We start from the raw sequence: 72,089 nt of genomic DNA, 5'->3' as shown, positions 1-72,089 counted from the left end.
TCTGGCAGCCAAACTCATCGACTCGGCCGAGGCTAATGATGTTGCTCCTGAGGCGAGGGATGAAGTATGCGTCGGTGAGGGCTCGATGTCCTCCATGGCGCGCCTCAAAGAGGATGGTCCCGCGCCCGACGATGTCCACCATGGAGCCATCGCCGAACTTCACCGTGCCCGTGATGGACTGGTCCAACTCGGAGAAGGCAGCCCGGTTACCTGTCATGTGGTTTGACGCACCCGTGTCAAGGTACCACACGTCGGAGCTTGGCTTGCCGGAGCGATCCTCGAACTCCCCCAGCTGCACCACTGCGCGTTCCTCATTGAGGTAGACACGTCCGCCGATGTGAACGGGCGCGACGCGTGGCGCGATGCGCTGGCTCGACGGCTTGTGCAAGGAGTGCCGCCTCATCGCGCTTCTTCTTGCGGCATTCGCGGGCCCAGTGGGCTTTCTTGCCGCAGTACTTGCACTTGTCGTTCCAGGTGGCCGCTCTCCCCGGCTCGCCGCCGGTGCACGCGCCACCGTTGTCGCCGCCGCGTTGACCCCCGGACGCCTTGCCACTGTTGCCGTTGGAGAGAGAACCCTCGCCCGCGAGATGGTGCTTGTAGCATGCCAGCCACTCCTCCTCCGAGAGGAGCAGCGTGCCGTTGGATTTTGAGGCCGGCGGTGGGTTTCGGCTCTGCTCGCACACCTCCGCCGCCTTGAGCCTGCCGGAGAGCTCCTCCACCGTCATGTCATCAACGTCGAGGAGGGTTTTGATGGAGTGCGCGATCTGATCATAGCGAGGAGGGACCGCCTGCAGGATCTTCCTCACCACGGTGGTTTCCTGCGGCAGATTGCCGAGGATCGTGAGTTTGCTGACGATGCTCGTCAACCGGTGGGTGAAGTCGTCCACCGATTCCCCGTCACGGAACTTGAGCGCATCGAAGTCACGCGAGAGGGTGGTCGCCTTGGCCTTGCGGATGCGGTCGATGCTGACGCGCTCCGTCTTGATGGCATCCCACGCCCGCCTCGCTGTGCCCTTCCCGACGAGGGAGACGTGCATCTCTGGCGGCGTACTGCGAAGGATGGCCTCCATCGCCATGCAGTCATCGTGCCGGTCGACGCCGCCGACGCTCACCGCCTCCCAGAGTTGCTGCACCTTGAGCATGACCTGCATGAGCACCGCCCACTCGACGTAGTTGGTGCGGATCGGCATGGGGTAGTTCGTCGATCCCACCTCCCAGACGACACGCTGGACTTGCGGCTCGTCACCGCCGCAGCGCCGGCCGTGGCGAGGGAGTGGCGATGGCGAGCGGATCATGCGGTGATGCGGGGGCGTGCGGGATCCCCGTCCGATGGACCGGGACGCTCGACATCCCTGCGGTTTACCGGCTCTGATGCCAATTGTCAGCTAGAACTCGACGGCACGTGAACTCAGTGGAACACGAGAGGAGTTTTTGGTGCCGCAGCAGCAGCATTTTCTGTTGTATTGATGCAAATAAATTGGGAAACTAAACTAGTTACAACTAGGCAGTAATCCCGCCCTGAGACAGCAGCCTGCGCGTACAAGGCGAGCACGGCTCTCTGTTAGATAAGCTAGCTGTAGATATTTCCTTTCCGTTTTTTCAGTTAGACGGCGGGCTCATCATGTTGAGTCCCGCCCGGGTCATATGCGCACGCTCGCGCTGCGACGTGGGGCGTGCGCCATGGCGTGGTCACCGCCAAGACCGGGTTGTGGGCAGCGTGGGATGGTTCCGATCGGGGCGGCCTGGCTGGAGCCGTGCTTGCCTTGCGTGTGTGCTTCTTTCTTGTTTTTTTCCCCCTCGTGGAGCCCACTTAACCCCAAACCCACACCCATTTAAGCCAAACAACGGATTGGGTTTGGATTCTCGTTTCCCTAACTTAGGCCCAACCCTTCATAACCCTGTACATTTCCCTATCCCAAACCCACAAGCTATCCAAACGCCACCGGAGGCTTTTGGCAGATTCGTAATGTAATAATTCAAGGCTGTGTACGCTAAATCGTAGAGGCCGGAAAATTCCATTATCTAGAAAAAGTAGATTCGTAATGACCTAAGCTACTAAGCTATGAGATAATAATGATATCTATCATGATACATGTTTTTAGATTTAATTTAAATATTAATTTAATTAATATAATTCAATATATTTTTAATTTAAAATCTAATTATATTTTTTTAATCACGTGCGTCTATGCTAGTTTACTGAAATACTACAGGAAAGTTTCCCTAGCGCAAGCCACTACATATATAACCATGATAATGTACGAGGGGAAATCAGTAAATAAAAACCGATGATTCATCATCCAAAAGAATCTGTGGTATATAAGAAGATATCAATCCCTATATGTTTACAGTTTCCTTATATTATAGGATGATAGGATCACATTCTACTATATATACAGTTTCCTTGTATATATGTATATATATATATATATGTGACTATATAATATATATCAATCCTTAATGGTGTTGACGACCTGACATCGTGGATTTGCAAAGCGAGCGATCGTGCGTGCGTCGTCATGTACGGATCCGACTGCCATATCATGATGGCCGCCGCGGCGCCGCCCAATGGCTCCAAGGCGGTGACCCTCCTGCTCCGCCTGTGCACGTTCGGGCTGGCGCTCGCCTCGGCGGTCGTCATGGCCACCGCGAGCGACTGCACCATCTACGACGCCGACGGCACCGCCGCCACCACCGTCACCTTCAAGAACTACCCGCCCTTCGTGTACGTATGCGTAAACACCATGCCTGGATCTAATGCCCTGTCGTCCTAACCTATGCATGGGTGCTCTTGCAGTTACCTGGTTGCGTGCAACATCACCGCGGCGATCCTGGAGATGGCGGCGATCTACGTCTACCTGCAGCTCGTCAACAAGGGCGAGAACGAGGAGGCGGCGCCCGTGCTTCCCGGGGTCGTCCTCGTCGTCGTCGACGTCGCCGTGCAGGTGCTCCTCTACTCGTCGTCGGGCGCGGTGTTCGCGGCGGTGACGGCGTACGGCGCGCAGATCAGGGCCTGCGCCGGCGCCGCCGGGCACTTCTGCGAGCAGGTGCACAGGGCAAAGCTCGTCGGTTTGGGCGCGAGCTTTGCCGCCGGCCTCGCGGCCGTCACGAAGGACGTCCCGCTGCCTTTCAACGTGTGGCCCGTCACGCCACACGACTGAGATTTCCCGGTGCATGTCTTGGGCGGCTCCAGTTACGGTTCTATGCATAGACAGTCTACCATTGTTGCAAATATCAGTTATTTAGGTTTTGCCAATTTAATACAAATCATTCTCTGACTTCAAGGCCGATCTGTTTCCGTAATTTGTATACTTTTGTCGTTCCTGAACATATAAATAAAAAATGCCATCCGAATATAATAAGGTAATTATATTGAGCAGAAACTTACATTTTTATTTGCTCGCTAAATAGACCAAAACTTACATATGTACGCATTTGTAATCTACAATATTTTCGTATAATTTTGTACCGATCAAGGGTATGGTTCTTTTATTGAAAATTTACAAATGCGCAACCTATCTTTTGATATTAAAAAAGTCATCATAAAATTCTTGTTATTAAGCATACCTAGGTGTAACTAAAATTTCAACATATCTATATAACTTATAATTTTGTTATTTCATACGCTAACCTTAGAATTTAATTGCTAGACATAGGTTTTGAGGGCAACAAATGAAACCGCGAGACTACACTGCTAGAAAATCTCTCATTAGTACCGGTCGGGAACCCCCGGTTTGTACCGGTTTTCCGACCAGTACCGCTCCTCCAGTACTAAGTGCACGCGCACTTAGTACCGGTCAGCTGGCCCGGTACTAAACTGCTGGCCACGCCAGCAGCTAGGCCGAGCAGTTTAGTACCAGTTGGTAATACCAACCGGTACTAAACGATTTTTTTTCTTTTTGATGCTTTATATTTCAATTTCAATTAATTAGTATTAGTAGTCGTACTCGCAGCGGTTTGTGTATTCGTACTCGTATCTAGAATTCGTATTTGTATATGGAGCAAAGCAAATAAAAAAATTATATACATACATGGATAAAATAAATGTTAGAAATTATATACATACATGGATAAAAGACAATAATATTTACAAGTATGAATTCTCATAAGTTTTTTCCGACCAATTCTTCAATAATTATAATCATCTGCATCGTCATCGGCACCGGCATCCTCCTTGCGGCGTTTGTTGAGTTTATCAGCTTGAGCCACACTTATCATTGGATCGGAATGAAATTTACCATTTGGATTTATCACCTCATCCAACAGGAATCCACAGAGTGTTTCTTGAATTGCCCTTATTCTTTCCGGTTCGATGAGGTTCTCTTTCAGTCTCCAAATCTGTCAACAACAAATAAACACCAATAATTTAATTTAGTACCTGTAAGGAATTAGATACAAGAAATTGTTACTAATGTTATACGTACTTCGAAGTTTTCTTGTGTCACCCTCTTGGTATCTCTGCAAAAAAAGTGCATGTGCTCACATATGTAGTATCCGCAGAGGTTGGTTCCTTTTTTCTGTCTCAAACACTATATACATATATACATATATACATGTTATGAAATATTCATGATGTTTGAATAAATGAAAGTAGATGTACGATATTCGTACCGGCTTGTTATGGTTGAATTCAAGCTCAGTCGGTGTTGACGCGACTCCTAATTGTGTTTTGAGGAACCGAGACCATGCCCTTTGTATGATGTCTACGAGATTTTGATATAATTCTGGTGGCTTATTCAAGGAGTCCCACACAGTAACTCGGGACCGATCGATTTCGATCACAAGTAGGTTCCAGTGGAAACTGTTGATACATACATATGGATACAAGAAATGTTAGATATATACACTTATTGGCTAGTTGAAGTGACTCAAAAAGTGAAAGGACTCACTTGAAGTTGTACGGCAACAGAATGAATGTGCGATCGTGCTGCCCTTCCAAGGACATGACTAAATTATTCTCGGTCCTATTTGGATATTGGCGTACACACTCCTCATGTATAACATTCGGATATATGAAGCCAACGTTGTAAATCCCGCTCTTCCGGCATTTTTGCATTTTCATCCTGCACGATTACAAATAAAAGGAGGGAATGAGAAATCTAAACGACTTAGTAGAGCTAGAGTATACAATTGACAGAAAACACTTACATAGACCATATACTAACGAGGGACTTGTCTAGGGCGTCTTGATGGAATAGAAACAAAAAATGGTCAAAATCAATCCAAATATCATCCATTCCCCGATAGAAATGGGTATGTTTAATTCGAGCAGCTAGCATTATATACCCCTCTGCACATGCTTTCAAGTACCACTGATGTAACTCACGCATTCTTGTTGGTAGGGTGTCAATCAACTCTGGCCACATCAGAGGTTCCCCCAGTACAAATGGCTTTCTTCCTGCCCCTTGGTGAACCGGGATTTTTTCCTGACCTAGGAGCTGAGCTTTTGTGAGGTTCATTTCCTTGACAAACTCAGCAGTAGCTTCATCCTCTTTTGAAAGCACTACTAGAGGGGGTACACTTTGTTTGGGTTGTTCGCCGAGCTGGGGGACTTGGTTGTACCTCCGATTACTCTTCTTCTCCCATGATTTTGTAATCGAGCGGTCGTAGTCCGACATCAGTGGAGGCTTTGGTTGGCACATCATGGATAGATAGAATTTCTTCGCTACCGGATCCACTGGTTCCTTTGGCGGAGGCTTCTTTGGCTTCAACTACTTGCGCACGTCTTCTTGCACCCAAGCATCCAATTCCTCTGGAGTCATTTCGTAACCTGATTTCTCTGGCGCGGGCTTCTCTTTCTTCTTTCGTTCTTGGGTCTTCTTATATCTTGGAGGTGGCGGTGGCGGCACCCAAGCAGACTTCTTCTTCTTTGCGGGGCGAGGAGATGGCGGAGGCGGACTAACAATAGGCTCCCCGGAAGCGGCCGGTGACGGCGATGGACTAACACTGGGGTCCTGGACTGCGGGCGGTGACGGTGGATCCACACTGGGCCTTGGAGACCCATGACCAGCTGGCGGTGACCTCAGAGACGGGCTAGGATCCCTTGCTGCAAATTTTATGTACTGTTTTTTCCAACAGATCCAAGTGTGGAGGGCCTGTCCTAGTTCCTCTTCTCCATCGCCTCCCGGGATCTCGAGGTCGAGGTCTTCCCATCCTTTCTCGACACGGTCAACCATGACTCTGGCATATCCTTCTGGAATAGTCATGCCCAATCTTTGTTCAAATTTTTCTTGAACGTCTGAAAAGCAATAGCCATCTTCTTCATGACCCAATCCTTAAACAGCTGTTCTTTGTCCTCCGGAAAGGTGAAGTGCCGTTTGATATCTTGAAGCTAATGGGAATGTGGTCCCTGACATAACATCCACATTGATTCACCACCGTCGTCTTCACTCCCTTCGGAGACTTTGGTTCACCGTCAGGATGCAATGAAGTGATAATAGTGTGCCCCTCCATGATTTTCTTCGACCCTCGTTTCCATTTTGGTTTCCTAGTCGATCCGATGCCTAAAAAATATGTATTTAGTATGCATTATACTTACATACAGAATTAATGTGTATGTTTATATATATAAGCACGAATTGTATATACCTCTGTGCTATCATCTTGCACAGTCGTTTGTTTTGTCTGGTTATTATCGCCATCGCCAGTATCATTAAGGTGTTGGCTGCCATCGTCCTCGGCAGCATCCTCTTCATTGTGGTGCGTGCCCGTACCAATTATGTCCGCAAGAAAGGCCTCGTCGTCATCATGGTGAAAGGGTTCCATTTCGTTTCCTATGTGAATCAACATATATTTGATATGCAATTTTGTACTAATTGACAACGTATAAAAAATTTACAAGTGCACCTTCAATAAAGCCGTACAACGCATACAAGATCAAAATTTCTAAAATTTACATCATATACATCTTATATAAAATGTGCCCTGGAATTTTATAAAATGTGCCCTGAATTTTCTAAGATTTTCTACTAATACACAATTCAACCTAAGCAATATAAGTTCAATAAAGCTGTAAAGACATGAAGAGTTTTGTACAATATACCTAAGCAATAATTTTCCAAACATTTTCCATAATTTCTCGTAATTTCTCTACATTTTCCATATATTTTTCATAATTTTCCATACATTTTCCGTAATTTTCCATACATTTTCCAAAATTTTCCATAATTTCTCCACATTTTCCATAATTTTCAATAATTCCTCTACACTTTCTATAATTTTCCATACATTTTCTACAAATTTCAACAAATTTAGTAAAATTTGCACAAATATCTATAATTTTCTACGAATTTTCTAAAATTTCTATAATTTTCACTATTGCGTATCAATTCCTAACATTTTCCTACTGTTTTTATTATTTCTACGTATATATCTACCAAATTTTTACAATTATCTACAAATTTTCTAAAAATTTAATATAATTTGAAAAAATATCTATAATTTCCACTATTTACTTCATTTGTATAAATATCTACAAATGTTCGATAAATATCTACTATAATTTTTTACATGAAAAATATTGTAACCATTCGTACTATTTTCAATAAATTTTTACTAATGTTCACAAATTTTCACAAATTTCGTCGATTCTAACAAATGTTCACAAAGTTCATAAATATCTATAGACATTCCATCGATTTGAACAAATTTCTAACAATTTCATCAATTTTCTGCAAATTTCTAACAATTAAATAGCTTTGCTGACATCAGCACGTACTCGTGCTAACGTCAGCCCCAGTTCTCACAATGGCGACGGCGGCAGTAGCGGCGGCGGCGTTCGAGTCGGCGGCACTAGAGGCGGCGGCGCTAGAGGCGGCGGCGCGGAGGTGGTGCTGCGGACGGCCCGGGGCAGCGCAGGAGCCGGAGGCGGAGGGGTCCCGGAGCCACGTGGCGGCGAACGGCGGCGTGCGCGCGCGAGAAGGAGAGGGCCCGGCGTCGCGGTGGAGGAGGCAGAGGTGCGACGGGACGTCGGCGTGGAGACGGAGGCACGGCGCGGCGGCGGGGCAGAGGCGGAGTGGCGACCGGCGGCAGTAGCGGCGGCGAAATCGATCTGGGCAGAGGCGAGAGTTGAAGTTGAGGGGGAACGGCCGGGGCTGTGTTATATATATAGGGATGCCACTTTAGTACCGGGCCGTGGCTACGCCCGGTACTAAACTGGCGCCGGCGCACATTAGTACCGGGCGTAGCCACGGCCCAGTACTAAATGGCCACATTTAGTACCGGTCAAGGGCATCGCCCGGTACTAACATGCCTCATCTGTCGGGAAAATTTTCACGTAGCTGTTTAGTACCGGGCGTAGCCACGGCCCGGTACTAAACAACTACTTAGATAGCTCTTCTGTTTTCTTTTTGAGTGTTTTACATGTTGTTTATTCATAATAAATTAATTATAAATACAAATATATGTTGTTTTCACCATGCAAAATTATATTTCTGTATTATAGGTCACTATGTTGGATATATTTAATGTGTATGCACTTAATTTATCATATTGAGTCCAAATTTTTTTATATATGTTTCAATTATGTTTTCTGTGCAAACTATTATATAAATGCATAAAAAAATTTAAATCTCAGTTATTTCATACATGTTAATTAAACAGTTAATTAAATAGATTTTCTATTTTTTGGGTGTTTTATCATATATGTGCATGGACTTAATGAAATAGATTTTCTATTTTAATTATGTTTATCACATTGAGTATGCACTTAATTAATTTATCATATTGAGTCTAAATTTTTTTATATCTGTTTCAATTGTGTTTTCTATGCAAACTATTATATAAATGCATAAAAATTAAAATATAAGTTATTTCATACACCATATATTACATCAATCACTTGGTTACATGAACATGAAAGAATAACATAATGATTACACATCATTGTTTAATGGAACATTGACAACTTTTTTTTTCATGCTAGGGTCAACATCGACAGAGAATGGAGGACGGTCGTAAAACTGATGAAAGTCTTCTGACTTGTCCGAAATGTCTTCAACTCCAACGATTTTTCTTTTTCCTGGAAGAACTATGTGGCGTTTTGGCTCGTCGTCGGACTTGCCTTGATTTTTCTTAGGTTTGCTTGCCATGTCCTTCACATAGAAAACCTGTGTCACATCCTTGGCGAGGACGAATGGTTCATCTTTATATCCAATCTTTTTGAAGTCCACTATTGTCATTCCATACCGGTCTATCGTTACACCGCCACTTGCTCGTTTTACCCATTGGCATCGAAACAAAGGAATCTTCAAGGGGCCATAGTTAAGCTCCCATATTTCCTCTATGACACCAAAGTAGCTGTCCTTATTTCCATCTTGGCCTATTGCATCAATACGCACACCACTATTTTGGTTCGTGCTCTTTTCATCTTGGGCTCTTGTGTAAAACGTATATCCATTGATCTCGTATCCTTGGTATTGCATGATTGTGGTCGATGGTCCCCTAGCAAGCCATTTTAGTTGTACATCAATCGTGCTGTCACCTATGAGTTTTCTTCTCAGCCAAACCGCAAAGCTATCTATGTGATGACGTGTAATCCATGCCTCAGACTTCCCTATGTTTTCATATCGGACAATATTGATGTGCTCATCCATATATGGGGCCACGAGGGATGAATTCTGTAGAACGGTGAAATTTGCTTTGCAGATTTCACTTTCAGGGATGTGCATATTAGATTTTTTATCTAGTGTGCCCTTTCCTTCCAATCGCCCATCATAGGGTGACATGGGGACCCCAATCGGACTAAGTTCATCAATGAAATCAACACAAAACTCAATGACCTCCTCTGTTCCATAGCCCTTGGCGATACATCCTTCTAGCCGAGAACGATTCCGAACGTACTTCTTTAAGACTGCCATGTATCTCTCGAAAGGGAACATATTGTGTAGGAATACAGGGCCTAAAATGTTTACCTCTTTCACAATATGAACCAGGAGGTGGGTCATAATATTAAAGAACGAAGGTGGAAAGACCATCTCAAAACTGACAAGACATTGGACCACATCATTCTATAGCCTTGTGAGCTTATTTGGATCGATTGCCTTCTGCAAAATTTCATTAAGAAAGGCACATAGCTTCACCACTGCTAATCTTACATTTTCTGGTAGAATACCCTTCAACGTGACTGGAAGCAATTGGGTCATCAAAATGTGGCAATCATGAGACTTTAGGTTTGTGAACTTTTTCTCTTTTATATTAATTCTTCCTTGCATATTCGAGGAGTAACCGGACGGTACCTTCATACTGTTCAAGCAATCAAACATGCTTTCCTTCTCCTCTTTGCTGAGAGTGTAGCTAGCAGGACGTAAGTAGTGCTGTCCATTTTCTCTCTTCTCAGGACATAGGTCTTCTCGTTGTTTTGTTTCTTTCAAATCACGTCTTGCTTCTAGTGTATCTTTTGACTGCCCATACGTACCAAGGAATCCTAGCAGGTTCACACAAAGATTCTTCGTCAAGTGCATCACATCGATTGCGTTGCGGACCTCCAGGACATCCCAATATGGGAGCTCCCATAGTATGGACTTCTTCTTCCACATTGGGGCATGGCCGTTTTCATCATTCGGAACTTGTTTGCTTCCACGGCCCTTTCCAAACACGACATGTACATCCTTCACCATCGAGAAAACACGCTTCCCGTTTCGGAATATAGGCTTAGCACGAGTTTCTGGTTCCCCTTTGAAGTGTTTTCCTTTTCTTCTTAAGGGGTGGTTGTGGGGAAGGAATCGACGATGACCCATGTACACGACCTTCCTACAATTTTTTAGATACAAGCTGTCGGTTTCTTCTAGACAATGAGTGCATGCCTGGTCAAAATTCTCCTATTTGTCCGGACAGATTGCTAAGTGCAGGCCAATCGTTGATGGTAACAAAAAACAATGCTCGCAGGTCAAAATTCTCCTGTTTGTACTCGTCCCAAACACGTACACCTTCCTCCTTCCACAGCAGCAAAAGTTCATCAACCAACGGTCTTAGGTACACGTCAATATCATTGCCCGGTTGTTTTGGGCCTGAGATAAGCACCGGCATCATCATGTACTTCTGCTTCATGCATAGCCAAGAAGGAAGATTGAACATACAGAGGGTCATAGGCCATGTAATGTGACTGCTGCCCCACTCGCCGAATGGATTCATTCCGTCTGTACTTAAACCGAACCTTATGTTCCTTGGGTCGTTATCAAAATCTAGGAAATCTCTATCCACGTTTCTCCACTGGGACCCATCCGCAGGGTGTCTCAGCATCTGATCTTGCTTACGCTCTTCTTTGTGCCACCACATCAATTTAGCATTGGATTTATTTCTGAAAAATCACTTCAAACGTGGTATTACTAGGAAATACCACATCACCTTAGCGGGAACTTTTTTCTTGACGGGCTCCCCGTCGACCTCACCAGGATCATTTTGCCTGATCTTGTACCGTTTTGCATCACATAAAGGGCAAGCATCCAGTTTCTCATATTCTTCGCCTCGATAGAGAATACAATCGTTAGGACATGCGTGAATTTTCTATACCTCCAATCCAAGAGGGCAAACAACCTTCTTTGCTTCATATGTTGTAGAGGGCAGTTCATTTCCCTTTGGAAGCATGTTCTTTACGATTTCAAGTAGCTCCTCAAATCCCTTATCGGTGACAGCATTAGCTGCCTTCCACTGCAGCATTTCAAGTGTGGTACCCAACTTTTTAAGCCCCTACTTGCAATCTGGATATAATAATTTTTTGTGATCCTCCAACATCTTCTCAAACTTCTTTGACTCCTTTAAAGTTTCACAGTCTCTTTGTGAATCCACTAGAACCTGACCTAATTCATCAGGTGGTTGGTCTTCTGCTGCATTTTCTCCAGCCTCGTCCATTTCTTTAGCATCGTCCATGGGTTCATCTTCAAAGGCTCCCGCTTCATATAGATGAGCCCAGTCTGCAATATTATGATCATCATCTTCTTCATCATCTTGCATCACAACTCCAGGTTCACCGTGCTTCGTCCAAAAAGTATAGTTATCCATGAAACCCTTTTTTCAAAAATATGGGCGTGTAGAGTGCTCCTCTTAGAGTATTTCTTTTTATTTTGGCAAACGCGGCACGGACAACACATAAAACCTTTTGATGACTTATGGGCCTCCGCCGCATCGAGAAAAGACTTTAGACCATTAATCCACGCCATGGTGCACCGGTCGCCGTACATCCATTGTCGGTCCATCGATCTACAATTTTGAATTAAGTAACAACATTATTTTACTTGTATTCATATCATTTAAATTGGCACATAACATAATGAAATACAAAAGCCATTTTTGCGAATTTAACATTAAAATACAAAATTAATAGAAGTCCAAATTAATAAATACATGTTGCAAAGGCTTTGTTTCTGGGTCACTTCTTCTAAAACCATCGAGGATTTCATTATTGGGACCAAGACCGTACTCCTTCAATGCGTCCTCATATATACCGCACCGCATCGTGGATATCGATTCTAGCCCCAAATATCAGAGTTTTCACCGAAGGATCAACGTTAACGACATATTCATGATCCGAAACAAACATTTTTTAAACTTCTCGATGGTTTCCATATGAGCCCCAATAAATACATCATTAGAGTGCCAAAATAATGCAACCAAATGCATAACAAATACCAAATGATGCATTCCACAACACATACACATTTTATTCCATGACACATACATTCCACAACGATCACCCCCATCGGTGCCACTCCCTCCAGCTGCTGAAGCCATATTTTACTGGAAAACACTATTATTTTTTACAATATTATAAATTCTTACAATTACAATAAAATCTAAATAAATTAATTAAAATAAATCACATTAATTTGCAAATTGATTGAAAAAACTCTTACAATTACAATGTAAATATGTACATCATTATATCCTCATATTCAAATTGCACAGGCACTTACAATGAAGTTTGAAATGTAATGAAATTAGAGTTGCTATTGAGGTATTAATCATCATTGTGTGCCGTGCTATGTCACAGCTCTCTGTAAGCCCTTATTCTTCGTCGGTCTTGACCTCACCCTATCTACATAATGAAGGGTCTATAAAGAACTGTGACAAAGCAGGCACAATGTGACTAATGCCCCAATAGCAACACTACTTCATTTACATTTCACACTTGCTGGTAAGTGTCTTTGAACTACAATGCAAAATCACATTAATTCTCAATCAAAAAAACATGAATAAATTAATTGAGAGAAATCTCTAATTAATTGAAATAAATCTCTATAACTCCTAATTATTTTGACACCCTTCAGTTCTAGGAGAACACTCTTTCCAATATCCAGAAACCATCTAGAAGAAAAAAAAACTTTATTTCGGAAAATGTATATGTCGGTAACCTCGACCCTGCGGTGATGACAATGCCTGTCGAGGGGACACGGTGCGGTACAAGGATGTCACCAATCGGTCAGTCGCAGCACCAACATTTCCGGTTAATAGGAACACAGCACTATAGGCACAGGCAGCGTGCTCGTTGATATGCTCTCAGTGCAACAATGGCCACGCTGACTGCTTCAAATGCTGTCTTCGTATCAATCGGAAGTGCTGGTGATGCGACCAGCCAATTCGCGACGTCCATATAGCGCATAGTGTTTCCCCGAAAGGTAGTGTCATCACTATTGGATGGAGATTAACGACGTATACTTGTTTCGAAATAAAGATTTTTTTAGCTTATAGATAGTTTCAATGTGAGCCTGAATAAATACATCACTAGAGTGTCAAAATAATCAATTCATAATAAAAAAATCTATTATAATTCTTTCATTAGTTCATTATAAAAAAATTAACTATCCACATTATGGTTATATCTACTACAATTACATGTTTTGTCTACACTCATTCTAAAAATTTCTACTATCCACATGCTCATCATAATCTAAAAATAAAAAATGTGCTACGGTCATTTGTAATATATAGAAAATGATTGAAAAATATGTCTATAAATTTTTCATATTCAACCTAGCCAATAAACCTACTCCCACATTCAAGTCATCGGTTCTATATATCTCAAATCATTGCATAAATCAAAGAAATCATACTCATCCCCACTATTTCTAAAAGTCACAAATTTCTCTAACTATAGAGCATAAAACGAAGAATAAAGACTATCAATGAAGAGAGGATGAAGTTGCAAACCTTTGGCGTACTTGGATAACTAGAACACTCACTAAAACTAGAACAAATGCATGGCGGCAACTCTCTAAGTGAAGAACAACCCCGAGCTCGAGCTTCTTTGGTGAAATGGCACTGGATCGGGCTCGGGGAGGAAGAAGGGTGCCAATTTATAGTGGGCGCATTAGTACCGGCTGGTGGCTCTAGCCGGTACTAACGCGCCACATTTAGTACCGGCTGGAGACACCAGCCGGTACCAAATTTCGTCGCGGCAGTTTAGTACCGGCTGGTGGTTCTAGTCGGTACTAAACTGTCACTAGCTGTCGGTGGCGGACGTCAGAGCCTGTCGGTGGCAGACTTTAGTACCGGCTGGAGCCATCAGCCGGTACTAATAGGCTCCCAGGGCCACTGTTCCTTTGGCCCGGTACTAAATTTGCACGTTAGTACCGGCCAAAGCCGTGACCGGTACTAACGGCCGCGGACGAATGTGCGTTTTTCCAGTAGTGCTAGTTTACCCCAATGGTATGTGGAAGAGTTTGCAAGAATGGTTCGGTGGTATGCTTGAATATATAGTTAAAAAAAAAACAGTGTGTTCCTTGATACGTTTGGCTCATTATCGTTGTACTAGTAAGGAGGTCAGTGCGGCACACACGTGGTTTATGTATATGATAATAATTAAAAATCTAATAAATTGTGTTGTGATAAGTGAATCAGTCAAAAATATCTTTCCTACCATAATGGGAAGTTGCGAACGGACTTCTAGTTGAATTGTTAAAAAAAAAATCGGTAATGCTACCATCCGGCTTTCCGAAAAATCGGACGCTGCTTCTGATCCCACATTTCACCGTCCAGACATCCACTTGCTGCTGCTTTTTGGTCGCTCGCTGAGCTTGGGAGCTCGGGTAGAGTCGTAGAGATGGGAGAGAAGCGCTGAGACAGAGAAGGGAAGCAAAAACAAAGTTGACATGCGGGAGCGAGAGAAGAGTCCAGGAGGCAAGAGAAGAGTGATGAGTGAGAGAGAAGGGGTGGGGTGAGGGAAGTAAAAACAAGAAAAAAAATAATTCAACTATTGACATACGGGTCGCACATACACTACTAAAAAACGGGCCATCGGTCCACCATCGGTACTGGCTGCAACAGCAGCTGGTACCTTTTGTCTTCGACCGACCTAGTGGAGGACAATTGGCACCGGGTGGTGGTTCCAACCGGTTCCAATGCGTCAGCATAGGAACCGGTTTGAACCACCACCCGGTACCAAATGAAGGCGGCGCTATAGGCACCGGTAGATGGTAATAACCGGTTCCTATGGTGATGAAACGTGGCAGCTGCCAGGAGCTCGGGCCTAAAACACCGGTTGGTGCGTTGACCCGGTGCTATTGAACAAAATTTAGCACCGGGTCATTGAAACTAACCGGTGACTTTGGCCCGAGTCTATAAATAGCTCAGCCCCTCCCCCCTCAAGCTACCTTGAACTCACTGTTCATGGCAGCTGAGTGAGGTGAGGGGAGGCGAATTTTTGTTTTTTTTGAAAAAAGGTTAGTTATTTTTCTTTATAACTTAGCAATTAATTTTTAGAAACAGTTATTACTTGATTTAGTTTATATATGTGATAATTATTTTTATTTATAGCATCTTATTGTAGTTATATGCGTTATCAATTTATTTGATATTTGAATACTATCAAATTATTGTATTTATATGTTTTATCAATTTATTTGATAAGTGAATAGTATCTATTTATTATAGTTATATGCATTATAAATTATATAAAAATATTGTTATAAATTGGTAGTATGAATGAACTATTTGTACAGTACAATGATGTATATAAATGTATTGTGGACCTAGATGAGTCGGCAATGGATGTACATGGCCGACCGGCGTTCAAAGGAGTTCATGGATGGCGTGCATGAATTCATAGAAGCGGTCGAGAAACACAAGTATTGCAGTTTCGTTCGTTGTCCAAGCAAATTCTGTAAGAATGAGAAGGATTACTCATCATCAAGAACCATCCATAGTCACTTATTCAATAGTGGTTTCATGCCGAACTACTATGTTTGGACCAAGTATGGCGAAAGAGGAATTGTGCTGGATAATAATGTAGAAGAAGAGGACAGGATTCCTGACTCTGCAGCCAATTATAATTCCTTTTTCAATGACACTGCAATGGGTGAGCCTGAAGAAGATATTGAAGGATACGTTGTAGAAGATGATCTTGGTCAGATGCTGCGTGAAGCTGAGGAAGGTTGCGAAATAGAAAAGGAATCGAGAGATCTGAAGCATATGTTGGAGGACTACAAAACACTGTTGTACCTTGATTGCAAACAAGACCAAAGGTACCACATTGGAATTATTGCAATGGAAGGCATCAAATGGTTTGTCTGGCAAGGGATTCGAGGAGTTGCTGAAACTTATAAAAAACTTACTCCCTGAGGGTAACACCTTGCCAGAGACAACATACTTGTCCTAATGTCTGCATCCTATATCGAGGTGAGTATGAAAATTTGGATTCATGCCCTGTATGCAACGCATGCCGGTATAAGATCCCTCGAGATGATCCAGGCGACGTTGAGGGGATGCGTGTCAAGAAGAGGGTGCCTGCCAAGGTGATGTGGTATTTTCCTCTAATACCACATCTGAAACGTTTGTTCATGAACAAAACGAATGCTAAATTGATGCGATGGCACAAAGAAGAACGTAAGCAAGACAATATGTTGAGACACCCCGCTGATGGGTCACAGTGGAGAAAAGTGGACAGAACATTCCCAACATTTGCAAATGATGCGAGGAATATAAGATTCGGCTTAAGTACGGATGGCATGAATCCTTTCGGTGAGCAGAGCAGTGGCCATAGTACCTGGCCTGTGACACTCGGTATATACAACCTCCCTCCCTGGTTGTTTATGAAGCAGAAATTCATTATGATGCCTGTGCTTATCCCCGGCCCAAAGCAACCCGGTAACGATATAGATGTGTATCTGAAACCACTAATTGAGGATCTTCTATTGTTGTGGAAAGAGGTGGGTGTTCGTATGTGGGATGCGCACACAGAGGATCATTTTAACCTTTGGGCATTGCTTTTCGTAACCACCAACGATTGGCCATCACTAAGTAACCTCTCTAGACAATCCAATAAGGGTTATAGGGCATGCACCCATTGTTTAGAAGAAACCGACAGCATGTACCTCAAGCACTATAGGAAGATCGTGTATATGGGTCATCGTTGATTTCTTCCGATCAAGCACCCATTAAGGAGGAGGCATGCTCACTACGATGGAAAGGCAGATCATCGTACCAAGCCTAGGCACCATTGTGGGAAAATAGTGTTTGAAATGGTCAAAGACATAAAAGTAGTATTCGGAAAAGGACCCAGCAGCAGATCAGTGCAGAGTGATTACGGACGTGCACCTATGTGGAAGAAGAAGAGTATTTTTTGGGAGTTACCTTATTGGGAAGTCTTAGACGTCCGCCACGCAATTGATGTGATGCAGCTAACAACAAATCTTTGTGTGAACCTTCTATGCTTCCTTGGTGTCTACGGTAAGGCAAAGGATACATTGGAAGTGCAGCAAGATCTTCAACATATGAAACAACGGGCCCATGAACTTGAAAGAGAAGAAATTCGCACACGTAAAGTCCCATGACTTTCACGTGTTGATGACACAATTGATTCTAGTTACACTTAGAGGTATTCTACCAGCTATTGTTCGAGCAACAAACATAAAGCTATGCGCCTTTCTCAACACAATTTCTCAGAAGGCAATCGATCCATCGAGTTTAAGCAGGCTACAAGAGGATGTTGTCCAAAGTTTAGTTAGTCTTGAAATGATATTTCCTCCATCATTCTTCAATATTATGACGCATCTTCTAGTTCACCTGGTCAAAGAGATTGGTATTCTTGGTCCTGTTTTCCTTCATTATATGTTCCCTTTTGAACGATACTTTATAGTCCTAAAGAAATACGTTCGTAATAGGGCTCGTCCAGAAGGAAGTATTGCGAAGGGTTATGTCATAGAGGAGGTCATTGAGTTTTGTGTTGACTATGTGGAAGAACTCTTCCTAATTGGGATTCCAGTATCACGTCATGAGGGGCGGCTGATTAGAAAGGGCACACTTGGAAGAAAATCAGTAAGTGCCACAGATCATGCCACGTTGAGCAAATTACATCTCACAGTTCTGCAACAATCAGCCTTGGTGGCTCCATACATGGAGGAGCACATGCAAATTGTGTGAAGCATATACCCTTTGAAGTCTGCGACATGGATTACAAAACATCATAACTATACATTCGCCACCTGGTTGCAGAAGGAAGTCATGGCTAACGATCAAATTCATGAGCAGCTAGCTTGGCTAGCCAGGGGTCCGGCAAATTCAATCTTGATGTACCACGGATATGAAATTAATGGTTACACATTTTATACAAGAGCCCAAGATAACAAGAGCACCAATCAAAATAGTGGTGTCCGTATAGATGCCACTGACTCTAGTGGCCAAACGAACTCATATTTTGGTTACATTGAAGAGATCTGGGAACTCGATTATGGGCCGTTGAAAATACCCATATTTCGTTGTCAATGGGTTAAACTCACTGGAAAAGGTGTCGATATCGACGAGTACGGAATGACAACGGTAGACCTCAAAGAGCTTGGCTATCGAGACGAACCATTCGTCCTAGCTAAAGATGTCACTCAAGTTTTCTATGTGCAGGACATGTCTAGCAAACTGAGAGAGAACAAGTCTTGGAATAAATCAAGATTTGTAGGTGCCAGAGATGAGCCAAAGCGCCATATTGTTTTGGCAAGAAAAAGGAAAATTGTGGAAGTCGGCGATGTCACAGATGAAGTAGAATACAATAAGGTTGAAGATATGACTCCGTTCGCAGTGGAGGTTGACACAAGTATTCTTTTAGCCGAAGAGGAGGCTCCGTACGCACGTCATGATCATAATGAAGGGACGACTGTAAAGCAAACCATCGTTAATATTCCCTTAGTTGAATGATTATGTCTTGTAATATTTTCTGTGAACATTATTAGATTTCTTATGCAATGAATTGATTTATTGGACAATTAAATGATTTATTATGCAATTATTTGATTTATTATGATTTATTATGCAATTAAAATGATTAATTATGCACCTAAATGATTTATCATGTAGTAATTAGAAATATTGTGCATTTAAATGATTTATTATGCAATTATTTGATTTATTATGCAATTAAAATAATTAGTTATGCACCTAATTGATTTATTATGTAGTAACTAAAATTATTGTGCATTTAAATGATTTATTATTGTGCACCTAAAACCATAGTTAATATTCCCTTAGTTGAATGATTATGTCTTGTAATATTTTTCGTGAACATTATCAAATTTATTAGGCAATTAAATGATTTACTAGGCATATATCAGATTTATTATTCAATTAACTAATTTATTAGACGATTAAAAAGATTAATTAGACAATTAATATAATTATTGGGTAATTAAATGATTTACTAGGCAAATATCAAATTTATTAGGCAATTAAATAATTTATTAGGCAGTTAATAAATTTATTGAGCAATTAACAAATTTATTAGACAATTATTTAAATTATTAGATAATTAATAGATTTTCTAGGCAATTATCAGATTTATTTTGCAAATATCAGATTTATTATGAATTATGAGGCAATTAATAGATTTACAAGAGAAAAAGAAATGGGAAAAGAAAAGAGAACCTTTGGTACCAACCGGTACCTTAGGGTCCTATTTGGGATTTGGGTAAAAAAAAAGTGGGGCGTCGCGCGTGAGTCGAACCGTATCCGCGGAGCCCAAATTACCGAGCGTTGCCATTGAGATACTGCGGAGTTTCTTTCAAATTGGGTCAAAGAGGCTATAAAACTAAAGTTCAAATAGCCTTAGGTACTGGTTTTGGAAAACCACCCGGTAACTTAGAGCTTTTCATTTCCCGCCCGTTGGAGTCCTAAGTCACCGGATACACGGAGAACCGGTACCATAGACTTTTCCAATGGTACCGGGTGGATCTTCAACCGGTACCTTAGGGCTTCCTTAGGTACCGGTTGTTCTTTTCACCCGGTACCTTAGGCTCTCCCTAAAATCGAGGGACGCGCCGGTTGTTCTTCTTCCTCCCCTGCTCTCGTCGCGATTGCCGTCGGCCACCCTCTCCGATCGTCTGCCTCGCCACCGCCGCCCCGTCCCGCCTCCCTGCGCGCCGCCGCCCCAGCAAGCCTCTCTGCTCGCCGCCGCCTCCCATTGGCCCGGCCCGAGCCGTCCTCTGTGGCCGCGCCTCCACCTCTGTGCCCGTGTCGGCGCCTCCGTCGTCGTCCTCGACTCCGGCCTCCGTCGCCACGCCACGCTGTCGTCCCACGCCAACGCCACCGCCCCATGCCGATGCCAGCGAACCCGGCCGCCGCCGCCCTCCATCTCCGCGCACTCCTCAACTTCGATGCCATGCGCGGCGCCCCTTCACCTGCATCACGCGTCGCCCCCTCCTGCATAAGGAATTCTTTTTTCTTAATTGTTTTATTTATTTATATATTCTGTATAATTACTTTGTATAATTAGATAGAATTTAGTTTTTAATTAGAATACACACACTCACTAACTCTCTCTCTTTCTCTGTCCCTCTAACATACACACACACTCTCTCAAACATGCATATTCGTTAAAAGAATTGAATTCTCCTGCATCATTTAAGGATGGACACATATTCTAACACATTTTTACGGTTTCAGTTAAGGATGGACCCCTTCGGTGATGACGAGGTCGCCAAGCAATACATGTTGGACGCAATAAACAAAGATACGAGGGCCAACACCACCCAGCCAATCGCTGAAGAAGATGCTCGGATAGCTGATTCGTTCCTGAATATGTCTGGAGATGCCGATGAAGAATATGATGACTTTACGCCACCACCCAATCAATAGCAGCATGTTCCAGTACGAATCTTAAAACTATATGCATGGTGACTTCGTTAGATTAGTTTTGTGATTAACATATATTTTCTGTAATTTAGTCGACCTCCGCATCGACTTCGTTGAGCTAGTCAAAAGGGAGACACCGGCCAACTAAGAAAATGGAGGGAAGACAGGTCGTCATAGAAGTGGATGCAGAGGGCTGTCCAAGTGCTCCAGAGGCTTCTAGCACAAAATTTGTCAACCAATGTGGGTTATTGTTCGGGCAAGAATTCCGATCACCACAAGACTATGGAAAACGAGCAAACCCGAAGAACAGCAAGACGACGTGCCTGCACATCAGAAGGAAATGCTATGGGCAGAACTCTAGGATATGTTCACTCTTCCTGAATGAGTTGACCAAGAAATTGTGAAGAAATGCGCCTTGAAAAAGATGTCCCTTGCCTTTGCAACTTTCAAGAAGAAGTGGTACATCAATTACATCAAGAAGGATAAGGAGCCAAACTGAGACGATCTTCCTCAGGTTAAACCATACTGGGAGGAGTTCAAACAATACAGACTATCAGAGGAAGTCCAAGAAAAATCCGAACAGGCCAAGGTGAATGCAGCAAATAAGAAGTACAACCACCACCTTGGGGCTGCCGGGTACAAGAAGTCAATAAAAAAATGGCAGAAGATGGAGTAGGACCTTATGGATAGAGGCATCAGGCCGACGACTTGGGATTGGCCGGATAGATCCAAGTGGTGGTTATTTGCTAATGGCGTGACACTAAACCAGTTGGATGGAAATTTGGTCGTGCCCGAGCATATGCAAGAAGTGTCCCGCGATCTAATTACTGCAATAGATGAGACTCAACAAGGAACATTCCGGCCTCAAAGGGAGAATGATGAGCTGACAAGGGCATTAAAGAATCCGGAACACTCTGGACGAGCCCGCGGCATCGGCATGATCCCATGGAAAGTTGTTTGGGACAGAGATTCCTCTTACAAGACTCACCGAAAGAGCAAAGCCGAACATGAAGAGAAACTTCGTGCCATGCAAGAAGATATGACAAGGAAGGTTGCGTCCTTGGAATCTCAGATGGACGCCAGGGTCAATAAGGCAGTGCATCTAGCTCTGAGCCAAAGGGGCACTGCTGGGTCGCATCCAGATGTTGTGATAAGCCCGGTCTCTCAGCGACGCAACAGCTGTGCATCCACAGCAGCGCCCGACGTACAAGTGGAACAGCAACCCCAGATTGAGCAAACGGCGGTAGATGACCAGAGGTATCCAATGGACGATATCATCATGCCGACACTATGCGAGATTCATGTGCGAGCAAGAAATATATCCATTCATGTCGCATACGGGTCAGCCCTGCCCCTGAATCCTTCTACTACAAATCATGGAAGGCCGATACCCCCTGGCTACACCTCCGTCACAGTCGAGTAGATAGTTGGAAACAATGAGGATCTTGAGCTCGACTTCGTTGGAGGGGATGGAGAGAAGACATTGCGAGACGAGCTGCACGGGGTCGTTCTATGGCGCAAGGCCGACATCAAACTTACTGCAAGCACAACGGCTCCCGTGCAGACCGATCGCCCGTCTCCGCGGTCTCCCTCACCGCCGTCCCCGCAACCACCTCCTTCACCACCGTCTCCGTCGGCACAAAGGGACACGAGTACTCCAACTCCTCCTGACCCAGAAAAAGGAAAGAAAAAGACAGCATCCCTCCCAGCGGCTGGACCCTCAAATAAGAAGCACAAAATGGTCGAAAGAAAATTAACCTACGAGAAAACTACTGAGGAGTTGGAAGAGGAGACTGCTCGATATATAAAAGAACAATTGAAGCCTAAAGTCCCCCCGCCGAGGGAAAAGGTACTTCTAGAACTAGGGAAAAAGCTTCTCGCAAACCTAGACAACCCACCAAAACCGAAAAGCTTACCCTCGGACTATGATCGTACTCTGACAAAAGCACACAAGGTGAGAAATCTGAAGAAAAAATGTGGCAAGACCATTCCTCAGCTTGGCACACAACAAAAAGGATTCGAGCCCCTCCGGATGCCAGGGTTGCCACTCCTACACCCGATGGACGTACAACTCCAGGCGGACCTACAGGCCGCGATATTTCTTTCTAAAACTAGATTAACGGTAGAGGAGGCAACGGGGCAAGTGGAGGCAGAAATCCCTGTCACTCCCGTTCTTACTCCATTCCAGCATGGAAAATCTTTTGTCACTGAGGAAGAGGAGAAAAGTCTAGGCACGCAGATGTTCAATTTGCATAGATGGTACCTGCGAATGTCGAATGACCAAGGGAAAATGTTTGGAGTCAAGTATCGTGACCATGATTTCTTCCGCGGGGAGGAGGACTTCTGGGTGTACTTCGAAAATTTATATCACATCTACCATCGACAAGCCCTCGACGCCTCTATCATCACCATTTGGGTTTTGTAAGTATCACTTACCTCTACATTAATACTTTTTGTTAACAAGAACATAATTATATGTGTGCATTATAAAATTTCTATTGTATCATTTAGACAGGAGACCCAAAGAAGCCGAAAACATGAATGGCACCATCAGATCGGCTTCATGTCTCCTTTGCTAGTCAACCAGAAAGTGCTCAACGAAAATTACAAGGAAACGTGCCAAAACATGTACGATTCGTTGACTAGGCAAAATTACAAATCCTATATATTCATACCATACAACTTTGGGTAAGCCTTGGTCGTCTCAATCCTCTGTTATATTACTAAATAAATACTAAGTCGTCTAATGCATGTATGTATATATCATATCTATATCCGCAGTTATCATTGGATTTTACTCATACTTTCCGTAGAGACCGGCAATCTTATAGTCTTTGACTCAATGAGAAATCCAAAGTCCGCAATCCAACATATCCTAGACCCCTTGAACAGGTAAGTTCAGTTTGCACAATCAAATCTTTTTTCTGTTAGTAACAATTCCTGAATATTAAACTTAACTTTGAGCGCAGGGTTTGAAAAAAATTTGTGAAAAATAACAAAGGACGTGGTCAATGGAGGCCCGAACTGAACGTTAACATGGATTATCCGGTATATTGATTCATAAAGATTTGTCTAGTTAAGTATAGAATCCCAAATTGTTCTAAATTGAGTAATTTATTTGTTTCTCCTTAAGTGTGCGAGACAACAACAAGGAACTGATTGGCGCGGGTACTACGTATGCGACTACTTGCACATCATGACTCTATGCGGGAAGGATACTGATGAAGACACGAGAGTATGTCCAAACCGTTCACTAGTATATTTTCATAATTGTACTAACGCACATGATGTTAATCCTTTTTTTTCTAAATGATAGATGTCTCAAATGGGGGATGAATGTTACTCTACTGATCGGATCAACACCGTGTGCCAGCAGCTCGCCGGATTCATTTTGAACGAGATCTTGGATCCAAGAGGCGAGTTCTACCACGACGGTCACATCCATAGAGGACTTCCATCGACCTCCTGAGGGGACCAGTAGTTGGACTACAAATATGACTTGTACATTTGTAAATATTTTTAAACATTATGTCTTGATGTTTGTAAATTTGTAAATATATTAGTTCATCTAATTAGCTTAATTATATGCTCGCATTTCACTTTTAGTTAGTTTCAAATATTCTCTGAAAACGAACACGAACGACCAATGAACGTATAATACTGTAGAGCTTGAGTGCGTTTAGCAATTATAAAAGAATAAACAGTAATAAATATAACAAACAAAACTGGATTTGGGAAAAAAAGGAAAAGGTCATTGGTACCGGTTGGAAAGACCAACCGGTACCAAAGGAGCTGCCACCCAGCCTCTTTGGTACCAGTTGGTCTTTCAAACTGGTACCAATAGAAGCCTAAGGCACCTGTTAAAAAACCCAGTGTCTTAAGGCGAGACCATTGGTCGCGGTTGCGGGGCACCGGTTGGGAAACCGGTTCCTTTGGCCCTTCTCATATGAATGTAGTGATATCATATGAATGTAAGGGGTATGAAGTAGGGGTTATTACTGGAAATGCTCTAATCTCATCTGTTAAATCTGGCAGATACCGCATTCCATGTAATGTGCGTGGTAGGCACGCTGTCGCTGTTTCATAATTGAAGGGAAATACATACACACATAAGCTACTCCAATTATGTGGTTGCGTGGAAGGGAGTATAACATATGCATGGCTGTATATCATGCACGAAGCCATACGCGATATTGGTAGCGACAACCACACTATCTGCGAACACGCAAACTTATTTCGCACGGCTAATGCACAACCACATAAGCTCTGATCTGGTTCACCATGCATGGTATATATTGGAGAAGATGCTGATATATTGAATGGACGTCATCATGGGTAGAGCTCGATGACTGACCGAAAGCCCAGAACTGGTGTTATCTTGTAGTCGTGGAATTCTGCTTCGAAGAAGATCTTTTTCCACTGGTTCTCATCTCTCTCAATGCCGTTGATAGACATGATGAATAGATCAAAGACGACCTGCATCTCTCTCTGCTTGTCAGATTGCCCAGCGCCAATCACAATATCTATGATTACCACCTTTCCTCCGTCTCTTGGAGGAATAGCCTCTTTGCAGTTCTTCAATATCTTGACACATTCTTGGTCGCTCCAGTCATGCAAGACCGACTATGATAAAAATAAAAAAATCATATTATCTTATAAAAATTATGTTTTAAGTGGAGATAAGCTAAAAATTGAAAAGGAACATATTTATCATATTAATATTTAGAAGCATTTCAAAAGTGAAAATAGACCCAGACCGAGCTGACTGGTCTGAAACGCTGATATCAGGTCAAAATTTACTTGCTGCTGGCGCCATCTTAGTTTAATTTTTTTTTGAGATTACACGGTACAACTCACACACTTCGAAGACCGAGCTGGCAAATCCTCGAGATTGACGAAGTCACCACAGGCGCCTTGCTGTCGACGGGAACATCGCCTACCAGTTAATGCACAACGCCATTAAATACCAGAATATTTGCTCCAAAGGGGAGTCGAACTCAGGACCTCATATGCTACCGTGGGTCTTATAACCACTAGGTTACAATCCCTTTCGCGCCATCTTAGCTTAATGTTTACAAAGGATAGAGAAACTATATATGGGCTGCTGGTTTGGTTGGCACTCCGGAGTCCGGATGGGCTGCTGGATTGGTTGGCACGAGTCCGGATGGGTAAGTTTTACCTGAGCATTTGTCCGGCCACCGGCCTCTGTGAGCATTTGTCCGGCCACCGGCCTCTCTAAGCTGCATGTTATTTAGCAGCTTCCACTACCGGAAATCCGGTACTGTTCTGGCCTGCCCAGGCACTGTTACAATTCTAGGATCATACAGTGTACGGATCGAGTAGGATTTCTCTTCTTTCCTTAATCTGAGTACAATGAAGTCCTAGATCTACAACAATAACACAGAGAAAAGAGAGAGAGGAGCGAGATTGAGGACCTTCGGTGCCTGCAGAAGAACTTGGCCCGGCCATCACAGGTTCGTTGATGGAGATCCGCTCAAAGGCGGCGACGAGCAGTGCAGAGGCGTCGTGGACGTGGCGTCGGAGTCGAGAACGGTGATGGCGACGCCGATGAACCAGCGTCGATGGCAGTGGTGGGGATTCCCGCTGCTCCAACGCCCCTCTAGATCGGCTAGGGTTTAGTATGAGGGAGAGGGTACTGGCGGCGCGACGAACTTCGTTAAGCGTGCCCCGGCCCCTTCACTCCTTTTATTTTAGCGCTGTGCAGCGGGGGCCCACCAACTATTAAGGGTTGGGCGCCCCCGATCAGGGCGCAAATCAAGGGACTAATAGACCGTTGGGTCTATTAGGAAAGAGATCAATCCAACATTCTCCCACTTGATCTCACTTTGTACTTTAACTTTATACTTTTACCTGAAACTTTACCTTTAGTTGTTCCATCACAGATTAGTGAATAGAGCATGCTTTATCATCACGGTCCAAGGCCGATAGACTCAACAGCTACCACACACATCACTGTTTTTGAAACAAATTCTTTATCTTTTGGGCCCTTTTGTTTTCCAGAAATCACAGGCTTTCCCTCAAACCCATGCCGGCTATGTGTTCCATGAACACATTGGGTGGTAAGCCTTTAGTGAGCGGATCCGCAAGCATTTTCTTTGTACTTATATGCTCGAGTGTAATAGAGTGATTCTGGATTTTCTCCTTCACAACATAAAACTTTATGTCAATGTATTTGGCAGCACCACTTGACTTATTGTTGTGAGCATAAAACACTGCTGGTTCATTGTTGCAGTACATTCTGAGTAGTCTTTGAATGCTGTCTACCACTCTTAAACCGGGTATGAATTTCTTTAACCATTCAACCTGCCCCGAGGCCTCATAACATGCCACAAATTCAGCGTACATCGACGATGATGCAGTGACGCTTTGTTTGGAGCTTTTCCACGATATAGCTCCTCCTGTGAGTGTGAACACATAACCGGATGTGGACTTTCGGTCATCAATGTCCCCCGCAAAATCCGCATCTGAGTACCCTTCTATCTCTAGGGAATCAGATTTTCTGTATGTTAGCATGAGGCCTTTTGTGCCTTGCACATAACGTAATGTTTTCTTAACCATGATCCAGTGTGCATGTCCTGGATTACTTTGATATCTGCCATGTATCCCGGTAACAAATGATAAGTCAGGGCGTGTACAAACTTGAGCATACTGCAGGCTTCCGACAGCTGAAGCATATGAAACCGCTTTCATTTGATCGATCTCATACTGGTTCCTAGGACATTGAAATTTTCCAAATCTATCGCCCTTGACTATAGGAGCAGGTGAAGGCTTGCACATATGCATACTGTATTTCTTTAGAACTTTTTCTAAGTATGCCTTTTGTGACAGTCCTAATACCCCCTTTGTTCTATCTTGGTGAATTTCAATTCCCAAAACAAATGAAGCTTCACCGAGATCTTTCATATCAAAGTTTGAGGACAAGAATTTCTTTGTCTCCAGTAGCAGACCAACATCACTACTAGCAAGTAGAATGTCATCCACATATAGGATCAGAAAAATAAATTTTCCACTTCTGAACTTTGCATAAATGCAATTGTCCTCCTCATTTTCTTTAAACCCAAATTTTCTTATGGTTTCATCAAACTTTAAATACCACTGCCTAGAGGCTTGCTTTAATCCATAAATGGATTTCTTTAAGCGACACCCCATATGTTCTTTTCCTTTCACGACAAAACCTTTTGGTTGTGCCATGTAAACATCTTCATACAAATCCCCGTTAAGGAATGCCGTCTTTACATCCATCTGATGTAACTCTAAGTCATAATGTGCCACCAATGCCATTATAATTCTGAAGGAATCTTTACACGAAACCGGAGAAAAGGTTTCGTTATAGTCTATCCCTTCTCTTTGCGTAAAGTCTTTTGCCACGAGTCATGCTTTGAACCTTTCTATATTCCCTTTGGAGTCATGTTTTATCTTGTAAACCCATTTACAGCCTACTGTTTTGGCTCCTTTAGAAATTTCCTCTAAGTCCCAAACACCATTGGAACTCATTGATTTCATCTCACCCTTCATAGCTTCCAGCCATTTAGATGAGTGAATACTTCTCATGGCTTCTTCATATGAAGTGGGATCACCCTCCATATGAACCTCTTCTGCATTATAAACTTCATAATCACTAGAAATAGCCGACCTTCTTTCTCTTTGTGACCTTCTAAGGGCCACTTCTTGTGGCACATTTTGTGCCTCAACTTCTGGCACATTTTCCATAGGGGGCTGTAGCTCCTCCTCCTCATGTCCAACCGCGGGTTCAGGCGGTTCCTGGATGACAGGTTCCAAACCTTCGCTCACTGTTAGTATGGGTAGAGTTGCGACAGGTGTTGACACCATAATAACTGGAATAGTTGGCGCAGCAACAACCGAAGAAGGTACTGGCGTCACTATTTCAGAAACTTTTGGTGCAGCATCAACAGGTAGTGAGAAAAATGGCTCTTGAATCATAGGAGTAGGCACATACACCCGCTTCTCCTCAAGGTCTATTTCTCTAGGTACCATGCTCCCCCTGATCATTTCACTTTCTAGAAAGACAGCATGTCTTGTTTCTACAAACTTTGTATGTTTGTCTGGGCAGTAGAAACGAAAACCTTTCGACTTTTCAGGATAGCCTATAAAATGGCAGCTTACAGTTTTGGGATCCAGTTTTTCAATATTTGGATTAAACACTTTAGCCTCAGCTGGGCTCCCCCAGACTCGTAGGTGAGTCAGTGAGGGTTCTCTTCCTATCCATAGCTCATACGGCGTTTTGGGCACCGATTTGCTTGGCACTCTGTTGAGAATATGGATGGCGGTTTTTAACGCCTCCATCCACAGACTCAATGGCAATGTGGAATAACTCATCATACTGCGCACCATATCCATTAGTGTACGATTGCGCTTTTCAGCTACTCCATTTTGCTGAGGCTCCCTCGGTGTAGAGTATTGGGCAACTATACCATTTTCCTGTAAAAACCTCGCAAAAGGTCTAGGAACTTGTCCATAAGGGGTATGTCGACCGTAGTACTCCCCTCCACGGTCTGATCTTACTATTTTAATTCTTTTGTCAAGCTGATTTTCAACTTCAGCTTTGAATATTTTAAATTTATCCAATGCTTCAGATCTTTCTTTAATTGGATAAATGTAACCATAGCAGGAGTAATCGTCTGTGAATGTTATGAACGAATCATAGCCATCCACACTTTTCATAGGAAACGGTCCACATATATCAGTGTGAATTATTTCTAATGTTCCTGCACTTCGTTTGGCACCCTTTTTAATTTGCTTTACAAATTTTCCTTTAATGCATTCGACGCATTGTTCAAGATCAGAGAACTCTAACTGTGGAAGAATTTCACTCTTCACTAATCTTTCAATTCTCCCCCTCGAAATATGGCCTAAACAACAGTGCCATAATTTCGATGAAGTATCTTGAGTTCTCTTTCTTTTCTTTGTTTCTTTCTCTGACAAGGATTCATTCACATTCACATTACATACAGAATGCACTTTATCACGCATAGATAATAAATAAAGATCATTGTAAAGGACAGCATCACCAATACAATTATTATCAAATCATAGTTCACATTTGCCATTCGCAAAATGACAACCAAAACCATCTGTGTCTAAGCGTGATACACTTATCAAGTTTCTTTGAAGCGAAAGAACAAATAAAACATCTTTTAATACAAGCATGTTACCATTAACTAGCTCGATGGAGACATCGCCAACAACTTCAACATCTGCTTGTACTCCGTTCGCGACTTTAATGTATCTTTCGCTTCTTTGCGTAGTCCTTGTCGAACGGAATCCCTATAAAGAATTTGTAACATGCACAGTTGCACCAGAATCAATCCACCAAGTAGATTTAGAAAACTTTAAATACAGGGATTCATTAACAAATGAAATTACATTCTCACCATTCTTTGCCATTATCATCTTTAAATAAGCGGGACAATCTGCTTTATGATGCCCCTTGTCAAAGCAGTGGAAGCACTCATCTTGTGCTGGAGTGCGCTGTTGCTGACGCTGTTGCTGATACTTTTGTGGCATAGGGGCTTTGTCTTTAGCTTTAGAGGAAGAAGCAGCATGGAAAGGCCTTTTCTTGTTATTATGCACAAAATTGACAGACCCACCATTCTGTTTCTTGAGTCTATCTTCCTCTTGTGCACACATGGCGATTGCCTTTTCCATGTTCCACTTCTCTGGCTGTGAGTTATAGTTTACAACGAATGTTGCAAACTCTTTTGGCAGAGAGGCGAACACCAGGTGCACCATAAACTCTTCCTTGAGATCCAAGTTCATTGGTTTGAGCTTGGAGTTCAAGGCGCACATCCCCATGATATGATCTCTTATAGTACCAGCATTGCCATAGTACCTCTTTATCACCAACTGTTCTATGATCTGTGTGGCATATGTCTTTGAAGAACCAGTAAACTGGTTCTTTATCTTTTCAAGGTACTCTGCAGCTAAATCACACTCTCCAATTGAACCCAGAATGTTAGGATCAATTGTGTTCTTTATCACTGCCACACATTTCTTGTTGGCATTACTCCACTTTATCTTTTGGAGATCATATGCCATCTTTATGGGAGCACAGTCCCTTTGCTTTTCCTGCCACTCAGTATCAGTGTCAGATTCCCCTCTCACTGGAGCCGGTGCCTCAGTGGGCTTTGGAGTGGTGATCATCTCATCCACCTCTCCACAGACGAAAGCAAGATCAACCTTCTTGATCCATTCGCCATAGTTGTCTCCTTTTAGAGTCGGGATGTGACTGATGAATCCCATCAAGTTCATCCCCGCTGAAAATTTCAAAAAAAATAGTGAGAACATAATAACAACAATTGCATGTAAAATTCCAACATTGGTCAAAATAGAACATACAACTGTTTATGCAATTAAATTTATATCACCGTTGGGCAGAAAAAGAAATAAATGCACAAAAACTATGAAATTACAGTATTGTAATTAACAACATTGGTCAGAAAATTAACAATACCATAATCCTCAAAATTAACCTTTCAATCATGCTCTTAAACTTTAATTGTCTCGTTAGTTCGAATTAAAGTATAAAAGCAACTATATAAACTTAGCTGCGGAAACATGTAGGAATTTCTATTTCCAGAAGCAAAACTATAAACTTTTATCTCTAAACAATAAACACGTTGGTGCAAAATTGAATAGAGATCAAACTATAATCAAAACCATTCAAAAAACTATTGAAATTGCTTCTGGAAAAATAGAAAAAACAATAAAACTAGGCACTGTTCAGGCGGCCCAGAAGCAAAACCGGCCCGCGGCCTACTCGGCCACCTTTCCTTGGGCCCGAGGCCCGACAGCCAACGGCCGGGCCGCCGAATCGGCCCGCCGCGGCATCCCCTCCCCCGCCCGCATGGGCCGTCTGCTAGTCCAGGAGGAGAGACGATCTCGCGGCCGTTGATCACGATCGGACGGTCGTCCGCGGTTTTCGCCAGATCAAAACCGCGTCGCCGTCGCCGCGGCCCAAACCCTAGTTCATTCTTTCCTCCCCCTTCTCTCTCCACACTACGCAGCGGCGACGACCACTGGCCATGATGGCTGGGCGGAGCGGGCGGGACGGCGCCGTCGCGGCTTGCTCGCCGGCGCGCGCGCTCGCCAGAGGGTGAGCGCGCCGCCGTCGAGCCGGCCGTGGATGGAGCCACGCTTTCGAGCCCCGCACACGCGACCCCGGCGTCCCGGAGCAGCGAGCAGGTGGCTCCACTGTGCCGCGAAGTCCGGCGAGCGGCGGCGCAAGCGCGTCACACGCACCGGCGACGGCAGTGGCGCGCGAACCAGGTAGCTCTCGCGCCCTTTGATCTCTAGGGTTAGGGTTTGACTGTTGAGTTCGACTTGCCATCGATTCGATCTGTTCTTGCTTTGATTCTATCGATTCGAGTTCGAATGATAGGGTTTGAAACTTTTCGATCCGAGATCGAGTTGCTTTTCTTTGACTGTTGTTTCGATTCGCACTCGAAACTATCTTTCCTGACCTCGATCTACATGTGTGTAGGCGACTGATACTATTGTTACAATTCTAGGATCACACAGTGTACGGATCGAGCAGGATTTGTCTTCTTTCCTTAATCTGAGTACAATGAAGTCCTAGATCTACAACAATAACACAGAGAAAAGAGAGAGAGGAGCGAGATTGAGGACCTTCGGTGCCTGTAGAAGAACTTGGCCCGGCCATCACAGGTTCGTTGATGGAGATCCGCTCAAAGGCGGCGACGAGCAGTGCAGAGGCGTCGTGGACGTGGCGTCGAAGTCGAGAACGGTGACGGCGATGCCGATGAACCAGCGTCGATGGCAGTGGTGGGGATTCCCGCTGCTCCAGCGCCCCTCTAGATCGGCTAGGGTTTAGTATGTGGGAGAGGGTACTGGCGGCGCGACGAACTTCGTTAAGCGTGCCCCGGCCCCTTCACCCCTTTTATTCTAGCGCTGTGCAGCGGGGGCCCACCAACCATTAAGGGTTGGGCGCCCCCGATCAGGGCGCAAATCAAGGGCCTAATAGACCGTTGGGTCTATTAGGAAAGAGATCAATCCAATAGGCACATGTGTACGAGCTGCGTTTGGTTGGTTACAGGGCGTGTTTGAGAAATCAAAAATTGAGATAGCTTCTATAGTTCTATGCTTTCTTGTGATTCTGCTTTTGCCAAAAACCAGCCACAAAGAGCCACCATGTGCCCTATATTTGCGCCTCACCAGCGGATCCGCTATCCCATCCATGATGGATTCCACCTTGATTTCGCCACTACTACAGAAAAGCTAATTTGTCCCGATTGGACTGCCAGGCCATTGGACTTGGGACAAAAGCCCCATTTGGTGCCGGGCACAACGTCAGCCGGGACAAATAGCCTGTATCAAAATCCTGTTCTGCAGTAGTGCGCCAACCTGATCAACACCTAGGTTGGAAACGAGAGGGGACGAGAGATAGACTGGTGGCTTTACGACATATCCTCAATTACACTAATGGGAGATTAATTAGTTATTGGTGCTTAAAAAATAGAGCTTGAATTAATACATATTCAAGATAAATAATAAGACAACATGCTAAACGACCACATACCTTGAGAAATATCATGCTCGCTGGTGGCACAGTCTCAAACATGTTGCCAGCGATATAGTGCACGTTGTTGTCGTTGGGAGCATCTGCAACAACATGGCCAAGGTCTAGCACACCGCATTTCAGATGCGGGAATGCCTTCACGATGGCATGTGCCGCAGCGCCATGTCCCCCAGCGACGTCGATCATTGAGTCTACCCCGTGGAATACCTCCCCGAATTCATTGACAACAATGTCCTTGATGAATTTGGTGTCTGAGTCCATCGCGTTGTTGAAGAGCGCGTTGGACGCTGGGTCAGTGTCGGTTAGCTCCCAAATTGTGTGATCGTTCCTCAGCTGGAACATGCATGGTTCGGGCAGCTCGTGCCGGAGCCACCCACCAAGCTCAAACAAGGAGGAGACGACGGTTGATTGGAGTGATGCGGTGATGATGGGGACCTGGTTCCGTGAGCCGACAAGGAGGCGGGACATCGGTGTGAGCGAGTACAGGAGCTGCTCGCAGCTGCTAATGCCCGATCGTGTCTTTTGGGCATTGAAGACACCAGTGGCCGTGAGCACGCGCATGAGGCGGCTCAAGCAGGGGATCTTGGCCGGAGGGAGCATAGCTCTGGTGGCTATTTGGGAGAGGGTGGCGCTGCCTCCATGGTGTTGGATGGTCTCGGGGATGCAGAGATCTATGGCAGATTTGAGGGCCATGGACTTGACATAGGCAAATGTGTTTTGCCAGAGGTCAAGCTGCGCCTCAAGCAAGGCCTGGCTTGCGAGCGCCATGGTTCGGTGCTACTGCTGCCGTTCGCTATTGTGGTGGGGGATCTGTAGGTACGTAGGGCCACTTTATATAGATGTTAATTGTCCGAAGATTAATTCATCCGCCCAGACTCACTACTTCAGAAACTATTTTTACCACCTGTATTTTCACCATGGACCCTAAAGTAGGTGGCCGTAGTGCACTACAAAACCTACTGTGCAAACCATTGTCACCGCCGGCCCTAGCAACAGGCCAGTGGTGAAAATGTAATCCATTTTCACCATCAGCTCCTGTTACAGGCCGACAGTGAGAAGTGTTTCACACCGCTGCATTTAGAAATGGGCCGGCGGTGAAAGGACCGACCCAAGCTTCTTTAGTTTCTAGCCCTCCTCCCAGCGCCGTGTCTGCATAAAGTGGGGCGCTGTGCAGAAGATATGATTTCAAGTGATCTTTATATCACGTCGCCTGCCTTTTTAGGTTCTGCCACTTGTTGTCGCGTGGCCTCGTGATCATTGCCTGCCACCTGTTGTCATCGCTTACCACTGCTACTGCTTTGTCGGCTTCGAACGCGAGTCGTGATTGTGTGAAGATGAATCGGCAACTGCCAAAACTCGAGGGCAACCGGGCAAGCTAGCATATCTTTTGGCTAGGGGCGCGTGTTCAACGTCTGTCACTTAAATTTGGATCGGCTAAGAGCAACTCCAACAGCAGCCCTTAAATCAAACTCTCTAAGTGCTAAATGGGACTGCCTCTAATTTTTTAGAGGCCTCTAAATTTACTCCAACTTCAACAATAGCTCTCAATTCTAACTTACGAGAGAGGGTTCCCTAGAGACCCACTAGAAATGGAGAAATGAGGAGGAAATTTGGAGACCTCCCTGAAATAGAGGGTCTAGTAGAGAGTCTGCTAGAGTACATCTTCTTAGCTTCATCCTCTAAACTTGAGATAGGAGTCTGTTTATAAAATCAGCTGGAGTTGCTTTTAGAAACAGGACAGAACCTAATTAATAATTATTGGGTCGAGATTAATCATGATGGGTTGCGGACGAATTTTGGGGCCCCCAAAAAATGGGGGCCCTGTGCGACCGCATGGGCCACACGCCCTCCCGCCCAGCCCTGCCTCCTCCCGTGCTCTCGACGCTCCCGATGCCTCCCCTACCCTCTGCCTGCCCACATCCGTACCGACGCCTCACCACCTTTGTCGCCCGGCTCCGCACCACCGGTCCTTGTAACAGGTCAGTGGTGATAATCTATTTTTACCGCCAGTTCACCATTGTTATTTCACCAGTGGCGCTTAAACCTGTGGCGAAAACAGGTTTAGAGCCAGTGGTGAAAATCAATCTACAGTAATGACCGAACCAATAATAAAAAATCTTCTGGTATGTTTTATCTAATTTCTAATTTTTATAATTTTTAAAATGAACTTTTAGGGGCAGTCCCACTCGACCTATAGCGCAGCAGACCCCACGTTTGTGGAAAAAAAAAGATAGTTACAAAAAGCTGACGCATATGCTGTGCGATGGCACAGGGCCCCATTTTGCAGGGCCCCGTTTTTTCTGTACAGTCTACGTAGCTTAACAATCTAAAGTCGAAAATATCTTTAGTGGCCCATCACAGTCCCAATAGTCTCACGTAGCACTGGTTGGTTTTCGTATCTCAAGTCTTGTCATTCTTAATTGACCGGTAGGGATGCAAGCGGGGCGGGCTTTGCCGCAAGCCCGCTGGGCAAGCCCGCGCCGCGAGCCCGTTTAATGCCGCAATTGGGCCCGCATAGTTGAAGCGGCGTTATGCGGTGGCCCAACGGGCCCAGCGGCGCCGCAAAGCCCGCAAGAAACGGAGTCACGGAGAGGAGTAGGGATCGGGGATCCCAGGAAGAGGTGCCGCCGCCGTCATCCAGTCGCTGGCTCGCTGCTCGACCCGCCCGTCCTGGCCGCCTCCCCGTGCGCCTCTTCCTCCCGGCGGCGGCGCCATCCGGGCCTGCTCGACCTCGCGGACTTCCGCCATGAGCGCCGCCGAAGCTGCCCCAGCCGCGGTGGACAGCTGCAAGGAGCCCGTCCACCCGCACTCCGACGTCGTGCTCACGCCCGACCAAGGAGACCCTGCCCCTGTCTCCTTGGACAGCGGCAAGGTCAAGATCTTCATTCCATACTTCCATGCTCCTTGTGTCGCCCTTTCCCCCATTTGCTCCTCTTGCTCTTTCGATCCGGTTGATCCAATCTGGGGTGCTCGCGTATGATTCTAGACGGCGGGGCTCTACAGCGCTAACGTGCACGACGGGGCGTTCGTACACCCTGGCTCGGGCCTCGGCGCCGACGACGCCGACCACACCACGTGAAGGTGAGGCGGGGTTTTCTTGTTGTTCTTGTTCCAGCCTTGTTACATACCTTGCTTTGCATCCGATTTGTGGATCCATTATGAAAACAGAGCGCTGATTTGTTGCTGTAAACAATGTATACTGAATTTGGGTTGCAGGGGGCGCAAGATCAAGGAGAACATGCTCCTCCACAAGAAACAAAAGGACAGATCTGAGTTTGGCAAGAGGGTGAAGGTGCTACGACCTGCACACCAAGGCTCCTCCACAGCTGCCACTACTGCCACTGCTGGACATCAGGGAAGCCCCTCCGTGGTAATTTCTAAAACGCTCTTAGCACATCTTCTCTTTTTTCACATTGTAAAATATGTATCACTTGTGGGGAACTATAGTTTGCTGCTTAAAACATAATTAAATGTATTAATGCTCTATTTGCTTTGGTTATATGTGCAGGTCAAAATGGACACACAGGAGAAGGTGCCAAGCTCAACGCGATTAAGATCACCAATGGTATCAATGACCGTAAAATCAACAGGAGTGAGAATCCTATTGTCACCAAGGACTAATTCCCCTTCCCCATCCGTGTTTTTTCCAAGTAAGTGACTATACAACTGTTAGATTGACTACTTTTGCATAGTAGATTCTATCCTGAACTATCAATCATGACCATGATTAGGAAAATATCGTAAAAGACGTAAGCTTACATCAGAAATATGGAAAGATTTTGATGCTATATATGATGGTGACTCAATTGCTGAAGCTCAGTGCATGCATTGCCAAAAAATAATCAAAGTCGCACGTGAAGTTGGCACAAGCACTTGCCTTAGGCATTTGCGTACTTGTGAGGCAAAAGCAAGGGTGGATCAAATGCTCAATCAAATGAACTCTGATGATCTGTCCTCACTTAGTGCATCATTAAAAGACTGGAAATTTGATCAGGAAAAATCTCGGCAAGAATTAGCTTATCTAATTGTTGTCCATTCACTACCTTTTAGCCTTGTTGAGTATCCAAGGTTCAGGAGTTTTGTGAACAGTCTTAATCCATGCTTCGAACATATTTCAAGAACCACAATCAAGTCATATTGCATGGGTACATATGAGAAAGGGAAGTCTGAATTACTCGAGGTGTTGAAAAGTTCAACTTCTAGAGTATCACTCACTGCAGATTTATGGACGTCCAAGCAAGCCTTAGGCTACTTGTGTGTTACCTGTCATTTTATAAGAAATTGGAAACTTCATAAAATGGTTATAAAGTTTGGTACTGTAGAAACACCTCATGATGGCAGAAATTTGTTTAATGCAATGCTGAAGTGCTTGAATGAGTGGAGCATCAAAGATAAGGTCTTTTCAATCACCCTAGATAATGCTTCTGTAAACAACAACTTTGTGAGCACTTTGAGAGAAAACCTAGTAGCCAAGTGTTTGCTGCCAAGTAAAGGCACAATGTTTCATTGCCGATGTACCGCCCACATCTTAAATCTGATAGTTCAAGAAGGTTTGCTGGCCATGAGCAATGCTGTCACAAGTATTAGAGACAGTGTAAAGTATGTGAAGAGCTCACAAGGACGGAGCAAAGGTTCGAGAAGATGATTAAAGAAGTAGGGATATCTTGTGATAAACGACCGCCACTTGATGTTCCGACGCGGTGGAATTCCACTTATCACATGCTCAAGTGTGCTTTGGTGTATGAGAGAGCATTTGAAGCTCTAACCCGTGAGGACAGTCAGTATGTACATGAGCCTTTAGTTGAGGAATGGAAGATGACCAAAAAGCTTTGTGACATCTTGAAGACATTTTGTGATGCTACTGAAGTACTCTCAGGTTCCAACTATCCTACTACAAGCTGTATTTTTGATCAGTTTTGGGAGGTCAAGCTGTTGTTGGAAAAGGAGTCCTCAAATACATATGTTATGATTGCAGCCATGATACATAAGATGAAAGAAAAACTTCAGAAATACTGGGATATATGCTTCTTGCAAATATGTGTTCCAGTCATCTTGGACCCTAGATTTAAGTTGGGATTTCTTAAGTTTCGTCTAAGCAAATGTTTTGGTGAAACATCACAATACTTCCCTATAGTTGAGAGGACATTTCGAGATCTCTTCGATGAATATAACTCACAATCAAGTGACTGTACTCAAGATCATGCAAATTCAGTTGGTAGTGTTGAAACCAATGTTGATAGAAGCAACCCTTGGGCAGATTGGAGCTTACACCAGAACTTGAGACAAATGAGAAGGGTGAGTGAACTCGACAAGTATTTGGAAGCAGAAACAGTCCCTACAAATGCTCCTTTTGACATTCTGCAATATTGGAAGACTTCTTGCACTACATATCCCATACTTGCACGTATGGCACGAGATATGCTAGCTGTTCCAGCATCAACGGTAGCATCGGAATCGGCATTTTCTAGTGGAGAGAAAGTTATCAGTGCCTACAGAAGTAGGTTGACCAGCAAGACAGTGGAAGCATTGATTTGTCTCCAGGATTGGATCAGGGGGAAGGGTATGTTTGGTCTACTATATGTATTGTGATGTCTTCCGTGTGTGCTAATATGTTTACTCCTTGCCTAATCCATTTCAATTATTTCAGACTGTAATATCACCCATGATGAAATAGCTGGATACTTAATTGGAGATGAAAAGGATGACGAGGATGATTTAGGAGTCGTAGACCCATGAGCATTGATCTGCAATATTTGTACTCTGATCTTACTACAAGGTACTGGTGTTTATAATATATGTCTACATAATCTCTGAATATACTGGTGTTCAGTCTTTTGTGTTCAATCTGTCTGTATTCTAGTGGTAGCTAGCAAAATATTGAGTTACAAATCATTAGGCTCTCAGCTTAATTAGACCCATATATACTGAACAGCAAACTGAAATTCAAATGAAACAGCTCTCAGCTTTTGTACACTGACCCAATTAGATGTTTCATTAGGCTGTTGATTAAGTCAACTTTGCTTATGCATTAAGATTTCAGTTTGTTTTAGAACAATCCTACTACATGAATTAGAGGATAACCAGTTTTGCTAACCACCAAAAGAACTTTATAAGCATAGAAAGACAAAAAAAAGTCTTCAGACTTGTGAATCAGTCCAACCATATTGTATAACCATTGGTGTTATATAAGTACAAATCCAGTGTCCATGGTCAAAATTGGCTGACTAGCTTATGTTTATGTAATATGCCAGTTTTGTTTTGATTAAAGATGCATAGCTACTTTATGAATGTGTTTGGTTTTTTTTCATACTGCAGCTTATCATCACTTTGGTGGCCGTAAGAGAGAAAGAGTGCTTGATGTCACTTAGGAGAGGCTGAGGAGCTTATCATCACTTTGGTGGCCAGTAGCTTACGAGTTGATTGCAGTGTGAAAATCATCCATAGCTGTCTCCAACCTAGTTTTTAGCTGAAAATGTCAAGAAAATCATCCATAGTTCTCCCACTTTCTATAGAATGCTGCATTAGCACATCCTGTAGTGAGGTGTTGATTCAGAGGTTCATTCGCAGATGCTTTCTGCTTAGTTGTACCTATATATTTTTGCTGTTTTTTACCACTTTATCTACCTAGAACTTGTTATACAATTCATTTTGATTTGTTGTCACTGGTACATGAAAGTTGAAGCGGCATTAATTGGCTTGCCTCCAGAGGAAGCAACTAGTAAAAAGGAGGAGGACTGCCGCCTCGCTGTGCGACATTCACGTGGCGGGGAGTCACGCGGGCTGCCGCAATGCACCGCAAAAATTATGCGGCGGCATGCGGGCTGCCGCGTTGCTCTGCAAAATCAATTGCGGCGGGTGCGGACGCGGGGCGGGCAGCCGCAACCCGCCCCGCTTGCATCCCTATTGACCGGTGCCTCATCTTGGGAGAGTGGGTGACTCACGTCTGGAACTAGCCGCCGCCCGCCAGGACTCTTGATCAAAACTCCTTTGTGCTACAGGGAGAGGATCAGAGGAGATAGGAGTGTAGTGCAATGTCGTCGTTGGTGGTGGGCCACTTGGCGACTAGCTACAGCTCTGATGATACTACACAAGTGTAAGATAATTTTTTTAAGGAAAGTCTAGCTGGCATATAAGGAGAAAGGCATGTGCTCCGATGATGAACATTAGAACTGGTCCACCAACAGAAGGGTCAATCACAACATGTAGCACTAGCTGACATTTTTTGCACAGGGCCTCGGATTTTACCGGCACGGCCCTGCTTGTCAGGCCCACAATGGGAGGACCTTGCCCTGGACCTCCCAAGTTCAGTTCCGGCTCACGTTTTGTAGTTGGTTTGCTCTCGGTGGATGTGTTCCAATCCACAATGCGAATTCTACTATGATGGAATATCTAATATTGACAATCACAGCAAATATGACAATATACGCGTATATATGTAATTAAGAACGAATATAACTATGTAAATATATATGTGTGTCTATGTATTAAATTTCTATTTATGAGTATGTATGTATGTATTAAATTTCCAAAAGGCGAATTCTACTATGTAATTAAGAACGAATATACCTATGCAAATATGATGGAGTATGTATGTATTATATATATAAGCACTCCAATAATATATATGTGTATATATATTTATATAATATTGGTCCTAGACATTTTCATATGTAAAGGAATTCACATGTATAGATATGTGTATACATATATATATATAAGTGAATTAATTTATATATGAAAACTATCTAGGACAAATATTATATAAGTAACTATATATATATGTATATATTAGTGGAGATCATACACACTGAATTCCAATACATAAGTTTAATTGAAATGCAAAAGTATAATTGAAATAGAAAAAGAATTGAGAAAAGAAAAACATGAAAAAAAAGAGACCTTTTGTCCCGGTTGGTAAGACCAACCGGGACAAAAGGGTGCGCTAGCCACGTGGGCGCTGGCTGCACCTTTTGTCCCGGTTGGTGTTACCAACCGCCTCAGTTAATGCCCCTATTTTCAGAGGCGGACACATTATAGATGTCCGCCTCAGTTAATAGACTACCCCACTAAAAGTCCATGTGAGCCCCATCCGGAAACTCTAACCCTAGTCTCTCTACTGTCTCCCTCTCCCCAAGCAGCGGCAGCCGCCCCTCTCACCCTTCTCCCTCTCCTACGTTGCCACCCCTCTCTCAACCTTCTCCCTCTCCCCGAGCAGCGGTGGCAGCCTCTCCCTCCCTTCTCCCTCTCCTCTGCTGCCGCCCCTCTCTCTACCTTCTCCATCTCGTCATGAAGCGGTGGCGCTTGGATCTGGCGAGCAGGGGCTGGATCCGGCCTTCCACGACGGCCGCGGCTTGGATCTGCGAGCAGGATGGGGCGTGCGCTAGGTCGGCCACGGGTGGGGCGTGCGAGCGGGCCGCGCTCGGCTGCGGCGACGGCAGTGGCGAATGCGGACAGGGCACGCGGTGGGCCTTGCTCGGCGGCGGCAATGGCTGCGGCGACTGCGGGCGGGGCGCGTGGCCAGGGCGCGCTTGGCGGCGGCCACGACAACAACAACCACAGGCGGGCCGCGCTCAGCGGCGGCGACGGCATCGTGGACCGCGGGCGGGGTGCATGGGCGGGCCGTGCTCAGCGGCGGCGACGGCAGTAGCGACTGCGGCGCGGCGCAACGGACGGACGCAACGCCCAGATGGCGGGCTGCAGCGGGCTGGGCTAGGCGGGCCCATAATGGGCTTGACGGGCCTATCCCCTTTTTTTGTTTTTTTGTTCCATTTTCAGAGATGATTGCTCAAAGGCGGCTGCCATTGACAGCCTCTGAAAATGCTTTTCGACCATCTCTGAAAAGAATATTGCAGTAGTGTTTTGGTCTGGTACTAACACAGACGGAGAATAGGCCATTAGTACCGGTCATATGGCTTGGTTTGTACCTATTGTTTCAATCGGTACTGAGGCGGACAATAGAGAAGAAAAAATGCACGCAGTTGTGAGGATTCGAACCCATGTTGACGCTTGTTAGCGACCAATTTCAAGCATCAATTTGATCCGAAAATCATTAGAGTTTAAATATTTCATATGCATTTTTATCCTAAATAAAGTAGAAATCCACTATGCCCCCAGAAACTATACAATGTTGGAAAAAGAACTAAAGTGCAGGATGTATGGGTCTTATGATCCACGAGAAAAATCGTCAACCAATCAAAGCGCAGAATCCAGGCTCACATGTATCAAAGGGCCCACTTACAGAACCAAACCGACTTAGTAGAAGTTTAGGCACGCGGGGAATTGACAAGGAAACACGTGGAGTCCTGCCAGAGCAATGGGGGCTGGTTGGGCCCACCATGGTGGTCAGCCGAGTGGGCCCAGGCACCACCGACCTTCCCCCTTGATTGGAAGCTTCCTCACACCTTCCTTAAGGTAGTTCCTGGTGCATGGCCTGGTGCCTCTCCTTATAAATATGAGAGGGGGTTAAGAATAGGACAAGCATAAGAAAACACTCTTCTCCATTTTCTCTCGTGAGTAGTTCTAGGCTAGTGGAGCTCAGGTAAAGTAGTTGTCGTGTCGACGGACGTGCTTCAGAGAATAGGTATTGGTTCGCTACTAGTTCCCTTTTGTAATGTTCGGTCATGTATACTTGACTTATCTTATAGTTATTTGTATTTGCAGGATTTATGTCCCGCGGTGTCAGACATAAATTTCATGATTAGTTTACTTTGTTATTATATGCTTTGCCAGATTAGTGACTTAGTTCTAGGTAACTTTTACATGCTCCTGTATTCGTATGTTTGCTCTAGTATGATGTCTGTCCACCTGAAGGGTGGGGGCTCCGCGCGGGATACTAGAGTATTGCTTGCTAGTCTAGACATGGTGTCTAGGTTAGTTAAGTGTTGCTGGATGTCGCCCTTTCTCACGGTTTGTAGAGGTAGCCTGCAGGTGGTGACAGCCCTGTTTAGTGCCATCATAATCCTCCACGTTCGGTTAGGGGGTAGGTGGGTATAAATGTCTGTGATGGCTTGACAGTCATATCTGTCAGCCATTTGCACAGTGCTCACTTTATTAGGAATAATTAGATAGAGACAAATCATATTAAGTGCAAAGTATAAAGTACTTGCAAACGGTATAGGTAACTAAAGAACATTTGATAACCTTCACTAACTAACTTCTGCCTAGCTCCCTACCTCTTTTTGCTTTTGTTAGAGATAAGTTTTGCTTGTGTTTCATACTACCTACATCCATATTTTTCTTACCCCTATTTATGCATTTAAATATTCCATTGAGATAGTTCATGTTGCCTACCTACAAAACTTAGTCACCGCCTTCCGTGCGGAAATATAAATGACACCCTAGTACACTCACTGGGTAAAATGCTGCACTGGCGATTCCGTCTGCTTGCGGAATGATTCATGGTTCATTATAGTTTGGTTATCAGTAATTGCTATATGAAATGTTGAGGCATTTGTTGGGCATTTCTGAAGCCTTTACCGAAATCAGGCTGAACGACCTTGTTTCTGAAGTAGACGTTACAAAATACCAACAAGCATTTTTAGCGCCGTTGCCGGGGAAGACATAGGTTAATTGTGTATGCAAGATCATGAACAAAAGAAAATGGAATATTCTTTTGGTAAACAGGCTAACTTGCCTTGTTTTCTCCTTTGTTGTGATGAAAATAGGGTAGTGTATGACCGGTTTTGATCTGCCACAAAACTTCACACAGAATCCAGAGTCGCTTTTAAGAAGAGTTCGGCCTCGTGTCGTACCTCCTCAACATACACTCTCGGCATCAGATACAGTCATTAGTGCGTCATCCGCTTTCAACTCCATGGCTCAGAAGACTCTTCAGGATTTCTCTGCTCCTTCCTCCAACAATGTCCCTGTCGAGCCTAATGTCAGTACTGGAGGAGAAAATTTCGAGATCAAGAGATGCAAAATTACGACGGTGCAGGCTAGCCCTTTCTGTGGCAAGGCCAATGAGGATGTCAGCACTCACCTCTAGCAATTCCTGGAGCTTTGCAACACTTTAGTTATCAAGGGAGTTTCTCAAGATGCTATTCGGCTCCGACTGTTTCCGTTTTCTCTTCTAGGAAGAGTGAAGCAGTGGTTCTATGCTAGCAGAAGTTCAGTGAATATCTTGGATAATTGCACCAAGACATTCCTCGTGAAGTTCTTCCCAACGGGCAAAACCAATGCCCTACAAGGGAGAATTTTGAGTTTTCAGCAAGCGATCAATGAGACCATTCCTGAATCTTGGAAGCGACTTCAGGAGTACATCCTAGCATGTCCGCACCACGGGATGGATAATTAGCTCATATTACAGAGTTTCTACAACGGGTTGACAGACAGCCCGTGATCATGTTGACACTGCTGCTGGTGGAGCTTACTTCTCTCTGACCCCTGAAAGAGCTACATCTTTGATAGTGAAGATGGTTTCCAACCATGGTTGGAGTCATGATCGACTCCAACCACGTCAGCGAGGCATGCATTCCATCAAGGAAACCGACATGCTAGCTGCCAACATTGATCTCCTCCTCAAGAAATTTGAGGGATATCCACAAGATAAGGCCCCGATGCAGACACTCCAAGCCTTGGATGCTCGCATGACATGCGAGGTCTGTGGAAATAATGGACATTCATGCAATGACTGCCCGGAAACCCAAGAAGAAACCATGTTTATCAATAACAATGGTTTTCATCCACAAGGAGGTCAGGGGTGGAATCAACCACTCCCATTTTATCAAGGAGGCAATGGAAATTCAAAATTCAATCCCAATCAGCCTACCTTGTGGGATTTAGTATATGGTCAGGCAAAGATTAATGACACAATTCAGAAGAAGCTGACTGCCAACGACAAGTCCCTAGAGACCATTCGAGCCAAATTGGATGGATTCTCCATAGCTATTAAAGACCAGCTGAGTTTCAACAAAATGCTCGAAACTCAACTAGCTCAGCTAGCTGCGGCTACTCCTGTTGTTGACATAGGAAAGATTCCAGGACAACCAGAGTCCACCCTAGAAAGTGTCAACGCAGTAACTGCGAGATGGGGGAAGCCGCCACGGAAGACACCCTACTCCAACTATTTAGAGAAGCTCACCCGACCCAAGAAAGGATCGTGGGGTGAATTAGCAGCATCAGTCGGAGTAGACACCAGAACACCAATGATCAGTTGCTCGATCTAGGATTACTACTTTGAGCAAGCTCTATGTGATCTTGGAGCAAGTGTCAACATTATGCCGAAGGCAACATTTGTGAAACTGAGTTATCCTTCTCTTTCCCCTACCATACGGTACCCGGAGGGTATTGTTCATAATCTCCTGTTGGAAGTCAAAGAAACTTTCATTGTTGCGGACTTTGTGGTTCTCGATATGGAAGGCAATCTGGGGATCGTTGCTCAATCTACCACTGAAGCTGAATATGTTGCTGCCGCTAGCTGTTGTTCTCAACTTTTATGAATGACTTACACTTTGCGAGATTTTGGTTTGAACTTTTCTTGAGTGCCTCTTCTTTCTGATAGTGTTGCCAAAAATCTCGTGCTCCACTCCAAAACCAAACACATAGATGTGAGATACCACTTTCTGAGAGACCACCAAGAGAAAAAAGATATCGAGCTTCAACATGTTGCTACCCAAAACTAGATAGCCAATATCTTCACCAAACCTTTGGACCAAATCACCTTTGCTCGTTTGAGGGGAGAGCTTGGTGTTTGCTTCACTTTTTGAGTTGGTTTGTTGGTTCTTATATCATTTTGTACAATATATCATTTTGTACACTAGCCTTTTCTTTTCGGTTTTGTACACTTGATCTTGGGTTTTGGTCCTTCTTTTTGGTTTTTGTATACTACTTGTAACATTTACTTTGCATTGCATTTGAATATCATGCATTAGCTTCATACTGAGCTTCTCATATATGCCTTGAGTATTTATATATGCTCCTGTGATCTAATGCTTTAGTTTGTGGTGTTAGTGCAATGCATTGCTTATGCTCTTGAGGGTATGCAATAGAAATCTTGTGAGCTAAGCTTTTAATTTGAATCTGAATCATATCTGTCTATCACCCATGAGTAGTTTATTGCTAAGTTTTGCTATTGGTTAGATTGCTACTCTTGTGATAGCTTATGTTTGGATGCATGTTTCTTTACACATGGCTTATCATTTCCTTAGGGTAGTTTTGATGTTGAGCTACATTTGTGCCAAGAGGCACCTCACAAACCATACTTTTAATCTTTGTCGGAGTGATCTTTTAGCTAGTTTCATGCTCAAGTGGTGATATATATCTTATACATGATTAATACTCATAACCATACTTTTGCCTCCTGATTATATAATAATATCTTCATGATGGCTTTGAATGCTTGCTTATGACCCGCTTCTCAAATTTTAGTTCACTTGTAGTATATTTCAATACTTTTGGTCTATTTGAGAAGCTTTGTAGGTTGAACCCTTTCATGGCATGCTTCATATTTCTTTTGCATTGTTGCACCTTGATGGATGCATTGTCAACAAGAGAGAGAGAATTGCACAAACCATACTTTGGGAGAGATGCATTTTTAAAGGGGAGCTTTGCTTGCATTTCTTTTGAAAGGGGAGCTTTATTTCAGGGGGTGCTTTTAAATTTTGTGATCAATTTCTATCTTGTCACATGATTGATGTTGAGCCCTTTCTGCTTTTCCTTTAGGAATCATGTGATTTTGTCTCAGTCACATTGAGTCGTTGCCCTTGTCTCAAGTGACTAAGATTTTGCTTCTTCTAGATCTTTTATGCCTTTTCACTTGACTTTCGGATCATTTGGGAGAAGTTCTGTTCATTTTTGTTTTTAATTTTCAAAGTATTAGAATTATGCGGTGTGTTGTCAATGCACTAATCAAGGGGGGGATTGAGGACCAGTGGTGGTCACCCTTGTTGCGATAAGTAATTGACAACTGTTGTGTGTTGATGCTTGCCTTGGTTGTGAAATGCAGATGCAGGGTGCGACGTGGCGGTCAACGGTGCATGGTGAAGGCCAAGTGAAAGGTTCAGGGAAGAACGCGAGTTGGGCCGAGGGATCCGAAGATGCTGGGCGGAGCATGGGCGGCCCACATGGTGCACGGAACAACAAGGAAGCACGACGAAAAAATGCGGCGACATGGGCCGAGTCGGCGAGGACGATGGGAGTCAAGTAGGCAGCCCGTGTGATAGTGTGTGCGAATGACTCGAACGCATCATGGTACGGCGAGAGGTCCGACACGTGCCACATCAGAGAGGTGCGTGGCGGCCAATCGGAGATGGACGGTACTGGTGACTGATTTCCCAATTTGGGCCGCGAAACCGGGAGTGGACTTGGCGCGATCAAGGTTCGGATAGAGGGCACATGACGCCATCGAGAAGCTTGCCTCGAGGTGAAGCAAAGTCGTGAAGGCGACGTATCCGTCCGATGCTTCTATTAAAATATGGACGGTTTTGCCCCTGCGTAGATATGTATCGTAGTTAGTAGTATATGGGTATTTTAGTCTTTTTGAATAGAGAAACGAGGGAATAAATAGATGACCTGCACACATCCTCCCCTTTCTCTCACAGTTTCCTCTCTGTCGTTTTGTTCTGTTCTCCCTCCCTTTCTTCTCCACCTAGGGTTAGGGATTAAAGATGGATTATTGAGATGAATTTGATGGGAATGGAGGCTCATCTCTTCTTTTGCCTTCCCGGGTTTTGATTCAATTTAATTCGTATCTCTTTTATCATGATTTTAGTTGGACCTTTTGGGTTCTTTTTGTGTTGTTCTCTCGTCGTCACTCTGCAGGAGATTTTTGGGGGGCGGCACACTCAAGCGCGCGTTCAGTGCAAGTGCGCGCGATGCGCGACGTAGCTGAGGTGGTGGGCTGTAGATCCAGCGGGCGGCGGCCGGCGAGGCCACTGCGGCGGCGCTGCAGCAAGCAAGCAGGCGGCAGCACTCGCTGCTGCCTGAGGCTGGCACCTCGCGGGAGCTGAGGCCCGCTCGGGGGACTTTTTTCTTTTTTATATTTAAAAAAATCAAAATTTCTAAAATATATTTCTGTTTTGAAAAATTTCAAATATACCCCCCGGTCGCCCTATGGGGGGCGACAGGGGTCCTATCGCCCAAGCAATGGGCGACAGGACCCTAATGTAATTTTTTTTGGAATTTGCAAAGAAGTCCCTGGCGGGGGGAGGGGACCTGTCGCCCCCCCCCCCAACGGGCGACAGGGGCCTGTCGCCCCCCCAGGGGCGACAGGGCCCTATATAAGCCCTGGCCGCCATTCCCTTCTCATGTGAGCCTAAAAATTCAGAAAAAAAGAGAGGGGTGAGGAGAAGAAAAGCGGTGAAGCTTTGCCGAATTCTGCACTTGTGATCTACCGGTAACTTCCGTATGAATCCGTTGATATTGTATAACAATTTAATTTAATTAGCGGATTAGCTGAATTAGATTTGGTGCTTTAGAAGACTCGTTTAGTATTACAATTTCAGTACTATTACAGACATGTTTTTAAATTAATTATGAATTAGAATAGAATTATGACAGTACCTTATTGATATTGCAGCATAAGACAATAGAATTATGACAGTACCTATATTTTCACGCATCGATTTGGTATAAGATAGGTGCATTATTGAAATCATTATTCGTCATTTGGCGCACCACACTATAGCGCCAATGTCTTCATCAGGATCAACCTACATTCCATGGAGCGAGTGTGAAGCCACCATACCCGAAGGAATTAATGTGCCAATGTGCTTCTGCAGTTCGTTATGCAAGTTCATGCAATCTGAGGTTTTAGGAGATGACTACGGCATGAGGTTCTTTATGTGTGAGAACTACGAATATAATCCACCTAAGCGATATGGCAAAGACCGGGCCAAGGTAGCAGGACAACAGACGCTATTTTCTTTGTGACCTAACATTGAGTTATGATTGGACTAAGTCTCCTCCGCCTCTTTGTGATTTTATGCAGTGGTTCGACACCGTGCAGTCGCAGCAGGCAAAGGACTTTGTGGAACAACAAGCAAGGTGAGCTGCAGAATGTTGGCGCCGAATGAAGCACGAGGAACAGCAAGAGGAGAAGCGCAAGAAAGAGCAAGAAGAGATCTGCAAGAGGATGGAGGAGGTGGATCGTAAGGCTGCGGCGGAATGTGAAGCTGACAGGGAGAGAAAGCGAGAGAGGGCACGCCGTGCGAAGGAAGCCGGGCCCGAAGTAATTAGGAAGGGCAAATATCCTCGGTGCACTCAGTAGAGTAGTACCATGTAATCCAGGCATTTTTACCATTAATTTGCAGTTGTAGCCGGGAATCTATGAAATCTTTGAACTTGTCCTTAATATTTCTGGAGCTTTTCATGTCACTAGAATACTAAGAAGCACACATTTAATTAATATAACGAGAACAAATAAGAAGTAAGAAATGCATTACATAATGTGAACGATCAAGTTTACATCATAATACAACGTTAATGAAACACGCATCACACATGCAGTGGCATGGCAAAATTCGTTGCAAACTACGGTAAATAGATTCTGGACTAACCTAACATGCCTTAGGTAATTTAAAAAAAAACACAATGATGCAGCATGTCACTAGCACTAGGGTACTCCTAGTAGCCGTACCACCACGTAGCAAACTGTGTTGAGCCTTCTCCGCAGTATCCACCCATTGCAGGTGGTGCAGGCGGTGGTGCCGGAGGCGCAGGGCCTTTCTTCTTGTGACAAGGGCAGTTGCAGTAAGGAATAGTGCATAGTTCATCCTGTGAACCGGCAGCATTGCTGGTATCATCATCTTCATCGTATTTATTACCCTCGCTCACTTTCTCACAATGGTTCACCTTGTTTTCCAGATCAAAGATCTTTATCTGGAGGTGCAGCAACAACATGAACCTTCACTCGTTCAAGGAACCAATACCAACTGTCTAAGTTCTCATTCTCAACAAATGCAAATGCGAGCGGAACTATTTGGTTGTTGCAATCTACCCCGATTGCGGTGAGTATCTGACCTTTATACCTTCTAGTCAGAAATGTGCCATCAATGCAGATCACCGGATGACAACACTGAAATGCTCTAACACAGGCACCTAGGCAAAAGAAGGCTCATTGCAGAATACTTTGCCCCCTAGTCACGGCTGGTACGAGGTATGTGTCATAAAAGCTTCCAGGATTTCTAGCAGCAACCTGGGATAACATACGCGATAGGTTATCATATGATGCCTCGTATGTGCCGAACCGCATCTCGAACACCCTTTGTTTAGCCCGCCATGCCTTCAAATAACTAATGGTGTATTGGTAAGTCTGCTCAATGTGTTGAACAATCATTTTTCGCTCATAATTTAGGTTGTCCATAATCAACCCATATATTTGCTTTGCAACAAAGTCGCATGATATATTACGATGCGAGGGAAGAACTTCTGACAGCAAACAAGTGTGCTCTGTCACAAATGGAATATTTCCAGTTCGACTTCCATTTTCCCTTGAATGCATGTATTCGCCATGGACATCCATCATTCACACACTTCACCTCATATTCTTTACTGCCAGACTTTACGACTCTAAATTCTCGTTTCAATGATATTGCCCATAGTCTCACAGCATCTTTTACGGCTCCAATGTTTGGATATGTTGCACCTTGCACTACCTCATTTCCTCTGTACTCCCACTCCAGATTTTGTACGTCTTCTGCGACATGACTGCCAAAACTATGCTCCTTCCACTCTTTTGGCAATGAGTACTGCTCGTCATCAGATGAGCCCTCATATTCTTCCATCTCTATTACGGTTTGGTATTCTACCTCCATCTCATCCACAATACTATGTATCCTCTCTCCCTCATCAGCAAGGCCCTGTGGTCCGATGTTTTGGTTCTCTATCTCTTCTGACTCATCTTGCTCAACATAGTTGGTCTCTCTTCGAATACTCGGAGTTGCTTGATCTGCACCATGTTGGATTTCATTTTGTGTCTTCTCCCAGATTTGAACAAGAATGGCCAGAGGCCACCCACGCTCTAGAGCTGCTTGCATGTACTTCTGCCAGTCATCAGTGCTGTGTATCATCATCAATTCCCATAAATCACTTTCTACCTCCCAATTAACAAAAGACTGGACGGTCATCACATGTGTCAACGGATCAACACGGAACCCACGCTGCAGCCACTTACATATGGAACCAAAACTCCTTTCCAGAGGTTTATCTATGGCGCTAGATGTGCACTTAAAGGCAGAAAGGTCTACTCCATTTGGCCCATACAAAACATTGTAGTCACCATAAAATACTTGAAACTGCATTTTGCTCGACATATCTGTATATCACAGAATACTTATCGAGTTATACTCTTTACTTCACTACCTTATTCAATAATCCATAAAAACTAAGTATGGAATTCAACTACAACATATAAGTATTCATAACTATGTGATGACACTCAAATTCTATACTGCATATGCAAAATTAATTCTAAATCGTAAGTAATTTATAAACACGTCTCTAATAGTACTGCAATTGTAATAAAAAATGTGTAGTACTAACTTTCTAAACTAATTTACTACTACGTAACTAAAGTATCATTAAACTCCTACTTAAATGGTTCTACTATAGCACTAATTAAATTAAATTACTCTACAATACCAATGGAAAAATACATAAACTAAATGTACTAAACTGCAGATCACAAGTGCGGAATCCGGCAGGGCTTCGCCGCTTCCCTTCTCCTCACCCCTCTATTTTTTCTGGATTTTTGGTGGAATTTTTGGGCTCAAATGAGAAGGGAATGGGGGTAGAATGCTTATATAGTGGGACATGACCCGGTCGCCCGAGGGGGGGCGACAGGCCCCCCTGTCGCCCTGTGGACGAGGCCCACCGGTCGCCCGAGGAGGGGACGACAGGCCCTCCCATGTCGCCCGTTGGGGGCGGCGACAGGCCCCCCTTGCACGCGCACGCCCCCGGCTAGGGACCTCGTTGCAAATTTGAAGAAAAAAAATTACATTTAGGGCCTGTTGCCCCTCCATAGGGCGACCGGGGTATATTTTTGAAATTTTTCAAAATAGACATATATTTTTGAAATTTTGATTTTTTTTAAATATTAAAAAGAAAAAAGCGCCTGCACGGGCGTCGGGGCAGGCAGCCCACGCGACAGCGCGTGGCAAGCAGCAGCCCATACCAGGCCCATCACACAAGGGCCGTAAGCAGGCCGACCACAGCGCCGCAGGTAAGTGCACATGGCTCTTGTTTTTATTTTCTCTTTGTTTATTCTTTCTTCAATATGTTGCATGCTTATTCATTAATATAAGTTCTAATCTGGTTTAGTTTTTATTCATTTATTTATTCCTTCATCGTAATCCTGCTTAGCTTTATTTTCTCCTTGTTGCTAATCTCTACTTTGCTTTAACTAATTTATGCATGCTTAATTGGTTTTTTGTTATTTAGCTTTTATTAGGGCTAAGTTAAAAGGAAAAACAAAACAAGAATTAGTTTGTTTTTTGTTCGTACTAGTTAGATTTATTTCCTGTCGAGTTCTTGAGGTGTTTTGCTTTCCGGCAGTTTTACTCTCATTTTTGTGGGTTTGTGCAAGTGAGTTTAATTTGTTCGAGTTTTTATTTGTTGAGCTTTCGTGTGTGTGTGTGTGTTTCGACTTTGTTATGTGGGTATTTCCAGTGCCGATAGCCATTCTAAGCTATGCAGTACTGATATTCACTGTTTGAGGTGGTTTAATTGCAATAGTAACTTTTTATGTGATGTGATACTGGAATCTCAATTGGGCAGAGTTCTTCCACATAGTCAACACAAAATTCAATGACCTCCTCTGTGACGTAATCCTTCGCAATGCTTCCTTCTGGATGAGCCCGATTACGAACGTATTTATTTAGGACTGCAAAGTATCGTTCAAAAGGGAACATATTATAAAGGAAATCGGATTTGAGGCACCATTCACCCTCCTCTGGTTTTATGTTCGGTCCTTCAAAATAAGGTTTTATTAAACACGTGCGTGCCATCTTATAAAAGATCATGTTTGAAGTTAAGCTAAAATTCTTTAAAAAACATATTTATCTTATTAATATTTAGAAGTATTTCAAAAGTGAATATAGATCCGGACTGGAACCAGCTGACTGGTCTGCAACCGCTGGTATCAGGTCAGCACTACCTCAATTGCTGGCGCATGTTCAGCTTAAGAGAATGTTTACATAGGATAGGGAAATTATGGGCTCGTTTGGTTGCGACTGAGCATTTGTCTAGCCTCTATAAGCTGAATGTATTCAGCAGTTTTGCGCTGCCCAGGCACATGTCTACCAGCTGCGTGTGACAGGGTGAAAAGATCGAGGCCCAAGACGGGAGTTGAATTGGGACTTTTTTAAATTTCTACCTAATCCTTACCCTAAACTAGTATTGCCCAATCTACAAATTTGAAACCTAATCACTGGAGCACGCTAGCAAAAAGGTCCTTATGTAAGTAAACACACTATCATGATCATTTTGTCTAGATGGTTGCACACTAGCCAGATCAAAACCTAAGAAGAGTTCACACTACCATGCAAGTTGTCCTAGTCAATCTACAAGCAATCAAAAGAAAGAATAACAACAAATAGATTTAATTACTTGAAATAAAAGTAAGAGACACGAGACAATCGGATTTTTTCCCGTGGTATCAAGGTGTTGACGCTCCCCCCTAATTCACGTTGGAGCACCCACACAAGGGTATAGCTCCCTTGCTTCACCAACGAGCAAGTGATCACTAAGAATGCTCCTTCTCCATCTCCGGAACGGCGAGCTTCACACCGTATACAATCTTCTTGTCTTGGGGCTCCCATAAACTCCAAGAGCTCACCAAGAACCTCCCAATCACCGAGACCGGCTAGGTGCCGTCAAACACCAAGAGTAACAAGCTCCTAAGCCTTCACTTGACCTACACTCAGTTGGCCCTAGCTCAAACACACTTGCTACACTTGCAAATGTTGAATTCTTCAAGGTTGAAGCACAATCAATGTACTAGATCTTCACTCTTTTGCTCAAAGCACTTTCTCTTCTTCTCAAGGGTGGCCTCAGGTATTCAAGGTGTCAAAGGCACTTCAAATGAGCCAGGGGGTGCCCTTATATAGAGTGGAAAGGGTCACGTAGCCGTTGGAAGTCCACTGCAGAAAAATCGTGACCATCGGAAGAACCGACGGGTGACAGATTTGAGGTGTCGGTTCAACCGGTCTCTCTGTGTCCAAATTGTAGCCGTTGGGGGTTCTGACACAGTATCCAGGCTTGCGTCATTGCACTGGTGCATGCTTCGTAGGAGCTTTGGTTCAACCGGTGCTGAAGAAGTTTTCACATCCACTCATACAAACTCTCTGGAACATAGTACATCCAATGCACCGATGGTGGATTTTGAAGCGTCGGTTCAACCGGTACTGAAGACGAGTTGAGGTCCACCAAAACATGCTCTCTGGAACAAAGTATATCTAATGCACTGGTGCTTATCTTTTTTACCATCGGTTCAACCGGTGCTATAGAGATTGTTGATTTGATTTCTGTTTGTATCCAGAGAGATAGACCGACAGGGCGTCGGAACTTCCGCCAAGCATCGGATGCTCCGATGCTAGGGGCATCGGTTAAACCGGTGCTGCTATTTTTCTTCGTTTTCAACTGAATTGACTTGGATTTGAATGTAACTTTGATTATTTCTTCTTCCAAGCATTGTGTTAACATCTATTGACCATCTTGGGCTGTTTTTGAGCGAGTGTGCAAGATTTCTAAGGCCAACTCAATTTTGGTCAAGCTACTAACTCATGAACCCCTCTTAATAGTACGGTCAAGAACTAAAAACTATAAACCCTTGCTAAATCTAGTGTCCTTCATCTCCTTGTGACACTTGAGACTGGAAAAGGTCCTTAATCTTTAAAATTGAGTCCTTGGCACGCATGGTTGTTCCGAATTGAGGGGTCTCCTTTCACATTTCATATGAGACTAGACTAATCACTAATTTTTCCTTCAAAACACACATTAGTCGCATACGGTTGTCATTAATCACCGAAACTTACCATTAGCATCTATCGGTCTAGATGCACTTCAATCTCCCCCTTTTTGGTGATTGATGACAACACAAAGTAGAGATACAAAGATATGAAATTGAAACGCGATAAACAAGCAAGCATTACTAGAAAAAAAGCACATGTAGGGACATGTTAACACAGAGCATACACAATATCCAAATAACATGTCCATACACAAACTCCATGAAGATCCAATCACACCACAAACCACCAAGCTCCCCCTATCTCTACTCCCCCTATCTATCTCCCCCTTTGGCAACAAAGCACCAAAAAGGAAGGCGATCTAGTCCTGAGCTGGAGAAGGCGGGGTCTTCATGCTCGGTCCGGTGGAGAACTGAGTGGCGGAGTCATCGGCGTCGTCATCCGTCCAGTCTTCGTCGACCGAAGAGGACTTCTGCTCGACCGGAGTCGTCGGAGCAGCAGAAGTAGCTGGAGTAGCAGTACCAACTGGCTCGGTGATGACCGTGGAGTCCGTCGGAGGAGCAGACATGACGAGAGTTAGGTCTGGCTGAGTAGGACGAACAACGGACGGACGGAGCACCTCAGGCTGTGAGGGTGACTCGAACGTGAGGGACTGAGTTGATTGGTGTTGTGACTGATGCAGAACCTGCTGCTGCCTAAGGAACTCTGCACGCTGCTTGGCAGTCCAGACACTAGGCTGTGGAGCAAGAGCCGGAGCAGTAGTGGAAGTAGGAGCAGGGCTGGCAAACAACCCGGTCTGAAGAAGAGGCGACATCGGGAAGGACGCCAAGGGTGTCTGCACAAAACCGCTAATAGGTGGAGCAGGAGCAGTGGGGTCGAACTGGAGCTGCTGGGGTGTAGGGAGCTGAGGCTCAGGTAGTCCAGTGTGACGGTACAGCTGACCGAAGCATCTCGAGAAGAATGTGAACATCTGCTGCTGAATCTGGGACTTCTACTGAAGCTGTAACCTCATGGCCTCCTGCTGCTGCCAGATCCCCTCAAGTACTAGTGTCTGGGCCTCCTGCTGGCGAGCCTGCTCGGCTTGCATGCTCAGCTGAGCTGCAGCAAATCTGTCCTGCTGGTCAGAGAGCCTCTGAAGAATAGCAGCGAGTGAATCAGGCTGAGTGACCTGAGCAGCAGTAACTGGAGGAGCAGGGACTCGGGTTGCAGCAGAGGATCCTGCCTCATCATCATGAGCACCTCGAGGGACGGTAACAGTGGGTATGAAGTCCTCGTCATCCTCCGAGTCCTCTGAGTCTGTGTCCAGTTAGTGTGGGAGCTGGGCCTCTGCCGCTGTGAGTGAAGCGTCTTCAGCTGCAGTGGGATCATCCACAACTCTACCCTCAGCCAAAACACGCTCATCCAGAATCCGTTGTGCCCTGCGCTGGCCTCTCAGGCCACGACGACCATCTCGAGGAGTAGTAGGTGAGTAAAAACTGAAGTGCGCCCTCGACTGCTCCAGCTCATCCATATGAGCATTCTGACTGAGCTGAGCGAGTATCCAGCAGATCCAATGAGCAAAAGGATGGCAACGGTGAACTGTCATCCCATCCAGGATCACATCCTCTAGCTCGCAGATGAAGAAGTCGACAAGGTCGAAGTCTCGTCCTGTCATGATATACAGTAGTAGCCACTGCTGCAGAGCTGTGATCCCCTCGTTGTATCCAATCCGGAACAATAGACTCTTCCTCAAAGCTAGGTGTACGGTGTGAGACACGAGAGTCAGTCTGTCCAGGGTCTTCGATGTGCCAGGCAGGAAGGGCTGCTGAAAGAGAATGCTGACCTCCTCATCAGACGAGATGTGAGTCTCATGAGGACGATGAGGAGGCACCGTGTTGCCATAAGCCTGATAGTGCAAGAAGTGTGGATCCTCGGCAATATGAACTCCTAGCAGGGTAGCTAACCGTGCTCGAGTCAACCTATAATGCCTTTGCTGGAACATGAAGTCAATGAACTGCCGGTCCTCCTCAACAAATAGGGTGGCGTAGAAAACGCAAACCCACTCTCTGATGTACCGAGACCTCTCATTAAGCAGAACTGGTAGACCCTCATATCTCTCAAACAAAGGGAGTATAGGAATGCCTCCTGCTGCCACGAGTATAGCCACCCAGTGAAGCATTTTGTGCTCACTGATCTTGATGTCCATCTGGCAATAAGCGTGGTAGAAAGATTCCTGGAGCAGAGTGTGAAAGCGACGGTCAACTGCAACGTCCCTCTGCTCGGGAAACCACTGCTCCGAGGTGACATATCTCAATCTCTTGACCCTAGGTCCTGGAATGCCCCGAAGATCAAGCAGCTCAACCTGTGGAGGCTCCTCCTCTGCATCACTGTCCTGACCAGCTGCCTCTCTCTCACTGTCATGGCCTGCTGCCCTGTGAGTACCACCACCTCGAGTTCGTGGACGAGAGCGGGACTCAGGTGTGGTCTGAGCTGTCTCTGGCTGACGAGTACGTCCTGAGCGACGTAACTGCTGCTGTGGCTCCCCCTGAGCCTGAGGATCCTTGATCCTGTGCGAACCCTGCCTGTCTGCTGCATCTGCAACTGCCTCTGCTCTCTCTCACTCTCGGTCCTCACGAGTGTGCTTCTTCTTCTGCACAACCTGCTTGCCCTTGCCCTTCTTGTCTCCTGCCATCTGTCATAGAGAATCGATAGAAGATAATGGAATTAAGACAGGAAACTATGCATATACGAGATATCAACTAAAGGAAAGAATGTCCTTAAGCAAAGCATGGATTTGATTGAGCCTAAAATAGGAACATCTAGTGGATAACAGCCTCGATATCGATGACACACTAAAAGATTTAAGAGATATCTATGTCTGCATATGCAAAACAAGTGACATATGTGGTCATGTGTAAAGAGGATATGAAGAAGGTGCTACCACACATGAGGAGAGGATCTAAGATAGTACCCTGGAGGATCAAAGAAGAGAACTCGACGAAATCGATGAAAAATCCCTTTGAAGCAATTCACCGAACACGTGTTGTGCACCCGAGATCAAGATGGGAAGGGTGGAGCAGAGCACGGGTCCTTGCGCGTGGAGGTGCGCGGATGAGGCGTGGTGGCACTGCTAATAGTTGTGTACGACGGCGCATAGGCGGCGGCGTGCATGGACGAGAGTAGTGGCGCGGCGTGGATGGTGGCGGCGCGGTGGCTGCAGAGCTGTGCGGGAGGGAACGTGGGCGCGCGGTGCTGCGGTGGAGCAGAGCTACTGCAGCGGCGGCGTGCGGGCGCGCGGCGGCATGCGGGCGGTGGAGCTGCGCGCGAGCGGCGCGGCGGTTCGGATGTGGAAGAGAGGAGCGCATGACTGCCAGGCGGGGCCCGCGGAGGAGTTAAGTGAAACGGGGCGAGCAGGTTCGCAAACCCTAGATAACCGGAAGAACCGATGCTGCAGAGAAAAGATCATCGGTGTAACTGTTGGAGTAAAGTTGACTAGATTTGAACGATTTTGAAACTGGTCAACAGAGGGGCACTGGAAGAACTGCTACTGAGCCATCGGAGCATCCGACGGGCGTCGGTGCAACTGCAGGAGGAAGGTCCAAAGACGCTACAAGGGCCAAAACTCCACGCAGTAGCACCGGAAGACCCGATGCTGTGGCGTCGGTCATCCGCCAACCATCGGATGCACCGGTGGCCGTCGGTGTAACGGTCGGAGGTTGTTCCAGAGACGATGCAGAAACTGAGCCACGAAGACTTAAGCACCGGTTGAACCGATGCATGGTAAACCAGGACATCGGTTTAATCGATGGTTAAGAGAATTTTCTGCTGAACTACAAACTCTACTTCTGATCCAAATTTTCAAAACCAAAGCCATAAACACACAATTTGGACCATTTTCGAGAGACAACCTCACCCCTCAAACACTCATACTTATAGTGCTCGCAAGCTTTTACATAAACATAGGCAAATTAAGATCCAAGCGAGGTTTTAAACACAAAAAAAACAAATGTATGAGCCACTTTGCCTATGAACTTAGAGATTGAAACTTTAAGTTCGATAGGACGTGGCTCAATAGGCATGAAAGCGCAATATTGATCTTATCACTCTTGTAGAGATGATATATCATATTTAGCATGAATATCTTTCTCAAAGTGTGATTTGCTCCCTTGTGTTACCACTAATGTGATGCAATGCCAATGCAAAGCTAGAAATTAAACATGGATGCATTTTATATGACAAGCACATGCATTGCAAAAATTTAAATCTATCTTGTCAAGTTTGAACCCTTGGCAAGCTTCTTCATGATGAACCATTCTTCATGCCATGAGCGAAACCAAGACCACCGGCTCATGTAAGACCCATGTTCATCACTATCTTGACAAGGTTAGACAAGCCCCTAGCATTTGTACATATGAAGTGCATCTATATGACAAGGCAATTACATGACGTTAGAAGCATCTAGAATGTTAAGCTCACTTCGCAACCTACAAAAGGTTCTCTCATCTAGAGGTTTGGTGAAGATATCCGCCAATTGATATTCGGAACGAACAGCACAAAGTAGTATATCATTCCTAGCCACATGATCTCTTAGAAAGTGATGGCGAATATCTATGTGCTTGGTGCGAGAGTGTTGAATCGGGTTATTAGCAATTTTAACAGCACTCTCGTTATCACAAAGGAGCGGGATCCTATCTAATACTACACCATAGTCCAAGAGGCTTTGCTTCATGTAGAGGATTTGAGCACAACAAGCCCCAGCGGCAATATATTCCGCCTCCGCGGTTGACAAGGCCACGGAATTTTGTTTCTTTGACGACCAAGAGACTAAGTAACGCCCTAGCAAGTGGCACCCACCCGATGTACTCTTGCGATCCACACGACATCAAGCAAAGTCCGAATCAGAGTATCCCAAGAGTGTAAAACTAGCGCCTTTGGGGTACCACAAGCCTATGCTAGGCGTATGCTTGAGATATCTAAGGATCCGCTTAACGGCACTAATGTGTGATTCCTTAGGATTAGCTTGAAAGTGGGCACACATGCATACACTAAACATGATATCGGGCCTAGATGCGGTTAGGTAAAGGAGTGACCCAATCATGGAACGATAAGAGTTTGGTCAACCGATTTACCTCCCTCATCCAAGTCAAGATGTCCATTTGTTGGCATTGGAGTCTTGATCGGCTTGCAATCATCCATCTTGAATTTCTTGAGAATATCCTTTGTATACTTTTCTTGATGGATGAAAGTCCCTTCCTTCAATTGCTTGATTTGAAACCCAAGGAAAAAATTTAGCTCACCGATCATGGACATCTCGAATTCCCTAGCCATCATTTCTCCAAATTCTTTGCAAAGAGTGGGGTTAGTTGAACCAAAAATGATATCATCAACATAAATTTGACATACGAATAGCTCTTCATTGATGATTCTTGTGAATAAAGTTGTATCCACCCTCCCGATCTTGAAGCCCTTGTTGAGAAGGAAGTCACGAAGGCGTTCATACCAAGCCCTTGGCGCTTGCTTGAGCCCATAGAGCGCCTTGTGCTACCTATAAACATGATTAGGATATCTAGGGTCCTCAAACCCGGGAGGTTGTTCAACAAACACCAACTCATTAATAAAGCCATTTAAGAATGCACTCTTCACATCCATTTGAAAGAGTTTCATGTTGTGATGTGAAGTGTACGCTAAAAGGATATGGATGGCTTCAAGTCTTGCAACGGGGGCAAAAGTTTCTCCAAAATCCAACCCTTCAACTTGTGCAAAGCCCTTTGCCACAAGTCTTGCCTTGTTGCGAACCACTACACCATGCTCATCTTGTTTGTTGCGGAAGACCCACTTAGTACCAATGATATTCTTGTCTTGAGGACGTTCTTCAAGAACCCAAACTTCATTGCGGGATGAAGTTGTTGAGCTCTTCTTGCATGGCCATCACCCAATCCGGGTCCTCAAGAGCTTCATCTATATTTGTAGGTTCCAAGCAAGAAACAAACGAGTAATGTTCACAAAAACAGGCATATTGACGTCTACGAGTTTTTACTCCACCGGAGGGGTCACCCATGACCAAGTTAATGGGATGATTTCTTGAAGTTCTTGTAAGCCTCTCTTGTGCTTGAGACGTTGATTCTTCTAGTGGTTCGCCATCTTGATCTTGAGCTTGAGCTTGTTCACTTGTGATGTGCGTGTCATCAAATGGAGGTTGTTCTTTAACCACTTGTTCATCTTGGGCATCATGGAAGGAAGGTGAGGCATCATCTTCTTCATCGGATGACTCATCATGGTGATTTGGTGGTATAGACTTGTTTTCATCCTTTGAGTCATCCTTGGAAGTGAGTTCAACTTGAGTGGATGAGACTTATAGCTCTTCTACCTCCTCCTTTGGCTTGACTTGCCCAATAGTAATGTTCTTCATGACTTCTCGAAGTGGTTCATCACCTACATCATCACAAGAGAAAACTTCCCCTTGGGAGCCATTAGTCTCATCAAATTCCACATCACAAGTTTCTTCAATCTTGCTAGTAGCACTATTGAATACTCGATATCCTTTGGAGTTTGATGAATAACCAACAAGAAAACCAACATCACATCTACTTTCAAACTTGCCTAGGTGCTTCCTTTTCTTGAATATGTAGCATTTGCAACCAAACACCCGGAAGTAGGAGATGTTGGGCTTCCTCCCAATGAGAAGCTCATAGGGTGACTTTTCCAAGAAGCGGTGGAGATAAACTCGGTTGGATGCATGGCATGCGGTGTTGATGGCTTCCGCCCAAAATCTTTGTGAGATGCCATAGTCATCCAACATTGCTCTTGCAAGAGTGATTAATGTCTTGTTCTTCCTTTCCACCACTCCATTTTGTTTGGGTGTGTATGTTGATGAAAACTCATGCTTGATCCCCATGTCGTTGCAAAGCTCTTCTACTTGAGTGTTCCTAAACTCCATGCCATTGTCACTCTGGACCTTCACAACACTAGACTCAAATTCATTTTGAGCTTGCTTGACAAAAATCTTGAAGATCCCCCAAGTCTTGCTCTTGTCCTCTAAAAAGAAATTCCAAGTATATATAGAGTAATCATCAACAATTACAAGACAGTAGAGATTACCGCCAAGACTTTTGTAGGTGGTTGGCCCAAAAAGATCCATGTGTAGTAGCTCCAAGCTTCTTAATGTTGACAAATAAGCCTTCATGGGATGTGATGATGCAAATTGCTTCCCTGGCTTGACAAGCACTACACAATTTGTTTTTATCAAAAGTAACATCTTTGACACCAACCACCATACCTCGTTTGAAGGCCTTCTTGAGTTGGCTCATGCCAATATGAGCAATGCAGGCGATGCCAAAGCCAATCCATGGAGTTCTTGGAGAAGAGACATGTCGCCAAGCTTGCATCATTAGATGAGAAATCAACAAGGTAAATATTACCATGTCGAAATCCTTTGAATATTAAGCTCTTGTCCTCCTTGCTTGTCACTACAACCTCACTATCACTAAAGGTGTATATTAGTCCTAAATCACAAAGTTGAGCAATAGATAACAAATTGAAACTAACCGACTCAACAAGCAACACATTAGAGATAGAAAGATCCTTGGTAATGGCTACCTTACCCAAACCTACCACTTTTCCTTTTGAGTTATCACCAAAGGTGACATGTTCATAATCGCCCACATCTTCATGTAGTGAGGTGAGCATCTTTACATAGACGGTCATGTGTTGTGTACATCCGCTATCAAGCACCCAATACTTGCCACCGGCTTTGTAGTTCACCTACACACAAATGAATCACTTTTGAGGTTTGGGAACCCAAGAAAGTTTGGGTCCTTTGACATGAGTTACTAAAGCTTTAGGAACCCATAGTTGGCGTGGTAGCTTTCCCTTCATGTGAGTGCCAATAAACTTTACCTTAACCTTGCCACTTTTAAGCTTGCTTAACAAGAAATGATGTTCATTGAATTGAGGCTTGTAATTAGGAGGCAAGGTAGGAGGTGGACGAGTAGGAATTGGACACTCCCTTGTGTGATGCCCGGTGATTGGACAATATTGACAATATGAGCCAACTTCCTTGTTGAAGCATGCCTTAAGCTCCGGCGACTTGGGACAATTTTCCGGAGGCTTGGGAAATGATCAAGTCCATTTGTCCCAAAGTGCCTTGCATTGTGGAAGAGAATCTCCTTATGCAAGTATTCTCCCCTTGTCACATTGAACATGCATTTGGTCATGCTTTCAAGTTCCTCCTCAAGTTGTTTCTTCCTATCATGGTTAGTCTTTGAACAAGGAGAAGTATGATGACAAGTAGTAGGGTGAGGCAACTCCACAAGATCATCACAAGAAGTAGCTATATTGACTTTGATGACTTTCTTTTGAGTTTCTTTTAGTTCTTCATCCAAGGCATCAAAGGCAAGGTCAAGTTCTTGATACATCATATTTAAGTTAGCATAATCAAGCTTAAGCTTCTTGTTGCATGAAGTAAGTGACTTGTTAAGCACAACTACTTCCTCATATTTAACATTCAATTCATCATGCTTAGCAAGTAGCTTGTCATGCTCCTCTCTAAGTTGCTTGCTAGGAACAATACATGTATCATGAGTTTCTATTACCTTATTGTGCCTAACAATCAACTCATCATTTGAGGCCTTAAGCTTGGCATATTCAATTTTAAGAACTTTATATTTTGATTTGTACTTCTTGATCACTTGTTGGTACTCATCTAGGATGTTTTGCACTTCATTAGGAGATAAGCCTTGTTCACTTTCATCACTAGAGGAGTCATCATCATCACTCACCTTGGAGTTACCTCTTGCCATGAAGCACATGGGTGGTGGAGGTAGAGGTGCCTCATCACCATCATCATCATCATGCATGGCAATCCCCACAATCTTTTTCTTGGATTCTTCATCACTTAAGTCATCACTTGAGGATTCACCATCCGTCATCCATTCTCCAAGAAAAGCCTTGACCTTCTCTTTTCTTGTGAAAGACCCTTTCTTCTTGTGATCCTTCTTCTCATGACTTTTCTTTGATGTCTTGTGTTGATTGTCATCATCTTCTTGTTTCTTATTGAGCTTTGAAGGCTCCGGACAATCATATGAGAGGTGGCCATATTTGCCATAATTGTAACAGATTTTCTTGACATTGTCCTTGCTTTTCCGGGTACGAAACTTATTTTTCTTGGGGTCATAGTTGTACCCTCTCTTGTTCAACCTTGACATCATCTTGGAGGTCTTCCTCATGAGAAGTGCTAGCTCAACATCACCATCTTCATCACTTGAATCTTCATTAGCTTCATCCTCGCTTGAGCTTGGTGATGGAACTTTGCACTTGTTCTTTTTCTTGGACTTATGATCACTCTTAGCTTTGGGTGCAAGATCTCTCTTGTCTTGCGGTGGATCAACTTCTCCCAAGAGGAACATCTCTTAAGACCGAATCTTCCCAACAACATCACTCACTTCAAGTGTTTCAAGATCCTTCTCATAGAGCAATGAGGTGACGATGTTGTACTTGGGCTTGTCTAGACAATGAAGGATCTTCCGGATGATGTCACTAGTAGACAAAGGAGAAATTTCAAGAGCATTAATGTCCTCAATAAGCATATTCAATCGAGCATACATTTGTTCAACCAACTCATTTGGAAGCATTTTGAATTCATTAAGTTTTTCCTTAAGCACTTGATATTTTTCTTCACAAAGCTTTTTAGAACCAACATAGATAGCTTCAAGTGCTTCCCAAATTTCATGAGAGGTCTTTTTGCTGTGAACACGAGCAAAAATCTCCTCACTAAGAGCATCAAACAAAGCATTCTTCGCTCTAGCACCATATTTGATTTGATCTTCATTCGAAGGACCGACAATAGGTTTTTCCGTGACCGCCCAAGCGATGGGATTAATAGGCTCAAGGTAACCCGCCATGCGAGCTTTCCAGTAAGCATAGTTTCTCCCATCGAGCTTGGGTGGACCACCACTCCCCCCGGCCATTCTCTAGGATTTTAAGCCTAAAAAGAGAGCCCTCGCTCGGATACCAATTGAAAGGATCGAGGCCCAAGAAGGGGGGGGGGGTTGAATTGGGACTTTTTCAAATTTCTACCTAGTCCTTAACCTAGACTAGTATTGCCCAATCTGCAAATTTGAAACCTAATCACTAGAGCACGCTAGCAAAAAGGTCCTTAGGTAGGTAAACACACTATCATGATCATTTTGTCTAGATGGTTGCACACTAGCAAGATCAAAACCTAAGCAAGAGTTCACACTACCATGCAAGTTGTCCTAGTCAATCTACAAGCAATCAAAAGCAAGAATAACAACAAATGGATTTAATTGCTTGAAATAAAAGTAAGAAACACGAGACAACCAGATTTTTTCCCGTGGTATCGAGGAGTTGACGCTCCCCCCTAATCCACATTGGAGCACCCACACAAGGGTATAGCTCCCTTGCTTCACCAAGGAGCAAGTGATCACTAAGAATGCTCCTTCTCCATCTCCGGAACGGCGAGCTTCACACCGTGTACAATATTCTTGTCTTGGGGCTCCCACAAACTCCAAGAGCTCACCAAGAACCTCCCGATCACCGAGACCGGCTATGTGCCGTCAAACACCAAGAGTAACAAGCTCCTAAGCCTTCACTTGACCTACACTCAGTTGGCCCTAGCTCAAACACACTTGCTACACTTGCAAAGGTTGAAGTCTTCAAGGTTGAAGCACAATCAATGTACTAGATCTTCACTCTTTTGCTCAAAGCACTTTCTCTTCTTCTCAAGGGTGGCCTCAGGTATTCAAGGTGTCAAAGGCACTTCAAATGAGCCAGGGGGTGCCCTTATATAGAGTGGAGAGGGTCACATAGCCGTTGGAAGTCCACTGCAGAAAAATCGTGACCATCGTAAGAACTGACGGCTGACAGATTTGAGGCGTCGGTTCAACCAGTCTCTCTGTGTCCAAATTGTAGCCATTGGGGGTTCTGACACAGTATCCAGGCTTGCGTCATTGCACCGGTGCATGCTCCGTAGGAGCTTCGGTTCAACCGGTGCTGAAGAAGTTTTCACGTCCACTCATACAAGCTCTTTGGAACATAGTACATCCAATGCACCGATGCTGGATTTTGAAGCGTCGGTTCAACCGGTGCTGAAGACGAGTTGAGGTCCACCAAAACATGCTCTCTGGAACAAAGTATATCTAATGCACCAGTGCTTATCTTTTTTACCATCGGTTCAACCGGTGCTATAGAGATTGTTGATTTGATTTCTGCTTGCATCCAGAGAGATAGACCGACAGGGCGTCGGAACTTCCGCCAAGCATCGGATGCTCCGATGCTAGGGGCATCGGTTAAACCGGTGCTGCTGCTTTTCTTTGTTTTCAACTGAATTGACTTGGATTTGAATGTAACTTCGATTGTTTCTTCTTCCAAGCGTTGTGTTAACATCTATTGACCATCTTGGGCTGTTTTTGAGCGAGTGTGCGAGATTTCTAAGGGCAACTCAATTTTGGTCAAGCTACTAACTCATGAACCCCTCTTAATAGTACGGTCAAAAACTAAAAACTATAAACCCTAGCTAAATCAAGTGTCCTTCATCTCTTTGTGACACTTGAGACTAGAAAGGTCCTTAATCTTTAATATTGAGTCCTTGGCATGCATGGTTGTTCCGAATTGAGGGGTCTCCTTTCACATTTCATATGAGACTAGACTAATCACTAATTTTTCCTTCAAAACACATGTTAGTCGCATACAGTTGTCATTAATCACCGAAACTTACCATTAGCATCTATCGGCCTAGATGCGCTTCACAGGGCCTGCGAAACCATACATAAATCAAAAATCTGCAAGCGAAATCCCAAGCCACAAACCAAATTTTCTCAGATCTGTCACTATCCTAAGCGTGTTTGAGAAATAAAAAATTGAGATAGATTTCATATAGAGGCTGAGGATTGCTTGCCGACCCCGAGAATGACTGAATTCGCTAAGGAGATGAGGTACTAGCCTAGCTCAACTACCCTAAGGAGTACAAGTCACAAGAGAGTGTGAGAGAGAGGCCTTCAAGTGGTGTGTGTGGTGAGTGGTATGAGAGGCCCCTTATATAGCTTGTGGAGGTCGGTTCCCGCCATCTTCATACACGGAAACATGCCAAACCGCCATCAGGAGGATCAAAGGAAGCTTCCCGCCAAAATGCACCCGGACGGGACTCGGGGGGGGGGGGGGGGGGTTCGGCAGAACCCTTGGTTTGGCCGGCCCCACCATGCCGCCTCTGGCCACCGTCCTTCTCTGGTACACTGCCTGGTGGGCCCTGGTGTTGGTATGTGGTGCCAGGGCTTCGTTGGTCAGTTTGGTCTGTCAGGTGAGCCTCTTTTGCATGTGTTACGCAGGACGCGATCTTCTGCGAATTTGTCTGCGTATTCTTTGTATTTTTTTCTTATTCCGAACTTGTGCTCCTGAAAACAAAAATCTTCAAAAACAACTGTGGAGCTAGGTTAGTGATACAAATATGTGAGTAAGAAGTATGGTTTTCCTTTTTTATGAGTATAGTTGATGGTCATATTTCGCACTTAACGACCGTCAACAACACCGCCAAACTAGTCTTTTGCTCGTCCCGAGCAAAACAAAGCGCTCGTTGTTGATCAGGAGTTGCTACGATGTTGAATTTCCAACTTATACTTAGGCACAACCAAATGCTTCTTACCTTGATTTTGAATAAGTTGGTCTTTGTTCTTACCTCTTACCTTACTCCTGTGGAGCTTACAGCTTCACCTCATCTTTGGCGGTTGAGAGTCAGAACGGTATCATAGAGCGCTCATATTTCTTTCTCTTTAGTTCAACCGTCAATCCGGAGGTTTTGTGAAGTTTTTCACAAGAGATTTATAAAGTTCCTCGGATGATCTCTCGGATCGCTCAATGTGTAAGATTCCTTACCAAGGCTTTTTATTGTGCCTTTCTTCCCCAACCTATCTCTAATGGCTGTTTTTGTGGAGCTATAGGTATGGAGGATTTGAAGGCATACCTGGTTCTCATATTTTGCTAAGTCAAAGACCGGATCCAAAGGAGAAACAAGTCATAAACTTTGATCAAGATGTGCAAGTGTGTAGATATTTTTGGTGGATGGTGTATGAACTCCTTTGTGTGTACCATCTCTCTTTTTCTTTCTTTTTGGATAGGGGCTATCTTTTCTTTTCTCTTTTTTTTGACATGCTTAAGCATGTGGCATACCTTCTTTGGGTATGCATCTTTTATTCTCTCTTTTTTAACATGTCAAAGCATGTGACATATCTTCTTTGGGTATGCATCTTTTATTTTCTTTTTGCATAGCCCCATATCCTTGATATATTATTGAGAGAGAGGTGTCATACATGGACATGAAGTTTTTGTTTTGTGGATGGATGGATGTTTGCTTACTTCTAGTGTAGAAGCATAGCATGTGGTGGAAACATGTATGTGATCTTGATCATGGGAGTATGAAATGAATCTCACTAAGGGTCACAACAATTTGACAAAGCTCAATGAAATAGCAAGCTGCATATGTGGAAGGTTTTGCAATGAAAACAATATATGGCTTTGGATAGGAATTTCATATCATTGAGAAACTTTATTATATTTTTGTGTTTTCAAAATTTAAATACTCCGAATATCAAGCATCACATAAGCAAAAATCATAGCAACTCTACTTAACCATATCATAGCTCACAACAACTTAGATTTGGATCTTTCTTTTAAGCCAACAAACACAAAACTAGGTAGAGCATAAAGTTGTAACTAAGCATATGAAGGAAATATTTTTGGTGTTTTCTAAGTTTTGCAAATTTTTTATTTGTTTTTAGTTATGCAAATTTTTATGGGTTTTCTGATTTTGCAATTTTTAAGGGTTTCATGCAACGTTATAAAAGCAGTAAAGATAAATAATGCAAGTTACCTCTCGTGGGGTCCTCCCCCAAGTTAGCTTCAGGCTTACTACGGCTGGTCGGGGTTGAGACCCGTCCAGCGGCAGAATGCCCTCCACTCCTCCTATTGCTGCAACTGCAACTGCTCCATGTCATGGAGTCTCTCGCCAGTGAGATGCTGCCATGCTTGAGTTGTATCGATGTGTTGGTGCAGTGTTTCTTGTATGTTATCGCTCTGCACCCGCAGCTCACCTAGCTGATGGGTGATGGTACCAAAACCTCGGGACGAGCCCGTCTGTCTGATGAGGTTCGGGGCTCCGCTGGAGCTGGAACTGGTGGACCTGCGGCCTAGCGCCTGCCGTGCCCACTCCTCAGTGCTGGCACTATGCCATGACGAACCACCGGCCTCATGTTGATATGCGTGATGTGACTTGTTGGCAGTCCTTAGTCTAACAGAATAAATCCGCAAGCGTACGGATACCGATGTAGCTTTCACCCGGGAGTATTCCAGGGTATCGAATCCACGAGGAATATGAAGTGTACTAAGTAGGGATTCTTGTTTATCCCGGGGGTATGACGGGAGTGAAGAGGTCCAGATAAGATAGGTCGAGGTAGTCTAACATCGTGTTACTAACTACTCCTATCAAGAATACTTGACTTGTACTCTAGTTACTTCGGCGGCCTAATCGAAGGGCGCAGGCAGGGGTGAGAAGGGGTCCAACATACTTTTGGCAATCCTACTGCTATAAAAATGCCCAAATGTGCTAGACTACGAGGGACGGACAGGGTTGTCACCACCTGCCGCCTACCACTACGGTTACGTGGGGTGGAACACAACCCAAGGTAACTAACAAAGTCTAGGTACCACACCTAAACTATCGAGTCACTGACTTTCGCCTCACATTAAGGCAAGAAGAAACCCCAATGGATAGAACTTGCTACCCACGCAGACAAGGGATCCCGCAACTAGAGAGATCAAGTATTCAAGTACTAATAAAGTAAAGGAGAGAAAGTAATAATGATGAAAGAAGAGTAAATTACTCGAATCAAAGCTTCATTCCTCGGAGGCACAAAGTTGGAGAGGGGCCGACACTCAGGCTCCTCTCTGGACTCTCACCTCTCCTCTCTCCCTATTTATAAAGATATGTGGAGCGCTACGCTTCACCTTGGACTTGCTCCAATTCACCATGGCTTGAAGTGAGAGAGGGGGGTGCTATTTGTAGTGCTTCCAAGGCGGTTATCACGAGGTCGCCTACACTTCACGCAAGGAGGTCGGCATCGTAACTTCCACGCGAAGGCTGGACGCGTGGCACGAAAAAAGTCAGGCCGGCCGGCCTCCCTTAGGACGGCCGGCCGGCCTATGATCTCCGCCCTTTGTCCACCGCCTTCGAGTGGATGCTCCTGATGCTCTCTGGAGGTCGGTGCAAAAGGCGTTTTCCTCAACCAACACGATCCTCAACGGTTGGAGATCACTCCTGGATAGGTAGTTATCTTGTGCTCTGATCATGGCACAGAATTCCTCCGATTTCCCTAAGGGTTCAAGCCTTCCGATTCCAACTCATGCATTATGGGAATCCACCCATTGGAATGGCTTGATTTCTCCCTCTGGATGATACTGGTAAAATCTCATGCCAAGATTCCACAGAAAGTATGCCGGTCGGCCGGATTCGGGCCTTCCGGTCCAAACTGTGTCCGTTTTGGTTCAATTTTGGATATGTTGTTCCTGAGACCAAATATGCACCAAAACTTGTGGAACTCATTAGTAATTATGGTTATGGCCTATATTTCATAAAATCAGGCGGAGCGTTGGCGGCGAAAATCATCGATATTGACCGCCATCATGGCTGCTGAGGTGGTGGTGTCGGTTCGGCTTCTCTTCTGGTCCTGCTCCTTGTCATCCTGCCAGGCAAGCTAGAAGATCTATGCCTACGACCTCCTTCTCGTGGAACGAGAGGGATGGTTAGCGAATGGCAATTATACAAATGGAACTCCGCATTGGGCAGTAGAATCTCATTTGTAAATCCCAAGTAAAAGAAAATCAAAGAGTCATTCAGGCCTTTCTTGAGTGTGTGACCCTGGATCAAATAAGCCTCATCGATATACGCATGGTTGCCCTCATTGAAAGGAATAGAATTCCCCTCTAAGACACTGATACGTGTAGCGATACGAGTAATCAAAGAAGTGCACTCAATAGGATCTGTCATCTTGAAATTCGAAAGCCATTGCTTAACCAAAGCTTGCGCAAGGGAGATTTTGATCTTGTTGATCATGGCATAGAGAATGAGCAACTCATCATTGCACATGGGTCGGACATCATCTCTTGGAAAGAGAGTGATGGTTAACCACTTGTGCATCAACTGAAGAGTTGCAAACTTGCCATGGACAACTTGACCCGAAATCTGGCCCCAAAATTCATGACGAATAAAACCGCGGTAAGCTTGATCAAGAGAAATCGGCCAGCATTTGTAAAAATCGAGGTGGCGGCAAAAGTTTTCCAAAAAAGCAAATACTCTTTCCCGAAAAGTCGAAAATAAACCCTGTTTTCCACCTCCCGTAGAGTGCAAAGAAATTGGATGGTGAGGAGTCAAGAACCATACTCCTCAACAGGAATGAAGTTATCCCATCCAATTGCATGCCAAACGTTAGAGAAGTCTTCATACATACCTATTTTGATGAGGAGGTCCGGATTGAACGCTCGGGTGTGGATGAAGCTTCGGTTCTTGAGGATGGCGTAGC

The 72,089-nt window shown here is 44.5% G+C and overlaps 2 protein-coding genes across 2 annotated transcripts; one reads left to right on the top strand and one right to left on the bottom strand.

The window, feature by feature from the left end:
* Positions 1 to 2,546: 2,546 nt before the first annotated feature.
* On the top strand, positions 2,547 to 3,349 carry LOC120684991 (CASP-like protein 1U2). The gene is made up of 2 exons (XM_039966843.1): positions 2,547 to 2,725; positions 2,798 to 3,349. Exons 1-2 carry the CDS (start codon positions 2,547 to 2,549, stop codon positions 3,159 to 3,161), a joined length of 543 nt encoding a protein of 180 aa, XP_039822777.1. The 3' UTR covers positions 3,162 to 3,349.
* A 21,704-nt stretch (positions 3,350 to 25,053) lies between these two features.
* Positions 25,054 to 34,438, bottom strand: LOC120685944 (O-methyltransferase ZRP4-like). Its single transcript, XM_039968084.1, has 2 exons — positions 33,623 to 34,438; positions 25,054 to 25,668 (listed from the first exon to the last, which is right to left on the bottom strand). The coding sequence occupies exons 1-2, from the start codon at positions 34,388 to 34,390 to the stop codon at positions 25,375 to 25,377; spliced, it is 1,062 nt and encodes a 353-aa protein (XP_039824018.1). The 5' UTR covers positions 34,391 to 34,438; the 3' UTR covers positions 25,054 to 25,374.
* Positions 34,439 to 72,089: the final 37,651 nt, after the last annotated feature.

The sequence above is a fragment of the Panicum virgatum genome, chromosome 8N (assembly GCF_016808335.1).
Source record: "Panicum virgatum strain AP13 chromosome 8N, P.virgatum_v5, whole genome shotgun sequence".
In the NCBI taxonomy this organism is placed as follows: domain Eukaryota; kingdom Viridiplantae; phylum Streptophyta; class Magnoliopsida; order Poales; family Poaceae; genus Panicum; species Panicum virgatum.
The sequence above is the reverse complement of the archived record's forward strand: the minus strand, read 5'-3'. Positions and strand labels throughout refer to the sequence as shown.

Bases quoted from the DNA above. Each gene is read 5' to 3' on its own strand.
- LOC120684991 (XM_039966843.1), top strand. From the start codon at position 2,547: ATGGCCGCCGCGGCGCCGCCCAATGGCTCCAAGGCGGTGACCCTCCTG. The intron at 2,726-2,797 runs GTACGTATGCGT...GTGCTCTTGCAG, and splicing joins AAGAACTACCCGCCCTTCGT to TTACCTGGTTGCGTGCAACA.
- LOC120685944 (XM_039968084.1), bottom strand. From the start codon at position 34,390: ATGGCGCTCGCAAGCCAGGCCTTGCTTGAGGCGCAGCTTGACCTCTGG. The intron at 25,669-33,622 runs GTATGTGGTCGT...TTTTTATCATAG, and splicing joins CGAGCATGATATTTCTCAAG to TCGGTCTTGCATGACTGGAG.